Source organism: Dama dama, chromosome 5 (assembly GCF_033118175.1).
Source record: "Dama dama isolate Ldn47 chromosome 5, ASM3311817v1, whole genome shotgun sequence".
Classification (NCBI taxonomy): domain Eukaryota; kingdom Metazoa; phylum Chordata; class Mammalia; order Artiodactyla; family Cervidae; genus Dama; species Dama dama.
Genome location: NC_083685.1, coordinates 3613431 through 3665106, shown reverse-complemented (window position 1 = coordinate 3665106; position 51676 = coordinate 3613431). Strand labels below are relative to the sequence as shown.

At 45.7% G+C, this 51676-nt stretch overlaps 2 protein-coding genes across 12 annotated transcripts; one reads left to right on the top strand and one right to left on the bottom strand.

The window, feature by feature from the left end:
• Window positions 1-2049: 2049 nt before the first annotated feature.
• On the bottom strand, window positions 2050-40701 carry MORC2 (MORC family CW-type zinc finger 2). Of its 11 annotated transcripts, XM_061141525.1 has the most exons (30): window positions 40370-40701; window positions 39811-39962; window positions 39307-39405; window positions 32739-32792; window positions 30594-30628; window positions 22146-22214; window positions 21551-21641; window positions 18326-18434; window positions 14646-14805; window positions 14422-14533; window positions 13888-14013; window positions 13375-13454; window positions 12695-12777; window positions 12122-12207; window positions 10612-10752; window positions 10365-10519; window positions 10150-10278; window positions 9563-9668; window positions 9132-9264; window positions 7999-8073; window positions 7538-7918; window positions 6892-7026; window positions 6429-6483; window positions 5883-6024; window positions 5533-5778; window positions 5349-5442; window positions 3446-3634; window positions 3260-3353; window positions 2711-2764; window positions 2050-2307 (listed from the first exon to the last, which is right to left on the bottom strand). In XM_061141525.1, the coding sequence occupies exons 3-30, from the start codon at window positions 39372-39374 to the stop codon at window positions 2294-2296; spliced, it is 3216 nt and encodes a 1071-aa protein (XP_060997508.1). In that variant the 5' UTR covers window positions 39375-39405; window positions 39811-39962; window positions 40370-40701; the 3' UTR covers window positions 2050-2293. The 11 variants fall into 11 exon arrangements, with proteins under 11 accessions (XP_060997508.1, XP_060997510.1, XP_060997509.1 ...); XM_061141527.1 differs by lacking the exon at window positions 40370-40701 and having other exon boundaries at window positions 3260-3323; window positions 39811-40347; XM_061141526.1 differs by lacking the exon at window positions 40370-40701 and having other exon boundaries at window positions 6892-7023; window positions 39811-40347.
• A 160-nt stretch (window positions 40702-40861) lies between these two features.
• Window positions 40862-50452, top strand: TUG1 (taurine up-regulated 1; the record flags this gene model as incomplete). Its single annotated transcript, XM_061141536.1, has 3 exons — window positions 40862-43237; window positions 44365-45084; window positions 46751-50452. A coding segment is annotated over one exon (465 nt), but the record flags the coding sequence as incomplete, so codon positions are not given.
• Window positions 50453-51676: the final 1224 nt, after the last annotated feature.

Below are 51676 nucleotides of genomic sequence, written 5' to 3'. Positions count from 1 at the left end.
AACAGGCAGAACAGAGGAGACGTGTATTTGCTCAGAATGGATGTTCTTTTTAGGGAGAAAGAGCACTGGGGGGCTGGGGGAGGCGGGGGGCTTGCTTTCATGGTCCAGCCTTTTATACTGTTTGAATTTTTATCATGTGCATGTGTCACCTGAAAAAAAAACAAAAAACCAGAAATATTCCTCCTCCTCCATAAAAACAGGTTGCTGCACTCAGTCACCTTCTTGCAGCAGACCTTCCAGACCATCCTCTTCTTCCCAAGTTGTTAGACAATTCCAAGCAGCTTAGTTACCCAGTTTAGAAGGGGAGTTCCTGCATCTTATCTTCCTGCCCAGAATGGCAACAGCTCTGCCTGGAAGCAGGCTGTGTTCAGCACCACTGTGGTTGGATTTAAACAGCAAAGTAGGAACACCTAGAAGTTGAAGCTAAAACATTTAGGAAATTCAGTGTGTCAGTTTCTGTGAGTGTCAAAGACGGTGAAGACATAAGACAGTGAAGATGGAGATGAGAAAGAACGTGAAGACAGCTTAAAGCCACAGTGGTGGAAAGAATGAAGAGGAGGAAAGTGCTGGGTTTTACTAGAAGAAAACAGACTGAGTTCAGGAGTCTCGCCAGTAAAAGTTTATAGTATTGCATTTTGATTACAGGTGTGTCAATAAAAACCTTGAGTATTACCCTCTGGTAAAAATGCAGAATCAGCTTCCATCTAGATTAAAACAGAAAGTTTGGGGACAAAAATGGATCATATGCTGCCTGTGATGAAGAGAATGAGCTGGACAGGATAGGAACCACCAGCTCAAGAAACCCCAAAAGTCTTGGAGAATCTTCTGAGGAAGAGGTGAGGGCCTCCCTGGTATTTCTCTGAAACAGCCCTTGCCCAGGGGTGTGGTTTTGAGAAGTCCCAAGCCCACAAATCATAGGCACTTCTGGCCACGTGCACAAGTGGGCAAAGACCTCAATTCCCCTGTGGCCTGCCTCCCTCACCATTCTTCCCCGTCTCCTGCAGTCTTCACGGGGCGGCACGTGGCCACTGCTGAGCAGAGGTGGGCAGACGCTGGAAACACACCAAGGTCAGAATTGCAGACCAGTGGGGCAAGATCATGGTTCTTGTGGCTCCAGAAAACCCAAAGTCCCCAAATAAAGGGGGGTAAGGAGTGAGTTGGGGGAAATCGAACCAGAACTTTTCCAATGGCCATTATAGAAAACTCGGCAACTCTGGCCTTGGTCTTTGACCCTGAGTTGTTTGAGGACCACAGCAGTATGAGGCTGTGACTAGGCAGAGGAAGGCATGGTGTGCCCACTGCAGAGCTGTCTGTGTAGTTGCTGCGGGCCCCAGGGCTCGGTGACCTCTCCTCCCATCTGCCGCAAACCGGACACAGGGCGTGGTGGGGTGAACAGCGGGGAAGCAGTAAGAGCAGCAGCCCTCCCCAGGACCCTGCCACAGCAGCAGCAGAGGTCACCGCCAGATCGGCACAGCGCTCCTTCACACACAAGATTCCTAAGGGGACTCCTTTGGAATGCAAATGATGTGTTACCCAGGTCAGCAGTCTGACCAGTCAGATCTGTCCATGCCTTAACCTGGACTCAAGTTTTTGTGGCAGGAAACCTCACCATCTACTGCTAGCTAAGGAAATGTCCAGCAAGGAGAATTTAGGTGGTGGATGGGAAAGCTGAACAGGAGGATCTTTCTTCTCCAAGCTGACTGGACAGTGCCACAGCCCAGAAGACCGACCATTCGGACCACCACTCACCTCCCTGACCTGAGGCAGGAGCCACGAGGCAGGAAGCTCCTCAGCACCAAGTCTCCTGCTGATCGAAGCCCCATGGAGATCCCCTAGATTGGAGCTCCTGGGGGAGCACCAGCCTGGGAAGAGTCCTGTCCCTCCCCCAGCCCTGCCCCTGGAGCCCCTCCAACTTCCAAACAGCTCTGGAATTCACCACATCTTGAGGAGCCAGGAGCCAAGAGAAGAAACTCAATTTGGCATCCTAGTTCTGTCCTTTGCCCAAGAGTCACCAAAAAAAATGTATGGTCTCACAGCAGGCACAGCATGTTGTTTCTTTCAAAAAATAAATATTTATAAACTTAGGGTGGAAGATTCAAAGAATCAGAGTCTCTTTCCCACCAAAAGCACAAATATCCCATGAGTCAAACCAAGGTAAGTCCATCAACCCATAAATGAAACGCCACCCTCAGGAGCTCTGCCTTGAGGGTCAGGGGAGCTGATCTCTGGCTCCGGGCCCTAGTCCCCCTTGGTGATCAGGTCCTCGATGTAGGCATCCAGCTCGTCGTCTGTGTTAATGTCTATGTCCTGGAACAGAGCAGGGCAGGGTCAGCCGGGGCTCACAGGGTGGTGGGAGGCCCGCCTCCCCAGCCTTCTTGCAGCCCAGGCCATGCCCTCTGCTCTCCCCCTCCACCCTGTCAGGCCATCCTTCTTGATCATCTATCCCCTCCCCGTCCTCCGACTCCTGCCCGCCTCCCCGCACCCAGGTCCCGCCTGCCCCAGCCTCACTCTTAGACTCAACACATCCAACAGCTCGGTACCACCACCCACCCCGGGTTGTTCCCATCTCAGTAGAGGGCCCCCCCACCTTCCCTCTACTCAGGGACTCAGACAGACTAGAAGAGTCATCCTTGTTTCCTCCCCTCCCCTCAGAAACTTCTCTCCCTCCTCACTGGCACCATCCAAGGTTCAGGCCTCCAGAATCTCTCACCCAGATAACTGGGAACCTCCTCAGTGGAGTCCTGGACTCTAACCTCGGCCCCTCCTACAACCAACCAAAGTAAACGTCTTAGGCTGCACGCGTCCCCACGCCACACAGTTCAGGGACCTCCCACCTGGTACAAGGCCCTGCCGTGGGCCCTGCTCTTCCCTCTGCCCGCAGCTCACACCCCACCCCAGCACGACTGCTTCTGCCTTCAGCTCAAACCCCTGCTGACAGAGGCGCCCCTGACACTAGTACAGCGGCTTCCTGTTGCTCTCCTGTTTCCTCCGTGGCACTCCCGCCATCAACAGCTCTGTCTCCTGGCCCTGCTGTGCTACAAGCGCAGGGCCCCTACTGGTCACCAGGGGGCACAGGACAGGGTCCCCATTTTCCTGCCCAGATGAAGGGCTGAGACCACAGGACACTCCCCGCTTGTGGGCTACCCACTCCCATCCAGGCATCATCTGGGAAACCAAGAATGTCTTTGTTTCATGACTCCAAGGTGTCTCAAACCAGATTGCAGGTCACCATGTCTAAACAAGGGCAAAAGTCTGATACCGTGGGGTCTGGCTGGGATGAGGCCCAGGCAGCCGTACCACCTCCAGCCCTCCTGGTCAGGATGCTGTGCCGCCAGGGATGGAACCACAGATGCCTGTGAGTGGGGAGAAGGGAGCACGAGGTACCCAGGCCCCCCCTCCCGAGACACCAGGTGGTCCGCTGCAATGAGAGGGCGGCCTGGCTCACCTCCTGCACCTTTTGCAGGAGTGCCACGATGTTGGTCCTCAGCTTCTGCAGCTTCTCCTCCGTCTCACGCAGCTTTCTCTCGGAGGTGCGCAGGCTCTCCTCAGAAGCCTTGGCCCGCGAGTCAGCGCGGCTCTGGTAGGAATGGCACAGGTTCTGCAGCCCGACTTCATACTGCTTGAAGTACTCTTTCTGTTGGAAGAGAAGCCAGCGGGTAAGTGCATGGGCTCACAAGTCTCCAGGGCCCTTCCAGATGGGCACTGGTGTCCCCAACTGGCTCGGCACCAGGAAGCTCGGTCTGAATGGATATCAAACCCAGGAGCCAGTGTCTCTGCAGCTCCAGAGAGGAAAGACCTTGAGGCCCACCTCACAGGGCGGCCTCAAGGGTGGAGACGGGATCACACACAGGAAGCACTTGGCAAAGAGCTCTGCAAACCGCAAGCCGTGAGTAAACATGAGGGATGATCCTCACCGTTCTGCTTTCTAACTCCACAACAGCACTTCTGAACAATCCACATCCAAGTCACACCCAACAAGTATGTATAAAGCTCCTATCGAGAGCAGATACCCCATGTTTGTGTAGTATATTTATACAGCATAGAATTACTATCTTCTCCAAACACCTGAAACTTCCCAGTGGTGGGGACAGCTTCTCTAGACATGAGGCTTTTCAAAGTAGTAGAACACTTGTTTTGAGTGAAAGTTACATGGAATCTCAATATGAAAAACAGTTGAGGTATTATCTCTTTATGTTTAATTTATTTTCAAGGTTATTAAGATTTACTCATGAATCACCAGTGAGAATGAAAAGGCCATTTTGATGAACACAAGCCTAGAACCCACAGTCTGGCTGACCACCACAGTCTCACCAACTGTAGCATTTGTTTACTTCTGTGAAGACCTATGAGCTACCTAGCACTGAATGGCTCCTAACTGCTGTTTTAAAACATGTTAGAACTATTTAATTATTTACAATCTAGAATACTATCCTAGTAAATCAAGATGGCAACAGAAACTTCAAGTTCTGCACATAATTATCACTTGACGGCTCAAAATAAATGTTGAAGCAGATGCCAAGAGTATTAAAATTTAACATACAATGTCATGAGCCTAACTATGATTCCTATATGTTTTTTAAATTTTTTCACTTTTAAGCCATTACAGATTTACAGGCAGTTATGCTACTTTTAAAGTACATATTTGAATCTAGTATTTGCAGGGCACCTGAGGGTTTCATGGAGCTCCTTCCCAGCATGATGAGAAGTAGCACGGTCATTTACAAACTGACACAGACACAATGAACTTTAGAGTTTGGTGTGTCCCTAACATGAAAAGAATGGAAGTTTGAGTTATTTTAGGCATTTCCCTTAGGAGGCAATTAAGTTGGTACATTAGTGGTACCTCCTTTCACAAGTGTGAGCCAAAGGACTATTTCAGGCTCAGACACTCCTGTTGATCATGCTTTGGCCTGGGTCATGCCCACTGTAGAAATCCCACTGCACCCAGGCTTTGCTCTGAATTTGGCAACAGCCTGAAGCCTAGAGGAACAAAGCTGACAAGAGGACAGCAGGCCGACCCAGCTGGCCCATCAGCAGTTTGCTCCTAGGACCTGCAGAGGACGCCTGCAGCCTAAACAAGGGCAAGCACTGAGGTGGAGCAGCTTCCTGGGAGCCCGTCGCCCTGGAGAGCAAGACGCTGGTCCTCTCACGGTGTTCTGAGTTCAAATCTTGGCTCTATCACAGCAGACTGGTAACCTCTTGAGCCTGAGTTTCTTCAACTCCTAGCCTCATTTCCTTTAAGTGGAGTGGAGATAAGACTCCATGCTTTTCTCTCTGACAGACTTTATGGAGCACACAACTGAGAACTGGCAGTCACAACAAGCACCATGGTGGGTGGACAGACTCACCAGAGGAAACGATATCAGCTCATCTGAATTCATAGCACTCAGCTCCTTCTTAGAGATGGGGAAACTTGGAGGCAGGAAGTACCGTAGACAGTTCCTAAACAAGAAGGAAGGTGGGACAGGAGATCAGAATGGCACAGAGTTGGTGGGGAGCCACCACTGGTCCCAGAGCAGGACGGTAACACACCGAAGAATCTGGACGAGCAGGTCAATGGTCTCGTGGTTGGTGCTGGGGGCAGTGGTGTCGGGTTCGATGGGGACGCAGTCCGAGGTGGAGGGCTCTGCCGTGGCCACAGCTTGCTGGGCCACCAGATCCCCTGCCGGGGCCACAGCCGCCACCACCTCTTCCCTGCCCTCCTGACGTGTGTCCGGGCTCTGATACTCTGGGGACGGGGGCTTCATCAACCGCACGTCCTCGCTGCCTCTCTCCACCCTAGGGAGAACCCAGTGATTATCACACGTGTTCCAGGTTCCCAAACGGGCTGCCTGCCCCTGCCCTGGCCAGCTGTCAACCCATCTTCCCAGAAGGGGTGTTACCAGCGGTCTCTTGGTGTCGTGTCCGTGGGCACATAGTCAAATTTCACCTTCCACCGCACTGCATTCTTGCCCACCTCCACAGCTGTGACACGGCCTGTGTACCACTCCCTGTTCACACGCACCTCCACGTGCAGCCCTTTATCTGAGAGTGGGAGCAGGACTGGAGTCAGAATACTGGATGGACTAGAGCCGCCCACCCAGCCAGGGCCACCCAGGTTCACAGGGACAAGAATCCCTAGCAGTTGATCCCATTACGCCAGGGATGTGGAGCCCAGCCACCCTGGCCTCCTTCCCCACTTCCCCTCACAAGGGTGCCACACAGCAGCAGGATGACTGATGGCCAGAGGTGAACACCAAGGAACTGATGCTAAAAATAAACATGAGGGTGTGCTATCCTCAGAATGCTTCTCCGAATTAAAACTTGAAACCACTGTTGGATGAGAGCCCAGAGCCAACAAAGCCTCCAGGAGCCTTCACAATGAAGTGCCACTGACCAAGGGAGCCTTTCCCACTGCCCCAGAGGCTCCAGGTACCTCCTAAACTTACCTTTCTGAGCACTCTTGAGGTCAGCCGAGTCCTCTTCCCCAGAGCTGTCTGAGAGCTGCAAGGACAGTCTGTTAGAGACACCGCCAGTGTCCCTGCAGAGCAGACCGTCCGCCCGGGGTCATCTCATGCCACCTTAGGCAGCCTTTTAAATGCCCGAGCTTCATGGAGAGCCACTCTGTCAACCACTGTCTCAGTGTCTACACACCTGCCTCCAAAACCCCCGAACGACAGAGCAGGCACGGGGCAGAACGGCACAGGTCTGCGTGGGCGTCAGCTCAGGCCTGTGAGCAGAGGCACCATCCGCCCCAAGACCCTCCCGGGCACTGTGCTTCTAGTCGTGTGTGTGCCTGCAAGCCCCTCAGAGCGGGGCTGGGCCTCTGGTCGGCGCGTGTCACAGCCTGCAGGGGCAGGCACAGACCCCGGGCAGGCACAGACCCCGGGCGCCAGGAGGCTGAGGACCTACCTCATTCAAGTCCTTCTTTTCCTCCTTCACAGCAAACTTGCCCCTCTTGGACCTCTCCTTCCTCTTCTCAGCCTCCTCCTCTGTTTCTTCCTCATCAGAGACCCCGAGGCTCCGCTTCCGACCAGGAGTGGCCTGCTGCAAAAGCAACAGGAATGTGAGGGACTCTTTCAGCCCCTCAGGTGCTGGAAGAGCCCATGTGGCCTAAAGGAGCCATTCAGAGAGGGGCCTCTGGGTCTCCGTGTCCACCAGGCCTGGGCACCCAACACAACAAGGGACATGGCAACCCCCATGAGGCCCAGCCCCCACGAGGACCTCTGCTCAGAGCTGTGGCCGCAGGGGCCTCTCGGCTCACATCTCACTGAGCCACACCCGCCACTGCTGCCCCCAGGCTGCCCCCTCTGCCCACAGCAGAAGCCAGTGGAGGTGACTTGGGTGTCTGGGGTACCAAACCTCGGAGGAGTACCAGAGAACTTCCTGGACAGGGGACCAACAAGCTCTGTGCCCCCTCCGAGTGCCTGTGATCCCTCTCCTGCTGCAGGGGCAGCAGGGAAGCCGGATTTCCACCAAGCACCGCCCCATGCCACCAGCACTGCCCCTCCACTCCTGCACCACTGTGGGCGGCGCTGGGCGAGCAGCTGCAGCTCACCGGGGAGAGTTTAGCAGGCAGCTCTGGCTTCTTGACCACTGGAGTCTTCAGGGCTCGGGGGGAAGGGACCTCCCGAGGGTTCCTGGAGTTGGGCTGGGGAGATGGTAACGGTGGCTGCACCGGTGGGCTGGGCCGGGACGCAGGCCTGACCAGAGTGTTGGCAGGCTTCCGGGGTGCCTCGGGAGGCTGGAGTAGCCGGGAAGTGCTGGCCTCCTCCCGGGCGGCCGGGGCAGCAGGCTTTGGGGTGCTACTGATGACAGGAGCCTTTCTGGGCTGGCTGGCTGGCCTGGGAGCTTGAAGGGAAGGGGGTCTGCTCGGGGCATTCTTGATCACAGCGGGTAAAGGAGGCGACCGAGGACGCTGAGGTCTACGTGCAGGTTCCTGAAAGAGGCTCAGACAGTGAGAATACCAGTCCCAGCACGAGACACCCAAGAAGAGCCCCTGCCACCCCAGGGCTTCACCTCAGAGGAAGGTCTGGTGGTCACTTCCAAGGGCAATTTCTTCAGGTCAGCCTGGGAGCGAATGGGTGTGGTTTTCTGCAGGGTAAACAGGATGAGGAGGTGGTTTGTGTATCTGGTGCTTGGAAGTCAACTCTTTTTGGAGCCCCCTCTATCTGGGACAGTGGGCAAATAAAGACCATCTGGACCACAGTCCTACTATTACAAGCCTCCCATTCTCACTGAGAAGACAGAAACTCACAGACAGTAAACCACCAGCAAATTACAGGACTCTACATGATCATTCCAGCAATCAAGAGACTGGGGAAAAGTATCAATGGACTAAATTCCTACAAAACAAGTCAAAAGATGGGAGGTCCCTAAAGGACAAAGTCAGAGAGGACCCATGGGCTTCGGCAGACGGAGGCACACATGCACTACGATGCGAGGACCTGCCTGACCGGAAGCCAGAAAGGAAAGCACTTTTCTAATAAACACGATAAGAGGTTGAGGCCACACACCTCTCTTAACCCTGACTAATCAAGTAAGGAAAAAGCAAGCAGCTTTTTTTTAAAAAAATGAAAAAAAAAAAAAAAAAGGTTCAATTTTAGAAATATGAAATTCCAATTATAAGATGTATATCTTTTTTCAAATTTTCAAAAACATTTAAAAAGTACTTGTATTTAAAAAAAAAAACCTAAGATAAATACATCTTCTGGAAGATAACTTGGAAATAAACAAATCCACAGAATTTTAAAAATCCTTTTGCTCTTTCAAAGTCACTTCTGGAAAACTATCCTGAAAAAATAATTAGGCATTAAAAAAAAAAGTATGTGTGATATGACACAAAAGTCATGATCTCCATATTTCTAATAAAAAATACATGTATTTATGCTAGTGGTCATAAAAAGCTGGATATGAAGTTAATGGTGGTTACCTCTAAAATAGGATATTTCCTGGAGTTTCAAAACATTCCAAATGAATTGGATCTCTTTGTAATATACATTTTTTTTTTTTTTAAAGAATAATCAAGGCATAGGGGAAGGGGGTGTTGGGAAGCTCGGGCACTGCTTATGGGTTCAAAAGGAGGGTGAAACTGAGCCCGAGGGAAGAGAGGAGCACTGAGGGGCCCGCCCACCTGCCCACTGCCCACTCACCTGCAGGGCCTCCAGCTTCTCCTGCTGCTGGCGGATTTTCTGCGTCAGCTGCTTCTGCCGTTCCTCCTGCGTCTTCGGGTCCTTTCTCAGCGCCCCCAGGGGGAGCTTCTGCTTCTGCTCAGAGGCCTCGCACCTGTGGGGACGGAGCGCTAGAGAAGGCGCGGCAACCGGCTCCAGGCAGCGCAACGCCCTTCCTCCTCCACCAGCCCGTGCTCTTTCTCATCAGAGCAACCTCAGACCTCCCAAATGCACAGGATTAATACTCACGCAGGACACGGTTCTGTTTCTATCTCCAGGCACTAAGTATGCACGGCAAGACAGAGATGTAATAAGGATAGAGCAGTGACTTCAAGAAGCAGAGTGGAAGGGTGGAGAAAGCTCAGGGGGTGCGGGGGGATGCCCACAAACTCCTTGTTAGAAAAAGCGCTCACCGGTCCTGCTCAGGATCAGGGTTCATGGAGCAAACCCAAGTGTCAGGGTAATCCCTCTCCACAGAATTCAGCTGAAAGGGGAGTGTCCGCCACTTCAGACACAGATCTGTGACCAAAAAAACACCCCCAAGCGTCAGCCATGCCCACCAATAACGGTCAGGCTCCTCCCAGCCAGGCCCAAGGCAGAGATGCCCCTGACTGTCCGTGCAAAGATCCTCAGCCTGTCTCCACCTCTGCCTTCCTAACAGAACAGTCACTCTTACCAGGGACAGTGATTCCAGCAAGGATGGAAACTTTATTCATACACCCTCAGCGGCCCCAGCCCTCTCCCCTTTCCAGCAGGATCCTGGCTCAGTCATCACTCCACTTCTACCCATGTGGTATTAAACTGGGTTAGATGGCCTCCTGCCTCGTTCAGGAGGGACACCTGGGCATGGCACAGTCCCAAGACTGAGTTCCCAGGGCCCTTGCCAGACAGACTGGTATACCCAGGGAGACAAAAGTCCCTGAATGTCGGTGCGGTCAGACCAGCACGGGACCACGATGGAAAGGAGCTGGGAAGAGGTGCTGCATGACACCCAACTCACCACACTGGATGGTGGTTGGGATCTCCATGGATCGCCGCCGCTTGTAGCGCAGCTCACTGGATGGGGGCTGGTTCCAGTTGGCAGAGAGGTAGCCAAACTCATCCCAGAACTTGATGATTCCCCGCTGGGCTGGAAGGCAAACGCCCACGTGTCGCGTGAGGAGGCAGGCCCTCAGACAGGGAGGACGCCCGGCGGGCAGGGGGAGCGGGCGTTACCAATGGCGATGTCCTTCCAGTACTGCGCCAGGTGCTCGCCCATGGCCCGCAGCAGGTGCCGGTACTCCTTGGCGTCCGCGAAGTCCTGCTTGTTGTGCGTGGGCTCCAGGACCAGGTAGGGCACGTCGACGACCCCAACCACCCCACCACACGCCCTGCAGGAGACGGAGGAAGACGCCATGCTCACCCACTGGCCAAAGCCCTCCCACCTCCTGTCCACGCTGAAGCCCTTCCTGGCAGCACTCACATGCCACCTTCCAGCTGTGGGCCCACTTTCTCATACATCTTGATCAGGCGGCTACAGTTGTAGATGAACATTCCATCCAGGTCCCGGTGTTCGATGTTGACCCCGAAAACAAAGTTCAGTTCCTTAGGTTCTTTAAGTGCTCTAAGAAGGTGAAAAATAAATTCAAGCAGATCAACCCCTTAACACACACCAGAGTGCTTACGATTAAGCTGAAACTCGAGACACTTAGAAGTTTTGCCTTTGCATTCAATAGGCAACCTGTTAAGACTCAGGAAGGATATGCACTATGCAGTCACTCTTAGTTCCCCCTAATTAAAAGCAAATGACCCTGGCTTTTGGTATCAAACAGGAATGGATTTAAGAATGAAGCAGATTCTGTGAAGCTGCTGCAAATCTCTACAAAGACAGCTGTACTTTGGAATAAACACAAGGTAATCTGCAAACAGCAGAGAATCCACCTGCAATGTGGGAGACTCGGGTTCAATCCCTGGGTTGGGAAGATCCCCTGGAGAAGGGAATGGCAACCCACTCCAGTATTCTTGCCTGGAGAATTCCATGGACAGGAGCCTGGTAAGATACAGTTCATGGGATTGCAGAGTCAGACACAACTGAGCGACTAACACTTTCACTACAATCTGCATAAACACTCCACCAATGTGACAGTGATTAATTTTAGAGAGACAAAAATTCACAAGAACAATGAACACCTGAGAGAAGAAACATCTATCATGGGATGTTAACAAAATCATGGAAACTGAAAAGGAGATAGACAACCAGTGGATGGACTCACAGGACAGAAACTGGACACCTACGCCTGTGGTGAGGAGGTCAAGAAGCAAGCAGGAACTCATGCCCAGAGCCTGCAGAGGCTCCAGACGTGCAGGCAGACACAGAGACCATGTGATGAGCATGACAAATGCCCAGTTGAGATGAAAAGGAACAAACTCAACCTATAGCATTATTCTATATCTGTAACCAGGGACAAAAATTAAGAGTCGGTATCACCAAGTGGGAGACCGGTTTATAAGGAAGTTTATAATTTATAAACATATAATTTTATATAATAAATATAAAAATTTAAATAATTTATAAGGAATTTTACAACTGTATTTCTTACATGTTCTATATTTTATAAGTTGTCTATGATAAGCACTTTATCCATCCTTTCAATGAAAAGAAAAAGTAAAAAGGAAAGGAAGAGGGAAAGGACAGGGAAGGTGGGGAGAGAGCAGAGGCGAGAGAGGGAAGTGGGGAGGGAAGGTGAGACAGCGCCCATGAGGACAGGCTGGTGTTCCACTCAAGGTGCTGATTCTGCCCGCCGAGTCCTGGCTCAGGAGGGAACTGAGCCAGGAACTCACCCTGGGAATCACAGCATTAAAGGCTTTCTCAAAGGAACCATGTGTGACAGAAGGCAACCTAGCAGGGAGGGGAGGGAGTCCTCGAGCTCTCTGTCAATCATCCACACAAAAGTACATGGTTATACAAGACCCGTGGGCAGCCGGGCACTCACCGCTGCTTAGCCTCCTTGATCCGCTTCTTGACATCGGCTTCCCTGCGCAGAGTAATGGCTGTGTTCTGGACCTGTCGCAACATCACCTAGAGACACACGCCAGCACCAGATAAGGAGAGGAAGGCCTCTGGGCCACAGCAGAGAATGTCACAACAGGCCTAAACTGCCTGTTTAGGCATCATGTGGATGCCAAGACAAGACCTGGAAATTTAGCTCCTTTCTGCAGAAGAGGGCCCTCACCAGGGACAAGTTCAAAAGCTGTGCTTCATGTGACCAGAATTGCTGACATTAAGGGAACAACCCCAAACAAAGCCACAGTCTACGGAGGTGCATACGGCAGAGGAGGGGCAGAGAACTGCTTCGACCACTACTACTGTGTGTGACCTGGGCAATCGACCCTCTTCCATTTCCTTCTATGAACTGAGAATACTGTAACAATGTCCTCATGTGGTGAGGTGCCATGAGTGTGTAACAGTGACTATAGAAACATCAACATATCCCATTTTACAGCTTTAGCGCAAGGGTTCGTGATTGGCAGGACATGGAGCCAGGTCAGCAACGCTGGAGTCTCACCCTGGAGTCCCGCGTGAGATCTCCGCCCAGGCGCACTTCCAACGTCCGAGCTTTGCTCTCTGCCTCCCGTGCCTTCTCTTCAGCTGAAACCCAGAAGAAGAAACCATGATAAGAACGCAAAAGATCAAAACTCTTAATCAATCCCCCCTTAGTGTGCAGTCCAGAAACATGGGAGTGCTGGAGTGCAGACTTGCTTGTAAAGTCAAGGAGGCTGCGAGGAAAACAGAGACGTTTTTCCAACTCTACAAATAAATCAGACAAATAAAAAACTGCCTAAGGCAACAAAAATTAAACCCTCAGTAGGAGCTGGAAGTTACCAACGTCCTCAGCAAATCACTCTCTGCAAGCGGCCAAGAAGCTTTGCCAGCATGAGAGACCTTGAGATTTTTACCCTGGAGTCAAGAAAACCAATTTCATGAGTATCTGTGCCAGAGGCCAGTGTGGGATTCTTTGCTTTGGGCAGAGGAGCTGAGGAGTTAGTGCTGCTTTAGGTAAGTGCCTATAAACGCGTGAAGGAACAGCCTGGGGAGAAAAACTGCTGAGGCGACTGAACATGGAGGGGGTGCAAGAGGAACCAGGGCAGAGGTTCAGGACAGCCCACCCTGGGTGCTGGATGGAGCTTCTGCCACAAGTCAGTCCCCAGACAACCCTGCCAACCCTCCTGCCCCGGGGTTCATTACCAATCCTCGCCACGTGCTCAGCTTTCTTCACCTCCTGCTCTGCGCGCGTCTTGAACCGGCTTGATGTGTACTTGTACATCCTGGGGGAGAGGTGGGTAACCTCAGGGCCCAAGTACCAGGGACCCAGGGCAGCAAGTGTCCTGCCCGCCCCCACCATGAGTCCAAGCTGGGTTTCTTTTAGCAAAAACACTCAATTCCCGACTCCACTTGCCCTCTGCCTCCTGCTCCATCTCTGAAAAGCAGCCTCCCTGTACTCACTGAGATAGCCGCCTGTGCCCAGCTGAGCACCCTCCACCTCACAGAAGTCACGTTCAGCGAGCCTCCCCAGCCACCGCCATCCCTCCCTGGGGACCCAACAAGTTTGTCCGCAGTAAATCGCAAGCAGTTTAGAGGCCCAAAAGCAGTCAACACCGTCCGCCGCTCAGCCACGACTCCAACGATGCCCCAAAGACACTCGGTCAGGCCCCGTCCTAGGCCCGAGGAAACGGCAGGCCCGGGTGGGCAGGCCCCTACCTGGGCTTGTACAGGCAGCAGGAGAGCCTCTTGGTCTGCACCTTGTGCCCATGGATGAAGATCCGCATCCGGGGATCAATGTAGAGCACGGCAGCGTAGGCACGGAAGGAGCGGCGCTCTGGCTTGCTGGAGGTGCGGGAACAGAGCGTGTGTCTCCACCCCACTCCCAGTTCACTCCAGGCCCGGCTGGACGGCCTCTCCTCGGGTTCTCCACCTGTCCACTTCCCACCTCAGCTTCTCTTGCTGCTGAGGGGTGCTTTCCCTGTGTGGGCACGTGCCCACCACGTCCCCACAATAGACTCGGCAATTCCTCGCCCCTCTAGGCCTCTGTCTCTTCCTCAGTTAAGGAGTTGGAGCAAGGATCTGGATTAGCTCAGGACCCGCTGTCATCCTATTCATTCCTTCCGCCTTACGGCAGGAAGATGTGGCATTCTCAGCCTTACCAGCTCTAAAGCTGGGGAATTCAGGGCACACGCTCACCCCCTCGCCCTCAGGTCACCTCCCTTTTCCTCCCCCCTCCCCAGTCACACTCACGTGCCCTCCGGGGAAGTCTCTGCCATCTGGATATCCCTTGGATTTGAGATTATGTCCAGCTCTGGCTCTCCGTTATCCATGAGTTTGAGGTTGAAGATGATTACCAGCGTTCCTAGGAAACAGAAGTCCTCCTATGGTTCTGCCAGGCAACCCCAGCCAGCCCCACACCATTCGGGGCTCTGGAGCGCTCCAATGCTAGGGCTGCAGGTGCAAAGCTTCCTTACCGCTGTCCCCAGGAATCTTCATGAACTGAGTCATCACCTCCTCTTCATTGCGGAAGGGAGAATATTTGTAGATGAGTTCTGTCTCGATGGCAAACTTCTCCACGTTATCTGTGACAGGTTCCCGGTTTCGAGCGTTCCAAGTGGGCAATGGGACTATCACCTTTGGAGTAAGCACAGCAGGTGCTTTGAAGGAAGCCCCAGAACAGCCTTCCCCCCAAATATGCATCCATCTTGTCCTTCCCCACAGCGGCTCCACACTGGCCCAGAGTCCCCAGCCAGCTAACAGAGGCTCTAGCTTCTGCCCCTTCCCAAGGCTCAGCCTCAGTTGCTAGGTCCTCTGGGTATATATGCTGGTTGATGGCCAGAGGGTCTCTGCATGAGCAGTTCCCTGCTTGGGATGTCCTTGGTCACTCCCCCAATTTGTTAATAATTCAACTCTTTTCCCTAAGCAAAACGTATTTCCAACTATCTAGTGAAACTCCAATACTTTGGTCACTTGATGTGAAGAACTGATTCATTTGAAAAGACCCTGATGGTGGGAAAGATTGAAGACAGGAGGAGAAGGGGATGACAGAGGATGAGATGGTTGGATGGCATCACCAACTCGATGGACATGTGTTTGAGTAAACTCCGGGAGTTGGTAATGGACAGGGAGGCCAGGCGTGCTGCAGTCCCTGGGGTCACAGAGAGTCGGACACGACTGAGTGACTGAACTGAAGTGAATCCGAAGGCACACACAGACATAACTTACAACTCAGCAATTCTACCCCAGTTATCTACCCTAGGAGAAATTCCTGTATATACTTACCGACATATGTGTAAGAAAAACACAAATAACTGCGGAATGGATAAGCTAAACTACAGTGTATTCATAGAACGGAATTCTGGACAGTGATAAAGATGAACCACCTACAGGTACTAGCATCAACAGGGATGGATCTCACAAACACAATGATACATGAAAGCAGCAGAATACAGAATCAAAAACCAACCCTAGGGAAGGAGGTTCGGGAGGAAGGGGACATGGGTGTACCTACAGCTGATTCTTGTTGATGTTATGACAGAAAACCACAAAATTCTGTAAAGTAATTATCCTTCTATTAAAAAATTAAAAAAAAAAACCTCTACAGGATCGGTCCATTTATATAAAATTCACAACTAGGGAACTAAACTACTATTCAAGAATGCATACACAGGGGTCAAAATTACAAAACAAGGAAACGATCATCACCAAAGCAGCTTCTTTGGAGATGAATAAGGAACACAGTGGGTGAGGGGCTCACAGGAACCGCCAGCCTTAGTCTGTGACAGTGGCTATGTGAGTACCTGCTTTATAACTATTCTCTCAAACACACACAGATTATTTTTATTGAAGTCTAGCTGATTTACAGTGTTAATTGCTGCCGCATAGCAAAGTGATTCAGTTACATATCAGTTACATATACCCAGATTTTAATATGCCCTTTTATATATATGAGATTTAATCTTATATCTAGGTAATCTTCTAAAAAATCCTACTCTTGTCAATTATACCTCAATAAAGCCAGGGGGAAAAAGTCCTACTCATTCTTCAAAAACCCTACAGCAAATGCCACTTTAACAGAGGCATCAATTGCACCTCCCGCAGCTGCCGGGGAGCCCTGTGGCCTGGGGTTCCCTCTCCAGAGCAAACCAGTTCAGGCACCCCAGCAGGGTCAAAACTGATGCCCACCCTGTGGAGAAGGGGACTCTGTGTCTTAACAAGCTCTGCGGTGATGAACTGCTAAGAGTTCTGAGGCACTTCACTGGTTTCTAAGAATGAACCCTGGGGCTAGTTTGGACACATTCCTACCCAGCTGAAAATGATCTTATTTTAAAATCTTGGCTGAGTTCACACTAGAATACAATCCAAAACAGTGACCTTCTAGCACCAAGTAAGGAAAAAATTTCAACCTAGCTTTTTCGCCAAGGGAATTGAGCTCCACTTGTGTTCTGCGAATCTGTGCCTCTCTCCACACCTCCCAGCCTTCTCGGCAACCCCAGGTGACAACCGCGTCACTTTAACCTGTGGGCACTTCAGCACACTTGGCATCACCTGCCATCGGGACACAGCTCCGCTCCTTTCGGCGTCACCACTCTCTTGGTTTCCCCTGCACGCCAGGACCTCAGCCATCTACAACCCCTCCTCCTTCCCCTTTCCCCTCTCCAACTGACTGACCACCAAACCTGAGGCCCCAAGAGATGATGACCACTCCTATTTATCTCACCCCCTGCTGGAGTCCTGCCAAGCTACAGACAGCCACAGCCTCTCAACACCAGTACCCTGATCTTTCCAATCCAGCCACCAAATAGCCAAACTGATCTTTCCAAAGAGAATCTGACACTGTCACACCCCTGCTCAGATTCCCTTTAGTGGCTGCTTTTAATAAAGTCTCACTCACTTCCAAGGCCAGGGGGTCAAGTCCAACTTGCCCCTTCCTGTTCTCCAGAGGCTTCTACCCTCTGCCAAGTCCGCTCCCACAGGCCCCACCCACTCTCAGGACCTGGACCACTTCTGCTGACATGCAGCCCCTCCTCCTGACACCCTCAGTCATTCAGGGAAAGACCCAAGGAGCCCAGCAGGGGCTGCATCCTCCAGCCCCTCATTCCCAAGAGAGCTCTCCTGCCGTGGCACTTGATTCACTGAAAAGGCAAACACACCCTTTGGCTCACCAAGTAAACGCACACAAGCTCATCTACTGCGATTCAGCCTCACACCTAAACAAGGCCAGTGCCCGTCTAAGCACAGTCAGCCAACACAGATGAGATCCACTCAACTCTGACCAAATCCACCTGCTTACACGACAGAAATGTTCTCTGCAGACTCTCTCGGCCCCCTTTCTCAAGCTCTCACCTCCATTTCTCACAGCAAAGGAGGTAAGAGTCCAGCCTGAGGCTGGACACAACAAGGCCTTCCATGATCCTCCCATGAGCGGGTCCGGACCTCACCAGACCAGCTCTGCAGATATCTGAGCCACCAGGCCCAGAATCAGCTGTGTAACTTACGTTTCAATACCAAAAGGTTTCAAAATCAGAATATTCTAAAGTCATTAGGCCTCCCTTCTAGAGTACCAGTAATCAGCTGGGGCTGAGTGTCAGCTGCCCCTCACCGGAGAACTTACACTGATCTCCCATGTCTTCACCTGCTTCACCTCCCGCCCAGGCCCTGCGGATAATCAGACCTGCAGCCTCTGATGCCAACGGTGAACAGAAAAGGCACTCAGGGCACAGGCCACAAAATCACCACCACTCGGGAAAGACAGCACTCTTCCTATTGTTATCACCCCCGGTGGTCTCCACCCGTAGTGGGGGAAGCCCCAAACACTCCCCCTGACGAAACAGCTCTCCAGAGGGATGCCCCCTGCCCTGCCCCACACCCCAGGACCAAACTCAAGCTGCAGACCTAGGAGAGATACAAATGCACGTCTTGGCTTCTGCCACGTGCAGCCTCATTCTTAGAACAACTGTTCTCTGAAGCTGTGAGATGATACCTGCCTTAACCCCTCAACCAATTCATCCAACCAACTGGCTAATCCCCTCACCGGGGGTGTGGCTGCAATCCTGAAACCCCAACAAGCCCAGCATACAGTGACCTGCGAGAACAGCCTGGACAGAACCGGGAGACGTGGGACGGTGACTGGGAATGTGAGGAGAGGACCCACCTCATCAATGCCCTCCTCCTCATGAAAGGTGCGTGACAGGAAGAGGCAGGTCATGGTGTCTTCCTTCTTGGTGAAGAGGATGAAATCCTTCCCGATGCGCATCGAGCCCCTGAAAGGGAAGCAGATAAGGATTACTCTCCCAGGGAATCAAAAGCTCAACTGAAAAGAGCAAATTCCTGCTCTGGATGTGACGAAACTGCCTTTGGAAGGTTCCCCTAAAGGCCTCCCTGGGACCCAGGGCTCCATGCTGAGCGCCGCGGCCCTGGCACCCCTTCCTCCCCTGTGACACTCCTCCTCCTGCTCTTCATGGGCCCAGCTCTCCTTCTCACCTCCTCCACGAGGCCCCACCAGGCTGGGCTCTCTCCTCTCTCACCGCTGAGCACCATCCCCAGCCTATCGCTGTCCGTGCTCTGGGTGCCTCCCAGCCACACAGGCTTCACTCCAGTAACACCTTCAACACATCGACTTCCACACTGAGCATACCCAGCTCTCACCCTGTCCTTCCTTCGCTGACACAGACTCCCCCATCCGCTCGTCTAAGGACAGCGCTGTCAGGGGAAGGGAACAGCCCACAATGCCTGTGCCCGCAAGTCCTCCGAAAACCAGGGTGACCTCAAGGCTCAGCCGAGTACAGGGCTAACCAGGCAAAGCATCACTGCTGAAGAGTTTCAAGGGGGCCTACCACGGACTCATGGCCTATAACCACAGCCAGCCTTGGTCCTCAATTGTCTTGTTTACTCATTAAGCCACAGGTCCCTGCTGTAGGACACGAGTGGTTTCTGAGAAATATGCCTCGAGGCTGACTTCCAGAAGGCAGAAGTCTGAACGGAATCAACTGCTCCTTCCTCAACTTGGCAGAGTTAATCCTTCTGAGGAGCAGGCAAGGACACACCTTTCCCAACAATATGGAACAGAGCAAAAGCGTAAAACACCGGCGGAGGGGTGCCCACCAAACAACGGCCATGCAGTTCCTGTCCCCTGAGCAGCCTCTGTTACCTCATTAGTCCTCTCAGACCCCAGGGTGGTGATGGTGCTGGGAAGCCTTCTTACTCTCTGCTGTGTGCAAACACAAGCCGGGCCGGCATGCCAGGCACACAAGTGAACGCCATGACCCATGTCCCCAGACATTCGGGAAAACTCCAGGACACTATCCAGAGACACCCTGGGGGCCGCCAAGTTCTGTTTCTCGTTCTCAGTTTTCCTAGGCGCTGGCAATGCTCCCTCCCCGAGACAATCTCATGGTCCTCCTCCCCCAGCCTCCCTGAAACCTACCGGGGGCAAACTGAGGCAAGTTAGCTTGCCTCCTGCCAAAGCCTGTCCACGCCCTAATTTGGCAAAACCTCTCTTTTGTGCCTCTTCCCTCTGTCTTTGATCCTGACCTTGGAGGGGAAATAAATAGCAACCACTCAAAAATGCCGCTTCTCTGCCGACCTCTCTGCTTCTTAGCCCTCTTCTCACCACAAATCACTTCCTCCTGAAACTCTCAATTTCTAAATTCATCTCAAAATGAATTCAGTCTGACCACTAGATGGCCCCATCTCAATGGCTCCTCCCCAAAAGACGTTCTACTAAAATACACTGATGACAACACTCCCAACTTCTGTATGTTTTCCTTCCTGGTCTTCTAAGCACTTTCAGACTCACATTTCATCTACTCCTGAAACTTGTTCAGTAAGGAAGAATGTCAGGGATTAGAAACCCATATTCTACAGGAGGAAACAGACATTCAGAGAGGTAAAAGGACTTGTCTGAAGCCATAGAGCTGATGAAACCATATAGGAGGAGGCTGCCTACCATCCAGAAGGGAAGTCAGGGTTTCTTACATCTGAGACATCAGTGGTTGGAAACTTAGATCACCACACCAGAATCACCTAGGGAACACGTGGGGGTGGGGGGGAGAGTCCAAGACCCTACCCCAGGTTCACCAAATCAAGCCCCAAATTTAGCATAAAGATCAAAGGAGGAGAGAGAAAATCAAAGTGAGAAACCAGGCCAGGGCACTCATGGCCCTAAACAACAGCGTGCAATTCTTAACCCACTCACATGTGTGATACCCAAGTTACAAAGGAGGAAGCTAAGCCTCAGAGAGGTAAGTGACTAATGTCAGATCCAAACCCTGGTTTGTCAGCAGCCCCAGCCCTGCCATCAGAAAGATGTGGTGCACACCTCAGCCCTACACATGGGCATTTTTCATACCTTTGGGCAAGTCACTTCACCCCTATAAACCTTGCTTCTCTCATCTGAAGCTGAGAATCATGGTATCTACACCTCACAGGGCTAGGGTGAGGATTAAACTAAATCATCCAAGGGAAGTTTTTTAGCACCGTGTCCGGCACGTGCTAAGTGCCTGACACTAAGAGACGAGTGGGAAGTCCAGACATTAGGTCTGTTCTGTCGTGGGAGGCATCGTCTCTCTTCCACACAAGCCCAAGCCTGCTGCACAGATGCACAACCGATGCTGCTGCCCAGCCAAACACACCCTCAAAGAACACAACACGTTTCCACAGCAAGACCAGAAACATGACTCAGAACTCCATCTGTACAAACTCTAATCCCAATAAATCTTATTCCATCCAAAGGTATGTACAGCTGGAAGTGAGCATTTCAGAAATAGAAACCTTTCTCTTGGGGCTTCCCTCAAAACCAGAACACCACATTCCACATGCCAAACAAGTGGGAACCAAGGGGCTGAGAAAGAAGTCCCAAGGGATGTGAAGACATTAGGTAAGTCCCTGCTACAGGGCCTGGCAGGACATGTGGGCAGCAATCATGTCCTCCGCGTGGGGGAGGCTTTGGGTCTCTCTCTCACCCTGGATCCCCAGTGCCTGGCACAAAGCGTGGCAGGTGCTCTGGGAACAATGCTACACCAGGGGGCAGACCCTCACCACCTCAGATGCATCCCAAGCACACAAAACGACCACTAGCGTCCTCAATCACAGGCACAAACAAGACTTTTCAACCAGAGGAGAGGCGCCATTCCAGAACACAGTGCTAAGAGAAACCTACAGATTCTCCTACCTCAACGGTTCTAGACACTCACACTCTCTCATCTGTGGCGTAAACCAGACCCAAAGTTAATTTAATTCACGTTTCTGGCCGTCAGTTGCTAAGTCCCTAACCACCACCCCTTCCTGACTGTCCTCCTGTTCCAGGATTAAGGTGATAGAATGACAAGGAGAGCATCGCTTCATTTTGTTGAGTCCTGTGATGGTCTGGTATACTTACGACTTTAACCCGTTCCCGTACTGCCCAATCTGGGTGGACTCAGGCGTTCGCTTGGCTGACTTCCCAAACTGGATCACGCTGGCAGCATCACCTGGAGTGGCAGGCGAGAGAGAAAGGAGAAAGTGTGCTTTTCTTTCCCAGGCTCTCAAAAATCAAAGGTCTGAGCCTCATTTAATCCAAGTGGGGCTATCTGTCTACTGAAAACCTCTGCCAGGAAATTCACAACCAGGAGGCACATGGAGGAAACCTGACTGGCCTGTCAGCACCACCATCCCAAAGTCCTAGTTCTGTTACCAGGACGCGGTAGCCAGGCTGGGGCAGGCCACCACAGTTCCAGCTCCAGGATGTTACGCAAGCCAGTGTCAACAGACAGGCAGCCTGATGGACTTAAGGCTGCCATTCAGATCCTATCTCCCACATTAGGACAAGACCAGGCAAATCCGTGAGTGGAATTAGCCTGAGATGTTGCAAGAGACTGCCCTCGCCCTTCTAGTCACAAGAGTGAGGCAACAGAAAATCAAGTTAACACAACAAGCATTTTATAAAAACGCTTAGTTACATCCTCCCCTAAAGAAGCAATCAGCCCGTCACTTACTTGGATCCATTCCCGCTCCATCATCCAAAAAACAAAGCATAAATCCTCCTCGAAGGTCCTCTCGCCTTTCTATAAAAGAAGGAGCTGCCATTACTGGGCAGTTACCCACCAGAGGGCAGTGACTTGGGTATGACTGGAAGGTGGATCACTGTGAAGCTGGGTCCAAAAAGGTCTTCTCTTCTAGCAATCCCAGCAGGCGAGAGAGAAACAGGAAAGTCTGCTCTTCCTTCCTTCTCAAAAATCAAAGGTCTGAGCCACATTCAATCCAAGATCCCCACCCCAAGAGTGAGACCAAGTGGAGTGCAGTGAGAGCTGCCTGGTTCCCTTCCCACTGCAACTGCTCGAAGGTCTGGAAGGAGGTCACTGGACCGTAAGATACAGTGCAGCTGTGGCCAGGTGTCCTGGCTGACAGGAAGGAAACCCCACAGACTAAGGCCACTATTCCAAGGGAAAAAAGAACCCCCTGCAGCAGCCACCGCTATAGCAGCAAGTGGTCACTCAGAGCAGTCTGGGTCCAAGCACACCATGAAGGCCATAGGACAGTCTCCCAAACAGGGAAAGGCTTGCTAAACCAGAGTTTCCAAGGTGCCTTTCGACTCCAATGATGAGGTTGAGATGGGCAGAGGAGGAATAGCACAGGTCTTGGAATCAGGAGACCATGTGTACTAAAAGGAGGAAGGTCAGTTTATGGTGCTACAGGGATAAGTCCGCAGCGGCTTTGGAGTCTAGTTCCTAACTGAGGACATTTCTGTCTCCACCAAGCTACAGGTTGCCAACTTTATACACCTACCTAAGCAAGGGAATCTTAGTCTAAAACGCTCTCTGTCCTCCCCTCCGGCTAAAGATTCAAGTAAATTATAATTGCCTCTTAAATGGGTTAATGTAATTTAAAATGCTATTTCAAAAGTACAATAAGCCACAGAGATTTTCAAGTATCACTTGCTGTTCAGGAAGATGAACTTTCAGTTCAGTTCAGTTCAGTCACTCAAGTCGTGTCTGACTCTTTGTGACCCCATGGACTGTAGCACGCCAGGCTTCCCTGTCCATCACCAACTCCTGGAGCTTGCTCAAACTCATGTCCGTCAAGTCAGTGATGCCATCCAACTATCTCATCCTCTGTCGTCCCATTCTCCTCCCGCTTTCAATCTTTCCCAGCATCAGGGTCTTTTCAAATGAGCCAGTTCTTCACATCAGGTGGCCAAAGTATTGGAGTTTCAGTTTCAGCATCCAGTCCTTCCAATGAATAATCAGGACTGACTTTCTTTAGGATTGACTGGTTTGATCTCCTTGCAGTCCAGGGAACTCTCAAGAGTCTTCTCCAACACCACAGTTCAAAAGCATCAATTCGGCACTCAGCTCTCTTTCTAATCTAGCTCTCACATCCATACATGACTACTGGAGAAACCATAGCTTTGACTAGACTAGCTTTGACTTTGTTGGCAAAGTAATGTCTGCTTTTTAATATGCTGTCTAGGTTGGTCATAGCTTTTCCTCCGAGGAGCAAGCGTCTTTTAATTTCATGGCTGAACTTTGCTGAAATATTAACAAATGCTTCTTGATAGTTCAAGCATAAGGACCTTACTGGAAGCCTGATTGGTAGATAAGAAAATTTCTGCTTGCGACAGAGCCTTTTATCAATCTGGAGAATCCAAATGAGATCTAGTAAGCAGAAGCAAGTGCAGAAAAGGGACAAAAATCTTCAAAGTTTCCTTCTGGAGGAAGCAAAGTGTCAGATGGAGACTCAACTTGGTCAGGGACAGAGCATGGCACAGAAGTGTTCTAAATGTAGCCAAGAGCCATTTGCTGGATGATTTAGCCTAAGGTGCACATGAAGACTCTGATTTGGGATCTAGAAAGTGGTTCAAGCCAAGTGCATCTGAAAAATCTCCAAGGATTACTGGTATTTCTTGAACACTACCTAGGAAGTTGCTTCCAGGCCCTTGCGTTTGGTAGGACTCACAGGCTGTTTTAACACACAGTCATCACTTAACACTGGGTCTGAGATCCCTTTCCTGCTCAAGGACTTCATTTTAAATCTTTTCCATACGGTGTAACAGACACACCCAGGAGGGTCCTCCTAGCCCTATAAATGACCCACAGCCTGTAAGCGCCTAGCAGTGTTCAGGGCCATGGTCATGTGCAGCACTGCCTCGGGGCCAAGACAGACTAGCTGACATAGCAGTAACTCCTTCAAATTCGTAAAAAAAAAAAACAAAAAACAGGCAGTATGGCATCTTCACAATCACTCATTTATCTGATGAGCCTGCCTCTGTAATGAAGATAATAGCCAAGAACAACGCCACTATTACCACTGCCTTCAGAGAGCTTCCAGTCCAGTGGACACGACTCCCTGCAGCACATAGTTGAGGAGGAGGGTTTGAGCAGAAGACTGAGAAGAGTGTCAGCTTGAGTAAATGCAGTGTGCATTAAGAATCACCTGAAGAGCTTGTTACAGGAGATTCTGGGCTCCAGCCTGGAGGGTCTGAGGTCTCCATCTGCATTTCTAAACTGCTCCCAGGTGATGCCAACACTGTCCAGTACTGGACCACTCTTTGTAAAGCACAGAGCTAGAGTTAGCAAGAACTAGAGGCTCCCCTGCCTACAACAAAACCCCCAGACATTCCAGCAGTTAAGAGACGCATTCCTCACACCTTCTACTCACTTTAATCAATCAACTGAATGACATCCGAGGAAAAGATTTTATGAAACTGGTGGAGTTCTGGACAGAGGAGGGGGTCTGGGCAGCTGGGGACTGTCTGCGCCCCCTCTTCGCATACATCCTGGAGGAGGACAGAGCCAAACTGCCTTCTCTGCAGCTGTGCCTCAGGCCCTGGTGGCAGCTTAGGACGATCAGAACCGGTGTGGTAGGCTGTCCATCTAAGCTTCCCCTATATGACCAAGTCTGGCTTCTCCCCATTACTGCAACATTCCTCCATCCAACTCCCACTGGGGAGAACAGGAAAAAGAAAGAAGCTGGAGGAGACGTGAAATGGAGCTTTAAGTCAACCATCAGAGGTGACAAGATAACGCTGTCCTCAGCAGAGGCTGTAAGAGAACGACCGTCAAGTTCTTCATTGTACTCTGCAATCTGTTTGAACAGTATTCATTTCAGCTGCATTTGCTCTAAGTTTCCGTTTACTAACCACTGACCTGGCATCACAAAAGGAATCTTTCTTTGAGGCACAGCAGTCCCTATGGAAGGAAGTCCAGAAAGTCAATAAAAACACAGTCTGACAGGCATGTTCTAGTCTGGCCCCATCTAATAGGAATGCGTTGGGTACCGGAGTCTGGTTTGTTTCTCACCCTTCTTTAAGCTATAACGTGAATTTGCGGCAAATTCAAACTACATTTGATATTTGGGAATATTTCTAAGTTCAGGATCAAGCTATTTTCAGAAAGGAAGATAGGAAAATACTTTCCCTGATATATTAACAACAAAAACTTTATAGTACATTATTAATTCTATTATCCTCCATACAGTTTCTGTCCTTTATGGACTAAAGAGTCTACTGATGAATGTGAAAGAGCAGAGTGAAAAAGCTGGCTTAAAACTCAGCATTAAAAAAAGAAATGAAGATCATGGCATACGGTCCTGTCACTTCATGGCAAATAGACGGAGAAACAATGGAAACAGTGACAGACTTTACTTTCTTGGGCTCCAAAATCACTGCAGATGGTGACTGCAGCCATGAAATTAAAAGATGCTTGCTCTTTGTAAGAAAAACTATGACAAACCTAGAAAGCATATTAAAAAGCAGAGACATTACTTTACCGACATAGGTCCGTAGAGTGAAAGCTATGATTTTCCCAGTAGTCAATATATGGATTTGAGAGTTGGACCATAAAGAAGGCTGAGCGCCAAAACAACTGATGCTTTTGAACTGTGGTGTTGGAGAAGACTCTTGAGAGTTCCCTGGACTGCAAGGAGATCAAACCAGTCCATCCTACAGAAAATCAGTCCTGAATATTCACTGGAAGGACTGGATGCTGAAACGGAAGCTCCAATACTTTGGTCATTTGATGCGAAGAACTGACTCCTTAGAAAAGACCCTGATGCTAGGAAAGATTGAAGGCAAGAGGAGAAGGGGACGACAGAGGATGAGATGATGGGATGGCATCAGCAACTCGATGCACATGAGTTTGAACAAGCTCCGGGAGTTGGTGATGGACAGGGAGGCTTGGCGTGCTGCAGTCCATGGGATCACAAAGAGTCACACACAACTGAGAAACTGAACAACAACAAATTCTATTATCCTACTTGTAAAATGAGGTAGGTTTGATTTCTCCTATTGAATGTGGTAATATAACACTGAGGTAGAAAGGTGTGAAGTTGGGGCACCTCAGTCCACATGCCCAATCTCAAGGTACCTTGGGTAAATTAAGTCTTTCCGCAAAACGCCGGAGTGCTTGGTGCTCCGCACTCCCGTCATACCATTTAATCCTTAACTACCCTGACAGTTCCCTCAAGATCAAGTTATTGTTCCCCAGTCATCTGTGGAGTGCTAACTGTCTCCAATTAACAACTAAATTCTCTAAGGGCAATTCAGCAAAGGCCCCACCTCATCCTCTCTGGACTCCTCCCACAGTCCTCCCAAAGCACAACAGTTAACACTGAGCACAAAAGAAAAGTACACTGGGCCATTTTCATTTAAATTGAAATCCAGCTGCTCTGTTGCATTCCAAGTGAAAGCACTAAATTTCTTTGCTGAAATTCACCCACCAAAGGTGGTAAACGACTTAAAGACTGAACTGAAAGGTGAAAGGCGGTAAACAGGAGCAGAGATGATCTCTTTTAAAAAGCTTCTTCCATGAATTCCCTGGCTGTCCAGTGGCTAGGATTCCTCGCTCTCACGCTGGGACCTTAGGTTCAATCCCTGGTCAGGGAACTAAAATCCCATAAGCTGCACAGCCAAAAAAAAAAAAAAGCTTCTTCCAAAATAGGATGATTTTTTCCCTTCCACATCACTTGGAGTGGAGGCCTATTCTCTGCTTTGCCATCTGTGTGATGATTTAAACAGCTTCAACTTCTTCCAGAGGTGGTGGTTCCTGCTCCTCACTGAAGCACTCTGGGGTGGAAGACCTACTGTGGTGCAGGAATGATACCTCCATCTGGCCTAATGGTTATTAAAACCACCGTCTAACTTTCTTATGCTATGACCCATTCTCCTGTTATTCTCTTCTAAAAATAAACGAGCCTTATTTTCACCACTTTGGCAGAGCCTTTTGAACGGGAGGTTTTTAGAACTTAAGCAGGATAGCTGATTTTTAACTGTTCTGAGTATTTTCTTTGCTCCAAAGTGTATCAGGCAGAAGGAAATCGTATCTGCGAATATTCTTTACAATTATATGACACTGGAAGTTCTAAGAATTACTTTCTATTGAGTGCTTATTCCCATTGATCAAAACGGGTCTGTAAAGAGAAAGAGGGATTATTTGATAACCATATATTCCCATAAAAACTCAAGTTTCTCAAAATTGAGGCAATGCCAGCCAAATTGGATTTAAAAGCAATCTTTCTCTGTTACACTTCCAAATTTTCAGCACTCAAATGACAAAAAAATCTGCTGGTACAAACACTGAACAGGCAGAAAGCAAGCTGTTTATTAAAAGTGGGGTAGGGCAACGACAATGACTAAGATTTCTGTCACTGCTGTACACACTCCATAACAAAGGACCTTACGGCCAAAGAGCAGAGCCAATCAGGCAAAGATACTGGACGTTGTCAATATTTTTAAATTCTAAGCAAAGCAGCCCTATTTCCTACCTGACTCCTCGGCCTGAGAATATCTCTGCAAACCTCAGTGCCAATCCAGTTACATGGCTGTTTTGTACAACTGACACCAGCAGCTCCTCAAGCTGGGATTGTCCTCACCAAGACTGCAGGGGCATAAGATGGCCTTCAACAAGATCGTTCTTTGGCTGCAGGAACCACAAACCTCATAAACCTGGCCACCTGCTAACTCCAATCAGGAAAATCAGTGGTACTTGGTCATTTCACTCCACATCAACCCAATTAATCTCCTAGTGGCTTTCTTTAAATAGATCCATAGATCTGGAAAAGCTCTATACAGTCAGCAAAAACAAGACAAGGAGGTGACTATGGTTCAGGTCATGATCTCCTTATTGCCAAATTCAGACTTAAAATTGAAGAAAGCAGGGAAAACCACTAGACTACTCAGGTATGACCTAAATCAAATCCCTTACAATTACACAGTGAGAAATAGACTCAAGGGACTAGATCTGATAGACAGAGCACCTCAAGAACTATGGATGGAGGTTCGTGACACCGTACACAAGGCAGGGATCAAGGCCATCCCCAAGAAACAGAAATGCAAAAAGGCAAAATGGCTGTCTGAGGAGGCCTTACAAATAGCTATGAAAAGAAGAGAAGCAAAAAGGAAAGAACTACCCATTTGAACGCAGAGTTCAAAAGAACAGCGAGGAGAGATAAGAAAGCCTTCCTCAGTGATCCACGCAAAGAAATAGAGAAGAACAGTAGAATGGGAAAGACTAGAGATCTCTTCAAGAAAATTAGAGATACCAAGGGTTCATTTCATCCAAAAATGGGCACAATAAAGGACAGAAATGGTATGGACCTAACAGAAGCAGAAGATATTAAGAAGAGGTGGCAAGAATACACAGAAAAACTATACAAAAAAGATCTTCACAACCCAGATAATCCCGATGGTGTGATCACTCACCTAGAACCAGACATCCTAGAATGTGAAGTCAAGAGGGCCTTAGAAAGTATCACTACGAACAAAACTAGTGGAGGTGATGGAATTCCAGTTGAGCTATTTCAAATCCTAAAAGATGATGCTGTGAAAGTGCTGCACTCAATATGCCAGCAAATTTGGAAAACTCAGCAGTGGCCACAGGACTGGAAAAGGTCAGTTTTCACTCCAATCCCAAAGAAAGGCAGTGCCAAAGAATGCTCAAACTACCGCACAATTGTACTCATCTCACACACTAGTAAAGTAATGCTTTAAATTCTCCAAGCCAGGCCTCAGCAATACATAAACTGTGAACTTCCATACGTTCAAGCTGGTTTTAGAACAGGCAGAGGAACCAGAGATCAAATTGCCAACATCCACTGGATCATTGAAAAAGCAAGAGAGTTCCAGAAAAACATCTATTTCTGCTTTATTGACTATGCCAAAGCCTTTGACTATGTGGATCACAACAAACTGGAAAATTCTACAAGAGATGGGAATACCAGACCACCTGAACTGCCTCCTGAGAAATCTGTATGCAGATCAAGAAATAAGAGTTAGAACTGGACATGAACAACAGACTGGTTCCAAATAGGAAAAGGAGTACGTCATGGCTGTATACTGTCACCCTGCTTATTTAACTTATATGCAGCGTACGTCATGAGAAACACTGGGCTGGATGAAGAAGCACAAGCTGGAATCAAGACTGCCGGGAGAAATATCAATAACCTCAGATATGCAGATGACACCACCTTTATGGCAGAAAGCAAAGACGAACTAAAGAGCCTCTTGATGAAAGTGAAAGAGGAGAGTGAAAAAGTTGGCTTAAAACTCAACATTCAGAAGACTAAGATCATGGATGGCATCTGGTCCCATCACTTCATGGCAAATAGATGGGGAAACAATGGAAACAGTGAGAGACTTTATTTTCTTGGGATCCAAAATCACTGCAGATGGGTGACTGCAGCCATGAAATTAAAAGACGCTTGCTCCTTAGAAGAAAAGTTACAACCAACCTAGACAGCATATTAAAAAGCAGAGACATTACTTTACCAACAAAGGTCCATCTAGTCAAAGCTATGGTTTTTCTAGTGGTCATGTATGGATGTGAGAGCCGGACTATAAAGGAAGCTGAGCGCCAAAGAACTGATGCTTTTGAACTGTTGGAGAAGACTCTTGAGAGTCCCTTGGACTGCAAAGAGATCCACCAGTCTATCCTAAAGGAAATCAGTCCTGAATATTCATTGGAAGGACTGATGCCAAAGGTGAAACTCCAATACTTTGGCCACCTGATGTGAAGAACTGACTCTCATTTGAAAAGACCCTGATGCTGGGAAAGATTGAAGGCGGGAGGAGAAGGGGGCAACAGAGGACGAGATGGCTGGATGCCATCACCAACTCAATGGACATGAGTTTGAGTCAACTCCAGGAGTTGGTGATGGACAGGGAGGCCTGGCGTGCTACAGTCCATGGGGTCGCAAAGTCAGACACAACTGAGCGACTAAACTGAACTGACTGATAGATCTCGGCACCTCGTGGTAGTTCCCTTAATACCAATATTCTTGATTTCTATTACACACCTGATCAGGGCTACCCTGTCCTGCCTAATACCTGGAGTAATCAGGCTGTCTACCCAGACTCCAGAAACCAGTTATCTCCCACTCATGTATTTTCAGGCACAACAGTGAATGCTTCTGGGAACAGGGCACGAGAAGAAGACTGGTATCTGTCTTACCTGCATAAATATCAATTCTCGTGGCATCAGCATCTCTGCAAAGTTGGGAAAAAAATCAATATTCAAATGAGAATATGAAGTATAACCATTAAGATGCACAGTATTGAGTGGGATACATACTATTTTGAATCTATTTTCAGGAAATCATAAAAGAAATTCTATATACATTAAAGATATACTTTTACATTTGGTAACACACTTTTCCTTATATGTCTGTGAAACACCTCTGGAGCTCCAAATTATTTAAAACAATCACCAGATACATAGGGTCTGAATACACTTTTTTTAAATAAAAATTTCACAGTGAAAACAGCGAGAGGATAAATAAGAACATTCCTTTACACACTAAATGACTCCAATCACTCGTTTGAGTGCGATCATAAACAATGTTCCAATATCTCATCCATTGTTCCTTTTCACCAAGATTTGAGAAAAAAAGGAAAACAATACTCTGCCACATAAGCCTAAGAAAATCAGGTCTTACGGTATACACACTACAGTCAGTACACTGACTCATGAGCCCATAATCTTATCCTCCCTAAACCTGAAAGGAAGTTTGGGGGCACCCCATCAGGCTCCAGTCATCAGCTGAAATAAAAGCTCAGTCATCAGTGAAGTCTTCCATAAAGGCTTGAAAGTAATCTAGCCCAATTTTGCCAACTGCAGGCAAAGAAAATGAGGCGCTGAGTTTCACTGCTTTTAAATACAAAATAATTTACTCAAATCCATACAACTCCACAGGTACTTACCCCCAAAAACATAAAAACATTTTCAAAAACAGAAGAGATCGGCAAAGTATGTGCATGAGCAGGAACATACACTCCAAGGCAATCTCCAGTTCACCACATAATATATAAAAAAGCAGCCTACCAAAACACACTGTAGTATCACTGAACAAGTGGCAAACTGAAACACTGTTCCATTGAGCTACAACATTTTTAAATTCAATATAAAAATTATGAGTCAACCAGGTTTGAAACGATTGAAAAACACTGAAAATGTGACTTTTCCGGTTAAACAAGTTGTTAACTAGCACACTTCCATGCGCAGTCCAGTAAATAATAACAATAAAACTATAACGGTATAGATCTACAGTATAGACAAAGACAAAATTACCATTATGTCATTAGCTGGAGATCTGTTTACAAAGTGCTTTTGTCAACTCTTATCTTCTTCATTAGTCATATTGGTCAATAAACACCATGTCTGAACTTCATGTCTGCATTCAGAAATCTGTGATATAATTATAGGCAGACTTTTGATTTGGGACTTCACTATCCCTGAACCAATCCAAACTTCTTTTCAGTCTTGCACAGTAACATTTACAGGCTTCTATCACTAAGAACTCAGTATAACACTGTGCTGAAGAATGATTTCTTCCAAGCATAGTTGCTAACAATGGAAGATGCTTTGATCAACTAGCCTCATCTGACAATAAAATAGACTCACTCCTTAGTATCCGCAGGAGACTGGTTTTAAGACCACCAAGGACAAAAAAATTTCCAGATGCTCAACTGCCTTCTATAAAATCATGTAGTACTTGCATATAATCTGTGCACATCCTCCTGTTTACTCCAAATCATCTCTAAGTTACTTATGATAACTAACACAATGTAAATGCTATGTAAATAGTTGCAAGCAAGCAGCAAACTCGAGTTTTGCCTTTGGAACCTTCTGGAACTTTTCCAACACTTTCGATCTGTGGTTCCTTGAATCCACAGATGCAGACCTGCAGATACAGAGGGCTGACTGTATATTTTGGGAAGACACAGAACTCTGAAATAATTTTAAAGACATTAGATGGTTTACTATCCTGGTAGCACAAATTAAAAGAGTTTGTCCTAGTAATTAGATCCTTAAGTTTTTAATCTTAATTCCCTGTGTTTCGCAACAATTATCTTGTTCTAATACACATGGAAGGTAGCTTTAGAGTTCGTAAGTTCACTATTTTTAGTCTGGAACAAAGAAATAAATGGATTAAATTATCAACAAATGTGCTATTTAAAATACTTTTTGGGTAAGATGCCTCCTAGGAGTGAGTCATATATGCAAAAGAACTGCCTTCCTCCCAAGTCTTCAGAGATCAGAGATCACAAAAACCCAAAAAGTTTTCAAGCACAGACTGCACACCTGAAGACTACATACCTTGCATTATCAACTAGTTCAGCAAGAGCACCAAACAAGAATTCATGAGTGGTTCTGAAATGATAAATATTAAGAATCAGCAAAAGAATTATCAATTAAGCTACAGTTCCTAATAAAATGTCAAGGTTATAAAATATTTAAAAGGTTTTTTTTTTTTGGGAAAAACCTAAAATTGCTACTTGCATCATCAAATTACACTATTCAAGTTTTAAACTTCTCCACAATTCAAGTCTTTCTAGAGTTCTACTGCTCTAGCTCTACTGCTAAAGCAATGTTTTTCACTATTCATATTCTACCTAGAAAAACATCTATATTTTATTTATCATTGCCTCTACCAGCTGTCAGTTTCTGCCTATCTCTAAGAATGCTCAATGGAGAAATCATTACCATTTAGCTTTACCAATACCTTTGTGATGATTAACTGGTGAAAAACCATTCAGTATTGTGCAATTTATATGCAAAAATACTCCACTTGAAAGTGGGGAGAAAGGAAAAAATAATTCAGTTTTTGATGCTCCCTGATTTTGGTAAGCATGCCTTCCTCTGCTTACACCTCCTTTCATTGGTGCTGTTTCCACAATAGTCCTCATTAGATGTGAGAGTAGATACATCAACCTAGAACCACCTAGAATTTTTTTTTTTTCCTGGCCCTGTGGTGCAACATATGGATCTTAATTCCCTGACCAGGGATCAAACCCGGGCCCTCTGCAATGGAAGAGCAGTCTTAACCACTGGACTGCCAGGGAAATAATGAAACTCTGACTTTTGTAAGCATTAACTCACATAATATATTACTATCACAATGTAAAAAAAAATATTAAAAAAAACCCATATTATTCCAATTAATTTTTTTGTATACAAAGTTTCAGTCCATAAAGTGAAAACTTCTATATCTATTTAGAATATACCAATATTAAAATAGCCAGCATCTAGGATCTGTGAGTACTTACTGTATTGTTCAAAACAAATTGTAAAACACTTGTTTATAAAATAAACCCAAAACTCAACTGTCCAGGAACAGTTTTTCCCTCAAATAAATCTCCACGTTTTTATAAATGCAATTTTTTAAATTAAAACTACTAGTCCTTGGAATTTTAGGAAGAACTTTTTTCCATGAGAACAGTGAATATATGTATCTGTTGCTGATCCAAATGAAGTACCATGCTGTAACAAAAAGTAGAAATTTAATCTCCAATTTCCCTGAAAAGAGCTCAAATTCCTCTAAATCTAATTCTTATTTCACATGAAATAAAAAAATTTTCACAAGGAAAAAAACCTGAATAAAGCATCCATATCTTTAGTTATTTAAAAAATTTTGTCTCCAAAATTATCACCCTAAACTCTTCAAACTATCTACTGAAGAAACAAAAAATTTTATATTATGCCACGTATTAAATTGGGAGAAAAGCTGGAAAATTAAATAAACTGATTTACTGAGAGTAATACAAGTTAAAAGTAAAACTAGTATTTGCTCTAAAGCTTTCAACCAATCATTTTCCTGTCTGACTTTGTCGTGACTAAGTAACTTATGAAGTAAATTAGTTTTCTATACTCTACGTTTTAAAAAAATTTTGGCATGAGACAAGTGCTCCGGCCTGGTGCACTGGGAAGACCCAGAGGAATCGGGTGGAGAGGGAGGTGGGAGCGGGGATTGGGATGGGGAAGATGTGTAAATCCATGGCTGATTCATATCAATGTATGACAAAACCCACTGAAATGTTGTGAAGTGATTGGCCTCCAACTAATAAAAAAAATATAAAAAAAAATAAAAATAAAAAAAAAATTTTTGAAGGTTAAAATGGAAAATAACAAATTCCACTGCAATACTTCTCATTTCCTTGAATTCAAGGAATCTCAGAAATACAATTCCTAGGGTAGGGGTGGGGGACACAAGAATACAATCTTAGACTATAATTTGTGTGTAGAAATAAAGGAAGAATGAAGTATCTGGCCTATGGTAGTGACCGTGGTGAATATGAATAATCTGGAAAACTAATTCTGATACCTCTGCCATCCAGGCAAAGAATCAAAAAAACAGAAATGGCAATGGCTTCTCACAAAATATATTTTTTGTCGCTTCACGTGAAAATTAAAGACACTCAGAATTCAATAATGTCTCAAAAAAGCAAAGGACAAAGCACTTCTGGCTAAGTTTTCACTGTTTTCTACACAATTGTTAGAAAACTGCTTTGTATATTTAGAATCTAAGAACATTCCAAATGTCTTCGTTGTTCCAGACGGTATCAATGCTGTTCCACAAAACGTATTTCAGGTAAGTTAACATATCTTTAAATGTAGCTAAGGGGTGCTTTTGTGACGTGCACTGACACATCACAAAAGGGGCCTTTTGCGACAACTGTTGGTGAGGTCAGAGACGACACTCAGAATCTTCTCCAAACCTCCAACTGAGCCTATTAATAAGTGCTAAAACTAAAGTTCTAAATATCTCCCAAATCATAAGAAACAAAAACACCAACTATAAAAGATCTTCCCTTTTTTTCAAATAATATTCAAAGAGATGAATTCATTGCTAGCGAGCAGTTTAGAGTTATTTATATAAGGATCAAAGGAAATTCTTTTCTTCACAGACCTAAAGATTCTTTACATGTAATCCAAGAAAGATCAACCATCTGGAAAAAGACAAAGATTTTTAACGAACTCTTCACTTTCAACTGATTGTGGCTTTTATACCAATTGTGCCACAATCAAAATAGCTTTGCATCTCAGCATTTCCAATGACAAATTCAAGTGTAAATCTATTCATTATGTAAGGAAAACGGTCTATTTATATTCAGCCTGAATTTAAAGCAATAGAATATTTATAACCCCATCACACAGGGATAGGTTCTACTAAGTTCTTGGATATGCAGTCCAGAGTTAATTGCCTTAACTGCTAAAAAATAAAGCTGCAAACTTCCAGGGCAACCATCTTACATTTAAAGGCTTTAATATATTTAGCATGAACCCATATTTCAACAGGATTATAAATCACAAGAAATACCGTTTGTAAAGTTGAAAGGTTCCTCTACCTTCACTTCCCGTATCAATAAAACAACTCAAAGCTATAAATGGCCGAGACAATAAGCTTTTAAATGTGCCAAAAGGAATAGACATACACAGCAGGCATCTTATACATAAGCACCCTGCTCCATCGAGCCACTTAGCAATACTGCAAACAGAATGACTGAAGATATATACTTTCTGCCAAAGGAACATTACAACTATCACTCCATCTTGAATCTGGCACCTAGACTGCTCATGGACTTTTCAGCAGCAGTCACAAAACCCACCACCACACTAAACAGCAGTAAAAGCATAAAACCACTTTTATTCAAAAAACCCTAACTTCAATCATCTTGTATGACCAACTTGCAGTATTTAAAAGAAATTCACCTAAGCCTTCCATGTTAGAATTTCCCAGACCTACCTCAAACCCTAATGCTGATATAATCAAGTTACTATAGAACAATATCAAAACAATAATAATTCCAAGCAGGTGTTTATTATCCTCAACAGATGCTCTAGAATTTATTGAAAATTAATCTGCCTAATGACCATCCCCAAACATCAAGTTGCTATCACACTGACCAATTTTTGGTTTATATGAGCTAATATTATAACTACAACAAATAACCGTCACTATCTATTCAGTATTTACTATGAACTATGTGCAGTCTGATTACCTTATAAACTATTTTACACAATCCTCATAAACATTGTCAGATTAGTCCTGTTTTGTAAATGATGAAACCGAGGCTCAGATAAGTAGACCTACCCAAGGACACAGCCAGGAAACAGAAGCCTGGCTGGCTCCCAAGCCCACGCACTTTCTACTGCATCACCCTGATTTCTACCCTTCTATCCTGGACTCTGCTAAATGGGTGCTAAGGAGTCATTTCTTTCACAATATACACCATGGCAATTTATAGATATCAGACACCCTAAAATGGTCTTCTTGTTTTAATTATAAAAAAGAAGGAAAACCCTCCCTTCTCTGGAGGTTAACACCATACCACTTAACCCAGAGGACACATCTACCATCATTACCAAGTCACATTTTCTGAAAATTTTAAAATTTGTTTCCTCTAGAAATGAACTTCCAGTCAGGTCACAATAAAGGTCTTGAAACTGGTTACAAACCAAAAACATATCTAGGTGTTCTGGGGTTCATCTTTTCTTCCGGTAGAACTGGATACATTCAAAAGTAAACAACTTCTAAGGTGTGATCCAGATAATAAATTCCAGAGCTTCCAAAATGATACATCCAACTCTCAAAAACGTTTATGCAAGCAAGTGGTTCCAGTTCAACACAGTAAGTCAAATTCCCAGAAAATTCTCCAATTTCAAACAAGAGACTTAACTGAGGTTCAATTCTTTCCTTTGCTCTGTTCTCCTATTTTCAAGCCATAAAATAGCAAAAGAAATGAAATAATCCCAGAATCCTCAACTTAGAGGTTCACTGAGATAAACTGAAATTTATCTCCTGGCCAGAATACTGGAGGCCTTTCCCTTCTCCAGGGGAGCTTCCCAACCCAGGGATCAAACCAGGTCTCCCGAATTCAAGGTGGATTCATTACCAGCTAAGCCACAAGGCAAGCCCAATCTAAAATTGAAGACTTACAAAATGGAAAGTAAACCTTCTGGCACATATACAAGGAAACAAGCTTTTAAAGGTAAAACTGACTACAGCTGGTGTTGCCTAATGGTTAAAAGCACTAATGTGGCCAGATAAATCTTACCACTTTGAATCTTGGTGCATTGAAACTGCCTTGAAGCTGTGTAACCTCTAGCATGTAATAATCTCTTTGAACTTCAGTCTTCTCAAATGCAAAACAGGAATAACCCTTACTCCAGTAGGATTGCTAAAAAGATTATTTTTGACCATGTTTAAATGTGACTGGCAGAAGCCACAGTTCCTGGTAGCTCAGATGGTATGGCTCAGATGGTAAAGAATCTGCCTGCGATGCAGGAGACCCGGGTTCCATCCCTGGGTTGAGAACATCCCCCAGAAAAGGGAATGGCTACTACTCACTCCAGTATTCTTACCTGGAGAATTCCATGGGCAGAGGAGCCTGGTAGGCTACAGACCATGCGGCCGCAGAGTCAAACATGACTGAGCAATTAACACTTTCACTTTTCACTATCATTTTATTATCAAATACAATCTTTGGGTAAGCTAAACAAGAACCCAGAATCAAGTCTCCTTCAATGGTCTTCCAAGATCATCACATAGTCTGTCATTCAAAATTTGGTCCCTCACCCCAAAACTCAGAAATGAATTTATCAAACACAATCTGTGAACATCTAAGTGGCCTTCAACTGTTTGTTCTTAATGTGGCAGCTCAAATACAAACAAGGATACTAAAGGTTCTGCTCATGGCTATGCTACCAGCAAGATGGGTATAACTTTTGATCAGAGGCCTTATCTAGTTCGATTTCAGATTCATCAGCTGCAACATGAAACTACACCTAGGTGACCTCTACAATCCATACTCTAGTACTCTAGTTCAGTAAGAACTATCCTAAACAAAACCAGGCTCTCATTTTGCAATTCACTACTCAGAAAAATTTTATTTCCTCCATAGGAAAAATAGCAAACAAAAAATTACAGATACAAATATGTGGTTCTTTTCTGTAAATGGTTATTGATTATTGTACTATTACTTGACAACTAAAGTTACTGTACTAGTACTTGAAAACTAGAGTCTATATTCTCAATCCTGAAGGTGGTTCTTCTGACCTCTGGACCATTCATTAAGCTGCTCACCACCTCTCTAGCATTAAAATGAGACTTACCTTCATCTCAAAAATGCCAAATGAATGTATTAAAAGACTAAACAATGATGCCCTCATTGCATCAACTCCAAGAAAGTGGGCGTAAGGATTAACCTTGAAATATTCCAGATCAATGGAGTGATGGCAATCTCTTCACAAACTCAAAGAACTACAAACACAGCATTTATTCAATGATTTGTGAAACTTTGGGGGTAAGGCTATTTAAATCATGGATTTAATCAAGTTATCACTTCCTGCTTAACATATTAAAAACTATATTGGATGAGGACAAATTTCCCAGAAAAATAAAGCAAACTTGTTTTCTGGGGGGAAAAATAACTTCTTCTCACAAGTTGTCCTTTAAATGTCTTCATTCTTTTTTCTTTTTTCCTTCTTAAAAAAAAAAAAAAGACTTGTTATTACACAACTGTATTGGCTGTTTTGGCTGTTGTCACCAAAGACAAGGGGTTGAATAGAATAGTCCAATTTTTGGCGATCCAAGATGAGTACTTGTTGGATTCCTATCAAACACTTGAATGAAACTCAATATACAGACTCCAAGGAATTAGTTTGCCTTCTATCAAATAAATTTTGATCCAGTAAAGGAAGATCATATTCTTCTGGATTAGCAACAAACATTTCACTGATCTCAGTTCTTCCATACAGAGCTCAAGACTCCTCCAGTGACATATCCCAAAAAGTAAAAATGCAAAACTTCCTGGGAAAAAGACTTCCATATGAATATCGAGCAATGAGTTATCAGTGACCTCAGAGGCACCTACAGAATACTTACGAATTTGTATGTAGATATTCAAAGGTTAGCTGAGCTCGATTCAGACTGCTGTAATTCGTGAAAGCCATGAGTGCGGTGATGTCTCCAGTTCTTTAACCACTAATCGGGAAATACAAGTTACAATGGAATAGATTTTTCAGGACTCCTTCCAGTAAAAATTTGGTAAATCTGTGCTCCTCAGTTAAACAAAGTTATCTAGTTATCCATCTAAAATATATTCAAAAAGACGTCTAAAACAAAAACTGATTTCTTCCTTAAATTTTTTTATCCTCTCAATGACTACGATGTAATATTTTGGAAGAAACTACGTCATAAATCTGTAGTCTTAAGGAACATTAGCATTAATTTGCAATAATTCACTGAGTGGAATGTGGTTCGTCCTAGAGTAGCTGATACTGGAGTTGGCGATTTAATTACTGCTCCATCTTCCCGTTCTTCCGAGTTTTTTGTTGCTGTTGTTCCTCTAAATTTCCTGTGAGGAAATTCACCAATCCGGAAACTTACCAATCCGGAAGTCTAGCAACTTCAGTCATAAAACTGGACAGCCACACGTCTTCGCCATCAGTGATCCCAGGATCCTTAAATAAGCCCCAAACTGGCGATCACGATGTTGCTCGAGTGCATATGGCGTTAGTTCCGGCTTCACCACCTACCAACTGAAAGATTTCCTAAGCGCTGAAGACCGATTTCCGTTTTCAAAGCCCAGATCAAACCTAGCTTGCTGTGCGCCCCAATCTCCTCAGGGTAGTGAGTCAAATTACCTCACAGTGGCCCACTAAGTCGCCACAGAATTGACCCACCCAATCAACTCAGGCGGGCCGCGCCCCTCCCCCTTGCCCTCAGACAGCGGCCTCAGCCTCTCAGGCCCTCACTGGGCCTCGGTCCCGTGGTCTCCTCCTCACGGAGACAAGTTAGTCCCAGTTTTCAAGGCCCGGATCGAGGGCAGTGGCGAGCGCACCACCCGACTGGGCGTTGCCCGGCGCTCACAGCTGCCTTTGTCCCTCCCCACGGAATTGGAACCCAACAACCGCAGGGCGCTCTTGGAACCATGTGCTGCCGCCACCTCCGCGTCCGCCGCTGCCGCCGCCGCCGCCGCCGCGAGACCAGCCGCCCTCGCGCCGCGCTAGATGAGATGGTGACAGGACTCAGCACTACAAAATTCGGCGTCTAGGGCTGCTCCGCCGAGGCCGCCACCGCCACCTCTTTGTCTCCGCCAGTGCACACAACCCGGGCCGCCTCGCGCACTCCCCGACGCCCCAAGTCCCCGAGGCCTCCGCGGCGCATTTCGCCAATCACAGAGCCGCAGCTCCTCCCGCCCCCGCCCTGATGCGACGCCTCCTGATTGGCGGGTAGCGTGTCTCCACGTGACCGGATTTTGTTAGCCGGGCCCGCCCCTGTCACGTGAGTGCGCGCGCCTCTCTTCCTGCTTTCTTGACCCTCTCCGCCATTTAAAGAAACAGTACCGGGGGCGGGCCGAACGACGCAGCCGGGACGGCAGCTGCAGCGCGGACCGGAGGAGCCATCTTGTCTCGTCGCCGGGGAGTCAGGCCCCTAACTCAAAGAAGCCCTGGCGCGCCCTCCCCCCCTTCCCGGTCTGGTAGGGCGAAGGAGCGGGCGCGCGGTCGATCGAGCGATCGGTTGGCGGCTCTTTCTCCTGCTCTGGCATCCAGCTCTTGGGGCGCAGGCCCGGCCGCCGCGGCGCGCGCCCGGTGGCCGTTGGCGCTCGCGCCGCGTCTTTCTTCTTGTACGCAGAACTCGGGCGGCGGCCTATGCGTTTGCGATTCGACGAGGAGTCGTCCGGGTGGTTGGCGGCGGCGGGCAGCTGCTCCGCCCCGCTCCCGGGGAGGCGGCGGCGGCGGGATTTGGCGCGGCCGGGGAAGCTGGGGTGGCCGGGGCCGGCCTGGAGGCCTGGCGCCACCCTTCGGGGCCTGCAAGGACCCAGTTGGGGGGGCAGGAGGGGGCCGGGGGATGGTTGGTGGTGGGCTTTCTACTTTGCCTTTTCCTCCTTATGCCGCCTTAGTGAGGGGCGGGAGCTCTGGCGGCAACTCCGGGGTGGAGAAGCGAGCTCCGGAGTCGGAAGAGCGGCGTTTGCTTCCGGGCCTAGCCACCAGCTGGCCGAGTGACCTTAGGCAAGTCACTCAGTAATTTGTCTGCGCCTCAGTTTCCTCCTCTATCAACGTTTGTGGGATTGAAAGCGCTTTGTAAACCATAAAGCGTCAGTGGATGAAAGGAATGATCATTGTTCGTTATGGTTGGCTTTTTTTTTTTTTTTTTTGGAGTTGTAAGAAAACTTAGAAATTCCCAGTCCTTGGATATTGAACCTGGAAACCTTGGATTGGAGATGGAGTTCCCCAAACTCCCTGAAATTGTGTGCAGAAGTTAGTGGGAATATGCAATTTAGGGAAATGAGGATCCATCGCCAGCAAGTTTTCAGAGGGGGCTGTGACCCGGAAGAGTTAAGAACCACAGTTCCTTTGCCACAAGGAGGAAACTGAGGCCTAGATGTCATTTGGGACCCGTCACAACCAAGTTGAAGCCCCTGTTGAATCCCTGGGATATGTGAGCTGTCTATGCATAGTGAATATTCGGGGTAACAACACTCCACTGCTTGGCTTCTGAGTCCTTTCACTATGGGTTGCCTGAAGGGCGGCTGATGCTTATGGTACAGTGGCACCCAATATAAAGCAGCTGAAACTAGGAGTGGATGTGTTCTCTAGTGTCAAGAAGCCTATTCAATCTTTGGCCCAACAACTTTTTATTTTCTGGTGCCTGACTACCTTTCTGACTTTTTCATTGACCATTTTCCATGACCATGGTTGCCATCCGTTACTTGCTCTTGTTTTATATTCTTAGCTCCGTGTGGTTGGTAGTGAGCAGGCTTATTTTTAAATGGTGCTCCCAAGTCCAGCTAATTAATGGTGCAGGTGGGTTTTTAGCAAGCTGTCTCACTGGAATAGACTGAACTAGACATGGAATTCCTGAAGATGTTTGTCTTTATTAATTGAAGGTTGACATTCTCTGAAAAGTTTTGTTAGAACTTCTTCTGAACCTCAAAGTCAGTAGTTGGAAGTGTTTCAAACCTTAACTTTCCTCCCCGCCTGCTTTGTATTCTCTTTGCTTGCAAGTGTGTTATTAAGATGGCCAAAATGCCAGTTTTTGCTTCTTTGTTAATTGTCAGCTGCTTTTTATCAGATTCCAGGCCATTGTCCAGCAAACACTATAGAAATGTTTGAACACTTGGATTTCAAACATTTTCGTTTTGTGGAGTGGTGCTTACCGTGGTACAGCTCTAAGTAAGCAAATGCAAACACACCTAAGTGTTTTGTCTGTTAGGTGTTAGCCGGTTCTGCTATTTCATACAAATGTCTGGAAAAAATCTATTGACTGTTCCCTTTACCTGGAGGGCAGAGACAAATGATCTCAATTCCAGAGAAATGACTGTTTTGGAGACAAATGTGTTGGTCTTTTAGCTCTTTTGTAATTAAATCTGGATGTACCTCAAAAGAATCTTGAGACTGTGGTGATACGATGCTTTCCTCAGGAGAAAGGAGGAAAAAACCAACTGGAACTCAAAGCTTGAAATTCTGTGACAAAACATGACCTGTCCAGAATAGGAGGTTGAAAGGGTTTCACTACAGCGTTCTGCACTCGCTGGAACCCATGTCTTTCAGTGTAGTCACCGCATGGGCTCTAGATTTCCAGAATTTCAAGAACTGCATCTGGGACCTGGAAGAAAATACCAGGGTGTGACAGGAACTCGGGAGCTGGACTTTTTTATTTCTGAATTTGAGGATTGTTGTCCTTGTTTTGAAAAAGAGACAATGACTGAGCAAGCACTGCCACCAGCACTGTTACTGGGAATTCGGAGACCTGAGTTTTCACCAAACCCTCAGTGCAAACTCTGGCGATGCTCCATCCAAAGTGAACTACGGTACTTGCTATTTTCCAAAATGCTTTTTTCTTTACCATCTCTGCTCTTTTGTTCATGCTCTCTTCTCTATCCTGGAATACCTACCTTCCTCTGCTTCTTCATCTGTCAAAACTGCCATTTCCTCAATATCCAACTCTCTTCTCCATAACTCTCTTAACCTTAGCAGAAATTAACCTTTTTTTAAGTTTTTTAATGTCTTTTTGTATATCTTTTACTTATCTTTGTATACAGTAGCTTATAAAGTACTTTTTTGTATGCATTGCATTAGTTCTCCTTACAGGTAACAGCCCCCTGAAAGCAGGGGCCTTGTCTTGGAACTTTTGCCCAGACATGTTAACCACATATGATGAAGCTTTAGTAGAAAGAAGAAATTTAGAGACCCGGCTGTTGCCAAATAAGCACTGAATAAATATCTGCTTAGTTGCTGTGTGATAACCTAATTATTCTTGATTATTGAAAAAGTCACTAGTTATGGGCCATGTCTCTTCCTTTACTTCATGTTTTACTAATTTTTAATTCTAGCTTTAAAAAGATTTTAGGGATCCCTCAAATATGAAGAGAAACATCCATATTGCATTGGGTATAATAGAGGAGTGCAAGGGCAAGAGTTTTATTCCCTGTATACCTTACTGTTTCCTGCTCAAGATGAAATCTTATTAAAATTAAAGTTAAGGATAAGTTTTACAAGTATTGATATGAGGCTATAAGACAGTTTGTGAAAGGCATTGGAAAAGGAAGAACAGCAGTCTCCTTTGCTTTGGTGTTTGTATATCAACTTAAATCCAGTTCTCAGACCACCTGGGAGACACTTTGTTTTCCCCCACCAACCACTGCCCAGGAATCTGAACACAGATAAATTACTCCCCCAGAGTATGAGAATTGGAGCCATTCCTATTTGCTGCTTTCCTGAAACAGTTTGTCCTCAAGAGTCCAAAAACAGTCTTTGCCTGAGAACTGTCTGTTCTTATCACTGATTATTAATCATAAGTTCCCCCCCCACCACTGCATTTGTCAAGAATCAGTATCCATCAGGCAGTGGATGTGCAGACAGCAGCCCCACCCCAGTGTCCTGTGTTTCTAATTCCAAGCATTTGTTATCTCATATGTTTTGTCACTCTCCTCTCCAGTCCTGTGCCTCCTGGTTGCCGAGTGTTCACCTGGATCTTCTGATCACCTTTGTGCTATTCCATCAGCCTACAGATCTGGTACCTGGATTTTTGCCCATGGTGATGGATTCTGCCACCTCATTACTGAAGAAGACATCATTCCAGTGGACCACTGTGATCTAGGAGGCGTATCTAGCGAGTCATCATGATGTGGCCTTCACCTCCACTCCTGTCCTGTTCCGCCCAGATTCAACACAGCCTTTTGTAGTGAAGTTCAACTTCTCAAGCCAAATAGCTGAAGCTGTTTTATCACAACAAAGGTTCAGCTTGTTCCATAAGTGTGCATTTCGTTTCTCCAGTTAAAGCTTTCAGAGACGCATAATAAATTTGGACCAGGGGATTTTTAGTTATCAGCACTGTCTGAAGAATGGCAGCATCTTTTTGAAAACCATATTGGACCATGCCCCACTCTCAAATGATTGAAATTCAGGAATTGTCTAATCTGGACCCCATTTTTTCTCCATTTCAAACCTGTAGTAGCCTACTGAATGAGCAAGCAGATATTCTGACCCGTTGGGATTAAAACAAAGGCACAGTGAACTCACAGCATCTTCTTTGGGATTACTCAGGAACCAGAACTTTTCCCACAAATGTAAGAAATTCTACCAAGGAATCCCTTTACCTAACAGCATCTCACAAAGCTCCAATCAGATTCCAGAAAAGGCCTCTTGATACATCCAGGTAGAACCTATATGGTAATCCCTTATGTTTATATAGCACTTTACAGTTTAAAAGCACTTTTACTTGCATTAATCTCAATTACCAAATAACACAAACTATAATCCCTTTTTTCAGATGAGGAAATGGAAATTTAAAAGGTTATCCAAGGTTACACAGCTGCAAAATGGTAGAGGCCAGGCCTTCTGACTCCCAGTCCAGTTCTCTCTTTGGAATTAACTTAGCCTCTATTTTATGCGCAGTGTTAAAATAACTGGAGATTGGGAACCCCAGAAAAGTTTCCAACTTCCTGATCTCAGTCAGTGCCCTCAGTCAGTTAGGATGTCAGAAATGTGATTTTGCAATAGTTGTACCTGGACCTGAAGTCCATGGCATCATCTCTGAGGTTTGGCAGTAGTAGACTGTCTTTATGGTAGTATACTGTCTAGTCAACAAGGCAGATGTTCATCTGCCAACAAGATTAAAACACAAAGCTACTTAGAGATCTTTCATCCATCTTTTTGGTCTTCCCAAAGATGGCCTAGTTGATTGGGGATCCATGTTGATTTCATGTCTTCCTCCTCCTCTTTTTTTTTAAAATTCTTATTAATATTCCCAGGCACCAACTCTGTGGTCCTCTATCCCCAAATTAATATTAAATAGAATGAGCCATCAATTTTTTTAGAACAGTACTGTTCATATGTATGTGTGTGTATGTATATATTTGATATACACATGTAATATGTATCATATATAAAGAGCTTCTGTAGTCCCAATAATGTGGTAAAATACTGTAAAATGTGTCCCCTTCCCTGATTGCTAATGTAGTGTAGTGTATTAAAGGATCTCAAAAGGCTTACAGTAAAGAGCCTCATTTAGTTGTTTGGCCCAGTGTGTCCTAAGTTTAATCAAATACATAATGTTTTTGTAGCATTTCTTTTAATGGAATGGGAAAACTTCTTTAGAGCAATATAGCCACTGTTTCCTAATTGCCAACATAACTGCCCTAGAGACTTAGGAATAAACAGTATCTTTGAAACTGCCCCCCCCCCCCTTTTTTTCTTACCTTGTCAGTAACTTCTTGAATTAGTATGTCTTCATCGTCTGAGAACCCTACATCTTGACAGCTTTATTTTCTGTTAAAGAAACCTCTAGAAGATTTGTGGGGATACATGGGAGAGGGGTGTGGGGAAGTTAATTCTTCCAGAAAGATAGATGAATTCTATGATGTTTAGCAATATACTTCTCTCATAGAATTGTGCTGTAAATCTGGTTTAAGAGAACTACATCTCAGGTGGGTGAGGAGGGAAGAGGGGAAAAATAGAGTAAAAGGGAATGGGTGAGAAGGAGATATTTTCTTAGGATTTAAGTTGTGGCCCATTGAAATCTTACTAATCCTTGAAGTCATCCAGGCAAGGACTTCTTGAAATACTTAAAAAGAAACTAATGCGTTTTGCAGCCATTTGCTGACTGCAAAAATATCAGCGCTATTGTTACTTAAAACCAATAGCCTTGCCCTGATAGTCACTTAAAGCCCAATCAGGCAATCTGAGTTTGTAGCAGACTGTAATGTTAACTCTATTTCATAATGTGGCCCACATTAGAGAAAGAATAAATAGGAAAACACTTTGGCTTACCACAGGCTTTGCTCACAGTTTCTGGTTTCTGTGACCTATTTTTTTTATTTCAGCATTTTGTGAACAACTTACTCTTAGATCATTGGTTTTCCAAAGGCTTTGTGGCCATGAAGCCCTTTGAATGAAAACTTTATGGAAGCCCAGAGTAAAAGTGAAGCTGCTCTGGAGGAAGCAGAAGTGGGGGGCCTGAAACCTGCCACAAGCGTCTTACTTTACCACCATGGTGACCCCTAAGGAGACTTCTTTACAACAACTAGAATTCTTCAGAACACAGTTTGGAAACCACTGCCCTAGACAACAGTATGTTCGACCTGAATGGCATTCTGTTCTGTACCTCTATCCAGCACGTTGGTGTCCAGTTGATAATGAGCATTCTTAGGAATACTCAGAGAAGTGCAAGAAGATAAACTATCTTTGCCCCCAAGATTAGTCATATGGGCTGAAAGTAATATCAAACGGACCTAGAGTAATAGCCCTCTAACCACAAATGAACTTCCAGTGATTCCTGAATGATACAGCGAGAAAGCAATTCGTACATTACACTGACAAACCCCCTTATTCAACTTCTTCCACAAACACCAGATGCTCTAGTGGTACTTAAAATGCATGACCTTGAAGTCTTGATCCTCCTTGAATACATAAAACACCAAGTATTGAAGCTGATGTTAAAGTTGATGCCTCATTGAGGCAGTATTAGACCAGCTATACATTGGACCTCCTCCCATCCTCAGCCATGGTACTCTACTTCGTGTGCAAGAGATAACCATAAACTCTGAAAGCAGAATTCAGAGACTGGCAACATAACCTAAAAGGGCACCTGATGATTATCTTCTCAAACTACATCACTATCACTCAGCCATTGGCAGTTACACTACTACTTGGTTTTTATTCAGTTTAACTGCTGTTCCCAGGATACAGAAGCAAGTAACCTTTGAAAAACTGCTAAAACAATTCCTCCATCACTGGCATATCTGCCTGTTCTGCTCAAAAATTAGGAGTACTCAGCTCTACATGTAATACCTGATCCACAAGAGACAGTCTCTGAACATCCTTTTCTTGAGTGTGTGATTTAAAATGTGGCCATTGTAAAAATTTTCTTCCAGCCAATGAGAGAGTTTCAGATGAATCTTTTGATATCTGATACCATCAGTTGTTGATGTTAATGGTATTTAGAGGTAGGCCTTTGGATCAGGCCTTGATAGCTTACTTGGTGGGCATCTCAAATTGCATATCTACCTTTTTGCTGGAAAATGTAGACTAACGTGAAAGGAAATCTACAAAGCCTGCAGCTAAAGAGTTTTATCAATAGACTCGAGCTTCTTGAGTCTTCCTAATGTCACAAGACCACAGACCCTTGTCCTTGTGGATGTTTCCATGGAATTTCATTTGTTGTTTTAACTGAATCACAGTGGCTGACTTCATCCCTTGTCGTGCAATACTCTCAGGCATTAAGACGTCTGTTCAGGAGGGATTTGATACATGAACTTCCAGACCAAATCATGTAGAACAAGTAGACTTTAATCCATGCCCTGAGAAAAATCTTACTTCTTCAGAGTCGACGTAAGGGCCAGCTATCCTCAACTACTTTAATGAATGCACTGGTTAAAAGTTGGGAATGTTTCTTTATATCTTTGTCTCTTATCCTCTAGACTAATTGTGATTATGTGACTCAGTGTACAAATCATCAAACAAAGCCTAAGTCTGGTTATTCTATACTGCTCATCTTCAACAAAATCTGATGACTAGCCTGCTTGTGTATATACAACTATTATTTGTAAAGAAGAAGTTGTCTACAAACTCGGTTTTTTCACTACCTTCATAATGTCAACTCGATTTTCTTTTTCTCCTGGACTTGACCAGAAAATACATTTATCTATCACTGCCAGTCATTCCCTTTAACCCTGTCAAAATGAGACACTTAAAAGGTAAAGATGATCATCTGTTCAAGAGTCTAATGTACACTGTGTGTAAGAATTGATGGTGGAAAAAGCCTAAAACTCAAACCTAGTAACTTACTATATCCATGCCTCAGATCTCATCTTTCAGCAGTACCATTCAACCAGTCTGAGGCCTTGACTTGTTGATAAGATGATTCTCAGAGATGAGCTGAATTACAGAAGATGGAGACTTGATTACCAAAGAAAGTAGGGCCAACCTTGATGAACCTGGCTCTCCCAACCCTATCACTCCCAGATGTAGCATAGACTCCTAAACAGAACCTCAAGTCTGGATTTAAGAGATACCCTTCTCCTGAGCTGAACGTTCTTGGACAGATCAGCAGGAAAGTGAAAGTTGCTATACCTGACTGGCCCTTTAAGATCAGAAAATTGTATCTAGAGGAAACCGTATGGATTAACCCTGGAATACTCAGGCTTAAAACTAATTTACAGAACTTCAACATTAAACTGCCTATTTTTCCAGATCTTAGCCTGGCTACTGATATGACTGGCCCTGCTGAAGTTACCTTGCTTACTTGTCTACTTACCTGACTCAGCCATTGCCTGCCTTTCTGACATGTTGCTGCAATCAGACACTGTCCTTCAGAAGACTACAGCTGATCTCAGCTATCTTATATCTGGTTCCACCAAGAAGTTTTGAACAGAAGCAACCTGTGCTTCTGTACCCTCCAGGACTTAATGTTCACAACAGGAAGGAGCATGCTACATACTCCTTGACCAGCAGCGTTTTTTGTTTTGTTTTTAACTGCAGAGTAAGCCTCTATGCCTGTATATATTAGATCATCATTTTCAACACTTGGGACCCTTTCTGCCAGATCTGAAGGAGCAGAGCAGATTGAAAGCACTGTCCATTTCTCCATTCTATGGTCATACAGAGATGAATCTGATTTACCAGTATTCACAGAAGTGTACCAGTTTAACTTGGCAAAAGACTTAAAGGAGCATAAAACTTTTCCACTGAACTTAAAATTTACCACTGACTTGAGGAGTCTTACAGAAGTATTTTCCAGTGGGAGGCTGGTTGTCCTGTTTCATGTCAGTGAGACAATTGGGCTCTCAGACTTATGACAACTGAGTTTACTTACATTGAAACTCTTGTATCATCCAGATATGCTATTGGACATGATTATTCCATTCAAATGGATTACAAGCCTCCTGAGTAGAAGACAAACTTACTACTCATGATTTTTCCAAGAATACTTTTATCATCAAGGAAGGAACAGTGCCAGCGGAAACCATTCAACTTTATGAGCAGAGATTAAACTTTTTCAGTATCTGGTCTTACCATTGACTGACATCAGTTGTTTTTGATTGACCAGCCTCCATTCCATTCCTTTGTAACGACTCCCTGATTCTTCTTCGAAACTCCTTTCCCTCTCTTCAGTCCACGTGGTTCAATCTGACCTAATCTTAGGTTTCATGGGTGGACATGTAATTCAGACCTGATCAATCAGCACAGTCCATCTCCTTGACCATAGTGATTGGTTCAGGATTAATCATGTGATTCAAGTTGGTCCCACGATTCTCAGCCCTGAGAGTTCTCATGAACTATGGTAGAGAAGCTCTTTACTGAGATTGCTTAGCTCTGCAGGATGAAAAGCTCAAACCAGCAGGGCCCAACGTATCAAATGAGCCAGTCGGAGAATGAAGCCAGTACAGAGGAAAACGGAGCCAGATGATGGAGAGACTTGAGTCCTGATGACAATGTGCCCCTGGATCAAACTGTGCCTGAAGCTAGTATATCCCCTGGACTTTTCAGTTATGTGAATCAATAAATACCCTTCTTTGCTTAAGTTACTTTGAGTTGGGTTTCTATTACTTGAAATTGAGTCCTAACATACTTGTCTACTAATATCAGAATCTTTAAGTATTAAACTAGAGGTCAAGGCCACACTGATATTACTTTCCAGTCCAGAGGATAGAGTGGAACAAGAGCTGACATATTTAAGTTTCTACAGACACATAAAAATTACATGGTAGAAAAATACAGTAAAAAATCTAAATGTTTATCAGCAAAGAATTCATTATAACCACTGTATAACACCTGGTTCAGCCATATAAGAAAATTTACATGTCTGTTGTAAAGAGTAAAATACAATTATTACATATGGGCATGGAAGAATGGCCATAATTTATTAAGTGAAACAAACCATTGCTAGAAAAATGTGTAGTATGAACTCATCTAAAAATTTGTGTTTATGTTCATAATGCATAGAAAAGTCTTAGATTACATGACTTTCAACTTTATACGTTTCTGTATTTGAATATTTTACACTACTCACATTTAAAGTTATTTCAAAATAAAGAATTTTTAAATATAATGCTTACTGTTCGACCTTGACAAGTTACATAACACTGAGCCTGTTTTGTCAAATAATTTAAAAGACCTGCCTTTATATTAGCGAATATTTAGATAAATATATTCATCCATTACTCAAAACTGATGACTCTTGCACCTTTCTGAGCTCAGTAACTTCCTTAATTTTTAATGTCTGAGTGTATTTGGCTTATAAACTTTATAATTTCTGTGTTCATCAAAGGTTATTCCAGTTCTCAACCAACATTAATCTATTTAAGGCCTCTTGCAGTGTTCACACCAGGCAGAGAGAAGGATAAAGTCACACTTTCCTTGAAATCTTTTGAGTATTGTGATCTTCCTGCACTCAAGGTCAATAATGGCCTTCTACTGCTAAATCTGTTACATAAACATCTGAATGTTCAGCAGCACAAACAACTCCCACCAGCATCTTGACTGTTGAAGTGTCATTTTCTTCCTTCCCTGCTGGCTATTGCTTCTTTGTAGGTTTAGTTCTCAATATTGGTATAGCAGACATCCATTGATTTTTGTCTCCTACCCCCGTCTTTTTTTTTAGTGATAGATACCCATTTTTCCTTCGGAATGCTACTCTTTGCCATTCTGTGGGAATGCTGTAAATGACAGTATTCTTGTGTCATTCCCCCTGTCTGACTGAGGTTGGATTGTGTGATCCAAGCTTGTACAATCTAAATTCTTCTCCCACC

Bases quoted from the DNA above. Each gene is read 5' to 3' on its own strand.
- MORC2 (XM_061141525.1), bottom strand. From the start codon at position 39,374: ATGGCTTTCACGAATTACAGCAGTCTGAATCGAGCTCAGCTAACCTTT. The intron at 6,484-6,891 runs GTAGGTCCTCAG...CTGTCCTTGCAG, and splicing joins AAAAGAAGGACTTGAATGAG to CTCTCAGACAGCTCTGGGGA. The intron at 2,765-3,259 runs GTATCAGACTTT...GGTTGGTTGTAG, and splicing joins CATCCCAGCCAGACCCCACG to GAGGGGCCGAGGTTAGAGTC.